This window comes from Lactuca sativa, chromosome 6 (assembly GCF_002870075.4).
Source record: "Lactuca sativa cultivar Salinas chromosome 6, Lsat_Salinas_v11, whole genome shotgun sequence".
Lineage (NCBI taxonomy): Eukaryota > Viridiplantae > Streptophyta > Magnoliopsida > Asterales > Asteraceae > Lactuca > Lactuca sativa.
The window spans coordinates 20,462,616-20,532,676 of record NC_056628.2 but is presented as its reverse complement, the minus strand read 5'-3'; the positions used below and the strand labels follow the sequence as shown (position 1 = coordinate 20,532,676).

General features: G+C 36.1%; 7 protein-coding genes across 10 annotated transcripts; 4 read left to right on the top strand and 3 right to left on the bottom strand.

Moving 5' to 3' along the window:
- The first annotated feature begins 28,337 nt into the window (after positions 1-28,337).
- Positions 28,338-30,413, top strand: LOC111885099 (uncharacterized protein At4g15545). Of its 2 annotated transcripts, none has more exons than XM_023881389.3 (9): positions 28,338-28,704; positions 28,813-28,881; positions 29,057-29,113; positions 29,206-29,269; positions 29,338-29,400; positions 29,476-29,691; positions 29,825-29,867; positions 29,974-30,052; positions 30,150-30,413. In XM_023881389.3, the coding sequence occupies exons 1-9, from the start codon at positions 28,426-28,428 to the stop codon at positions 30,240-30,242; spliced, it is 963 nt and encodes a 320-aa protein (XP_023737157.1). In that variant the 5' UTR covers positions 28,338-28,425; the 3' UTR covers positions 30,243-30,413. The 2 variants fall into 2 exon arrangements, with proteins under 2 accessions (XP_023737157.1, XP_023737156.1); XM_023881388.3 differs by having other exon boundaries at positions 29,335-29,400.
- Positions 30,414-32,343: 1,930 nt separating this feature from the next.
- Positions 32,344-35,143, top strand: LOC111885092 (receptor-like cytosolic serine/threonine-protein kinase RBK2). Its single transcript, XM_023881382.3, has 8 exons — positions 32,344-32,931; positions 32,999-33,418; positions 33,510-33,761; positions 33,848-34,002; positions 34,130-34,209; positions 34,298-34,433; positions 34,529-34,678; positions 34,815-35,143. The coding sequence occupies exons 1-8, from the start codon at positions 32,838-32,840 to the stop codon at positions 34,998-35,000; spliced, it is 1,473 nt and encodes a 490-aa protein (XP_023737150.1). The 5' UTR covers positions 32,344-32,837; the 3' UTR covers positions 35,001-35,143.
- Positions 35,144-35,197: 54 nt separating this feature from the next.
- Positions 35,198-38,222, bottom strand: LOC111885098 (translation initiation factor IF3-1, mitochondrial). The gene is made up of 10 exons (XM_023881387.3): positions 38,082-38,222; positions 37,640-37,808; positions 37,150-37,361; positions 36,871-36,961; positions 36,656-36,723; positions 36,468-36,566; positions 36,335-36,391; positions 36,195-36,263; positions 36,052-36,114; positions 35,198-35,956 (listed from the first exon to the last, which is right to left on the bottom strand). The coding sequence occupies exons 3-10, from the start codon at positions 37,351-37,353 to the stop codon at positions 35,408-35,410; spliced, it is 1,200 nt and encodes a 399-aa protein (XP_023737155.1). The 5' UTR covers positions 37,354-37,361; positions 37,640-37,808; positions 38,082-38,222; the 3' UTR covers positions 35,198-35,407.
- Positions 38,223-43,814: 5,592 nt separating this feature from the next.
- On the top strand, positions 43,815-47,878 carry LOC111885083 (squamosa promoter-binding-like protein 7). The gene is made up of 10 exons (XM_023881367.3): positions 43,815-44,772; positions 45,331-45,485; positions 45,579-45,796; positions 45,930-46,004; positions 46,088-46,195; positions 46,289-46,406; positions 46,492-46,627; positions 46,702-46,861; positions 46,930-47,382; positions 47,452-47,878. The coding sequence occupies exons 1-10, from the start codon at positions 44,186-44,188 to the stop codon at positions 47,755-47,757; spliced, it is 2,316 nt and encodes a 771-aa protein (XP_023737135.1). The 5' UTR covers positions 43,815-44,185; the 3' UTR covers positions 47,758-47,878.
- A 1,281-nt stretch (positions 47,879-49,159) lies between these two features.
- Positions 49,160-51,078, bottom strand: LOC111885101 (uncharacterized). Its single transcript, XM_023881394.2, has 3 exons — positions 50,920-51,078; positions 49,622-50,823; positions 49,160-49,543 (listed from the first exon to the last, which is right to left on the bottom strand). The coding sequence occupies exons 1-3, from the start codon at positions 50,984-50,986 to the stop codon at positions 49,328-49,330; spliced, it is 1,485 nt and encodes a 494-aa protein (XP_023737162.1). The 5' UTR covers positions 50,987-51,078; the 3' UTR covers positions 49,160-49,327.
- Positions 51,079-55,941: 4,863 nt separating this feature from the next.
- LOC111885090 (probable E3 ubiquitin-protein ligase HIP1) lies at positions 55,942-58,290 on the top strand. Of its 3 annotated transcripts, none has more exons than XM_023881379.3 (6): positions 55,942-56,164; positions 56,679-57,334; positions 57,411-57,461; positions 57,559-57,657; positions 57,736-57,900; positions 58,050-58,290. In XM_023881379.3, exons 2-6 carry the CDS (start codon positions 56,699-56,701, stop codon positions 58,176-58,178), a joined length of 1,080 nt encoding a protein of 359 aa, XP_023737147.1. In that variant the 5' UTR covers positions 55,942-56,164; positions 56,679-56,698; the 3' UTR covers positions 58,179-58,290. The 3 variants fall into 3 exon arrangements, with proteins under 3 accessions (XP_023737147.1, XP_023737146.1, XP_023737148.1); XM_023881378.2 differs by lacking the exon at positions 55,942-56,164 and adding an exon at positions 56,171-56,307; XM_023881380.2 differs by lacking the exons at positions 55,942-56,164; positions 57,559-57,657 and adding an exon at positions 56,171-56,307.
- A 129-nt stretch (positions 58,291-58,419) lies between these two features.
- Positions 58,420-64,796, bottom strand: LOC111885089 (sucrose synthase 7). The gene is made up of 14 exons (XM_023881377.3): positions 64,559-64,796; positions 64,049-64,181; positions 62,765-62,919; positions 62,352-62,544; positions 62,084-62,202; positions 61,796-62,012; positions 61,491-61,586; positions 61,172-61,345; positions 60,974-61,090; positions 60,719-60,885; positions 59,939-60,163; positions 59,280-59,846; positions 58,880-59,018; positions 58,420-58,782 (listed from the first exon to the last, which is right to left on the bottom strand). Exons 1-14 carry the CDS (start codon positions 64,633-64,635, stop codon positions 58,522-58,524), a joined length of 2,640 nt encoding a protein of 879 aa, XP_023737145.1. The 5' UTR covers positions 64,636-64,796; the 3' UTR covers positions 58,420-58,521.
- Positions 64,797-70,061: the final 5,265 nt, after the last annotated feature.

Here is a 70,061-nt window from a genome sequence, read left to right as displayed (position 1 = left end):
ATTTGGACAATCATTAATAGTTCATTGAGGTGGATGATCCTGTTCAACCCGAAGACACTGTTGCAACTTCACATCCTGAGGTTTTGCAGCCTGTTTCTACAAATCCAGAGGTACACTTTTCAATTCCTGTCTCGGTCCTGATTACTGATGATTTCTTTGAGGATGTATCTATTCCCTCTCCTACTGCTACCATTTCTACCCCGATTACGATTGCATCATGTCCACCACCTGTCAGTTCAATAGCTCAAACCCCTGTTGTTTCTTCCATTCCTATGTTCACTGACTCTACTGCCACTGCGTCAACCACGAATATCACCAATGAACCTCTTGTTACTATTAATGTATTTGATGTGGGGGTAGGGGCTTCAGGTTTAACTGTTGGTCATTCAACACCTCCAATTTCTCCATTGAGACAAGACGATGCAGATACCTTTTTTGAATCAGATGGGTTTGAGTTTAGATCTTTTCAGTTCAGTCCATTCAGAGATTCATCAGGATAGTGATGATGATGCTCCTGTTACTCAAAGGCAGTTCAAATCCATCACTGAGAAGTTAGATTCGTTGATCAAATCTTCTCAAGCTTCTTCCAGTGATGCTTATCCTAAGGCAGCAATGGAGGCCTTTTTCCAGTCAATGAAAAAAGAACATCAGGCCAATCTGGATAAAGCGACTCAAGCGGTTTCTGATTTGACTGTTATGTGTAAAGAGATGCTTGCCAAGGTTGAAAAGCTCGTCTCTGATGCTCAATCTTTCATGACAGCTCTACAAACGGCTGCTGAGACAAATACGTCTAAGGCGAATGAGGCAATAGTGGGTCTTCGCACCTCACTTCAAACTGAAAAAGAAGCGCTTGTGTAGGTTCACACTGATCTGCAAATGGATACCACTGAGCTTCGGACGTCAATTTCCTCAAAAATTGATAAGTTTCATGAAGATATGTAAATTGAAAGTGGTATTATAGACAAACTTGCTGCCAAAACAACGAAAGTCCAAGTTCAAGCTGCCAAACTCGCTCATGCAAACAAAGAAATCAAGTAGCTTAAGTCCGAACAAGTTGTAGTTAAAAGTGTTGTTGGAGATGTTAATACCTTGCTCTCCAATATTCTTGATGCTCATGATCCAATTCTTTCAATCTCTATTCGAAGGCATTTGACCGAAAAGTTTCGTCCTGCAATTTCCATGCTTAATCAGATAGAAGGTGTTTAGGAGTCCCCTATCCTTCCAAAACAAGGGGGAATCAAAAGAACCTCAGAACCTTCGAAGACTGATGAAAAAAAATCAAAACTCTCCAATGAACTGAACATTAGTATAGCTTCGAGTTCCCAAGGAAAGGAAAAATTGGTGGATAGTGATGAAGAAGAGCCTGATGAAAAAGACCTCAAAAGACGAAAGGCTCGTGAGGTTGAAATGGATGAACATCAGCGAATCATCCAAGAAGCAGAGGCGAAGGAGCGAGCAGAACGCGAAGCTCAGGTTACTTTGGAAATTTGAAAGACTTTGTTTCCACCATGGACCTTGGAGCGAATCCTTAATGAGGCGGTTGATAATCCAGGCATGAGTTGGTTGGAACCTGTAACTTCGTTTGATCTGGAGAATTTGCAGGATTCTCAATTCGACATGCCTATCACTCCGAGAGCACTCATGTTTCGCAGTTTTGATGTAATTGTGAATGCTTCTACAACAGACAAGAAAGTTGATAACTCTTTAATGGAGTTTTATCTTTCACATGCCAAGCCTCAGTACCTCACTTGGAGTGCACATAAGATTATAGTCGTGAAGGTCATAGGGCCAATTGAAACAAGGAGCTTTGTGAACATCAAGTTCAAAACAACAAGAGGATCCGAAAGCACTGTTCATGAATTTTCGTTGGCTGATTTGCCATGTCTTAATACTTATGATTGGATCGTTTTATTGCACTTCCTTTTGAAGGATGAAAAGAAATACAGACCTGTTTTGGGGCATATAAAACGAATGTTGATTTCATACATTTATGAAGTGGCGAAATTTGACATTAAATTTCTTCAGTTCTGAAGAGGAAACCTACTGCTCCCCTTACTGGCAAGACGAAAGACATCAATGCGATGCAGATGGGGGAGATTGAAAATAGAACTGGACCTTAATGTTTCATCGTGGTTCAGGAGCTGCTTTGCAAAAGTGTGTCTTCGCATTGCTTGATAAGTATCTGTTCTCTACAGTTTGCTTGGAATTCATTTTGGATATCACAAGCCAATGTAAACTGAATGACATAGCTGCGAAGAAGGTTTACTCTGATATGATAAGGTGGTACACTGCCTTTCGCATGCATCTTCTCGCAGTCATTCCCAAACTCTTCAAGACTACAAAGAAGACTCAACGGTGAAGAGCCTCTCGCCTCAATGGACGCAAAGGGGGAGATTGTTGGGAATTAGTGTTGTGTCTTTGAGTCTTATTTTAATAATTCATTTATATAAACGGGCTTAGGCTTTTCCACCCATCATTTATTAGGGTTAGAGTATTTAAGGTGTATGCATGCACTGTGTTTCAGCACTAGGGGAAATTATTCTTGTAACCCTAAACATGCCTCTACAGTAGTAATTCTTAATCGAGTTCTTCTGAGGCTGTGGTTGATAATAATTCAGCATACTTTGAATCATTATCTTTTTCTTGTTCTTATTTACATTCTGTTTTGAATCTAATCGATCTTTTAAGGATTACTATCCTAACACATATCCTTCAGAGTTTGACACCCTGTCACGCTCACCAACTCACTTGGCAATGACTAAACTGCAACAAATGAAACATCCTCTACCCTAAATCAGGTCACAAACTCCTCCCAAGACATAGTCTCTAATTCAGAAAGTGCAATAGATCACGCAAGCAATTCCCATCAGCTCCTTGCTGCCCAATATAGGAGATCCAAGGTGAACCAAACATTGGATCCTATGGGGTAGGGACTAGTGCGGAAAACACCTTCCATCTCCTCAATCCAACGCGAACTCAAAATCCTGGCAATCCTTCCCTCGATTGGCTCACAAACTGAGCTAAGACCTGATCCTAAACCAGAACCGCCTCCCTGAGTGCTCATCTCCAAACTGAAAAACCACAAAACCACAAACCACTGGTCAAAACATAATCTAGGATTCTTGTTCTCGAAGTGATGAGATTAAAACTTAATCTTGAAGATCGATTAGATCTTAAACAGCTAAATAAATACAAAATAGCAAGAACAAGAAAATAAGAACAAGGCAAGAGTGAATCAAACGAGTCGAATGATTAAAACAAAACCCTCAGAAGAGCTCGATTAAGAACATCAACTGTAGAGGATTAGTAGGTTTACAAGAACAATCAAAGAAATCTGTAATTCTATCGTAATACTCTTAATCGTTAACCTAATTATGCATGCAAGCATATATTTATATAATAAACATAACAGACTCTCGGTTGGACAGGCCTAAACCGGAGTACAAAATAATTGGACTAAAGCCGAGCCCAATGACGCAATCCTCTAGCGAATCTTCAACCCAACAATCTCCCCCTTTGCGTCAATTGGAGCAAGATCTTTACTTGTTACTTGGGCCAGCAGCGGAGGCGGGTACCTTCTTCTTCACGGTGTTAAACAGACGAGAGATAAGAGCCAGTATCGTCTGCCTAAACCTGATGTACCATTGGATCATGTCGTTGAAGTACTTAACATCATCCGCTGCATTCTCTTTACACCTTCGGATGATCAATAACACATGCTCCAGACAAGCAGTGGTGTAAAGATGTTTGTCAGCTAAAGCAAAGAGACATTTCTGTCCTTCTGCTCTAGTGAACATGACCGAATTGTGTCTCGGGTCGATCTTGCCCATCTTCATTTTATTGAGATCACTGGCCGATCCCACAGGAGCTATCTTCGGTTTCTTCTTGAAGGTGGTGGCTACCTCCTGATCCATAAGGGCTACCTCCATGATGTAATAGACTAACATCCTTTTGAGATGGTCTATAATGGGACCATATTCGGCTTCATTCGTCAAAAGGATATTATGCAAGACAATCCAATCATGAGGATTTAAGTTCGGTAGATTTGCCAGGGATATATGATGTTCAGTTCTTGCAGACCCTCGAATCACCTTGAACCGAACATTAATGAATCTTCCTTCGGTGTAAGGCTTCAATACCCGAACGTTCACTATCTTCTGGGCGCTCCATGTTAAATACTGAGGACGAGCAGCCTTCAGATAGAATTCAATCAGCTCCCTATCCACCTCAGGGTTCAGATGAGGGACTTCAAAAATACTTGAGAAAGCGTGGAAGATAAACGCCTTTCGAGTCAACGGCATGTCGAACTGCGAATCGACAGAATTATAGCAGTCGAACGAGATCACCGGCTCGAGCCATAGGATGCTGGGAGTATCTATGGCCTCCTTAATCATTCGCTCCCGAGTCCATGCAGGGAAGAGAGTCTTCCTGCTCTCGAGGAGATCGTGGGCTTCCTTCTGCTTGCGTTCGGCTTCTTCAGCCTCTCGCGCCACACGATTAACATCATCATCAACATTGCGACTGTTTTTGCATTTCAACATGTCAGCAATGGTTTCATCATCTTCATCTTCATCTTCTTCCTCAGCTATGTGTTTCCCTTTATCCTTCACACCCGAACCCGAAGCTTGACCAGTCGGAGGTGGTTCGGTTGTGTGAGTAGCTTTGGAGGAAGGAGGTGGTTTCGATCCGGACTTCTTCTCTTCTCCCCCTTGTTTTGGAGTGGACACGAAACTAGGTAAACCTTCGATTTTGCTGAGAAGGTCCAAGGCAGGAGCAAGTTTTTTAGCAAGGGTTCGCCTCACCGAATGGTTTAGAATCGGATCGTGTGCTTCGAGGATGTTAGATAGAGCAGCGAGTACATCCGAAACACATGTCTTGATAACCTCCCGTTCGGATCGAAGAGCTTCAAGCTGTTGCTGTGAGTTTGAAAGTTGAGTGCTCTTGACCTTTAGGGCGGTGGTTTTGCTTGCCAGAACGTCCATCAATGAGTTTTCAGCTGCGAGATCCTCCTGAAGCTTAGCGAGGCGCTCATCGATGGAGGCACGAAGGGCTGAGTTGTCGTCGCTTATGGTTTGGCGAAGAGTAGCGAACGAGGTCAACTCCGTTGAGATGAACTTTGCCAATTGCTGAACAATCGGTTCCAAAGTTGTCTTGGCGGCGTCAGCGCTTTCCTGTAAGGACTTCAACAGGGTAGAAGCGTCTGAGAATAGTTTATCGACTTTTGCGTTCGCAGCCTCACAGGCTTTTGTGGAGGCGTCTATGGCGGCTGAGGCTGAAGCTACAGAATCATGCTGGACCCTGGAGAAGGCAAGGCATCAACAATCTTCTGAAGAGCGGCTTCAGAGAGAGATGACTGGTGGTGGGAAGATGAAGCGAGAAGTAAGTCAACCTTCTCGTTAAGCTCCTTAAGATGCTTCTTTGTCACTGGAGCATCATCCTCTTCGTCACTCTGAACCTGAAACGGACTAAAGTAGACCGAATCGAAGGTCATGTTGTCTCCGCCAAGAAACGGGTTATCTCCATTAGAGGCATGATCTGGAGATGATGGAGGTGGTGAAGCTAGGGGTGTAGTGGGTTGGGTAGGTTCAGGGTGAGTGTGGGGTGGGGTAGTGTGGGTAGGTTCAGTTACAGGTGGGGTTTTGGTTGCATCGGTATGAACCCCCGTATCAGATACGTTGGTTGTAACCTTTGTAGTTGTTGTTGTAGTTGTATCAGTGAAAATGGGTGGTGGTATAGGGAAAGAGGTTGGAGGAATAGTGGTAGTGGGGGTTATGGTGGGAATGGAAGTAGGGATTGTTTGAGTAGGTGAAGGAACTGGTGAGTTGTGGATTTCCATGTCTGGAGTAGGAGATCGGGGTGGGGTGTTGCCTCGTTGAGGGGTTTCGCCTCCTTGAGAGCCGTCCGAATCCGAACGCTCATCTTCTGAGTCACTCGAAGAGGAAGGGATTATAAGCTTTCGCTTCGGTTGAGTCTTCCTCCTCTTCGGCTGCGGGGACTGAGCAGGTTTCGTTTGTTTCCTCTTCTTGGGAGAAGGACCTTTAGGAGCTTTGGTCACTTGCTTCCCTTTTTCCGCCTTTTTGCCCCTGTTCACCGGTTTGTCAGCATCGTGGATGGACTTTAGCATTTCCGGTGTGAGTTCCCTTGGCCCTGACTGTTTGAACTCCTTGATCGTCCTGATGATCCTGTTGTCAGAAGGAACATCACCATACATTGTCTCCGGAATAGATCCAATGAAGGAAAACTTGGATGCATCAAGGACGATGATCTTCGTGGTATGAAACGTACCGATCGAAGACATTGATGCACCTGCAGGAGTGGGGACGTCGAACTTATCCATTGCCCACTTTGTAATAAGAGTCCAGAACCGAGCATACGACACGTCAGAATGTCATGATGAAGAAGAAAGGCTCTGGATGAGTTGTTGCCAGAGGACCAACCCAAAATCTAAGTTGACTCCATTGTAAGCTGCATACATAATTGACAAGAAAAGTCGACTAGCACCGTCGGATCCTAAGCTCCGTTTCGACAAGCCCTTGAAGAGGACTGTGAACATGCCGTTCCACTGCGGCGGCAAGCAGGATTTCTTGAACTTGGCGACGGAGATGAGCACCTCCGTGTACCCCATATTGTAAAACATGCTGTAAAGATGGCCCACCGAAATCGTCTCCAGATTGATTCTCGAGGAATCAGCAGCAAACCCTAGCAGAGTGCAGAATCGCTGCCTTGAAATTGAGGTCTTGTGATCAGCAACCTCAAAGAACACCCGCTCTACTGCTTTGTCGTAATAAGCAGTCGCATACACCTGCGAGAGCATCGCCATGGGCACAGACTCAACCCTTGATAGTGCAGGAGCGATTTGCGAGTACTTCAAGCACTCGATGATCGGAAACATGTAAGAATCATACGCCTGCGGTGTGAGGTCAATCACCAAGCACTGTTGAGGACGAATGGGAAGAATGTGTGAGGTGGCATGGACGGATGATGATTCTGCCATTGTTGAAGGTAGAAGAAGAGGAACAGTAAAGCTTTTTCAAGTTTTTGCTCTTTTGTAAATTTGAAGCAGTAAAGAGGTAAATGGAAGTATTGACTGCCTTTTATAGTGGGTGAAAGGAGAGAGAAAAATCGTTTCAAATCTTCTATGGAAATACGAAAAGGTTTCCCGGAATGACAGATGCGTGACAGTTAAGGCATGCGATGATCACGTAGGAGAGAGAGTGTCAGATTCCTAGGATCACGCCGCCCAACAAGCGCCGTTTCAGAATAAGGCGTTTCAAATCCTCACGCGCCTTTAAGTGTCAGAGAGAAATCGCTTGAGATCCTCACACGCGTCCACTATGTCAGTAAAAGGATGGACGTTTCAACTTCACACGCGCCCCTTTTAACTTTTACCACCAGTTGAAATTTAAGCCATTTATTTCCCGCCTGAGTCATCACCCTTTCATCTTATTTTGTAAATCGCATCTTTTGAATAAATTGCCCACGTGGATGATTTTTGACCACATCTTGATAATTAACCACCAAAGCAATAATACAGCCTGTAATAATTAGTAACAAAATTTTGAAAAATCAAAGATTTTCGTGCTAAGAGTGTAAAAAATAAAAGAAATAAAGCGACTCTTTGTGGGAATAAATGTGATGTCAATAATGACACGAAACAAATGATCCCGGGCACGAATCTCTTCCTTCAAGGTCAAGAGAGACCGTAAAGTGTTAATGTGGATTCCCGTTGAATTACGATCAAACACTTATTAATAAATGTTGAAAGGCTTCTTTTAATTAGGCTAATTCAGGTTGGCTTTCGCTTTGATGCAACAATTCTAATCTTGAAATAAGAAAGAAAGTGATCAAAGTACTTGTGAGACCGGTGTAGTCTGTTGAACAAGTAGGTAGGAATTAACTTTAAATTGGCTTGGAAAATATAAAATCTTAAAAAAAAATTAAAACTGGATCCCAAGGGAAGAAATGTTATGGTGTTTAACAATTTCATAGGAATCACACAAAATAAAGGTTGAGATTTCATGAAGGTACATCCGTCAATTCTTTGGTGAAAACTTGAGCAAATTAACTGTTCACCGTCAATTCAGATATGGTGTTGAATTTTGGGTTTCACTCAGCTCGTAGTGGCACGAAACTAAGATCATAAACACAGTTGTTGTGTAACCATAAACCTCAGTGGTAATTTCTGAGAGTCTCAAGGGTTACGTTGATGAAATGAATGTAATGGAGAAATGTAATGGAGATGGTGTAAGAAAATAAAGTACCTCAGCTGCAAAAAGAAGGACCAAGCAGAAAACTCTTATCTCATGTGAGAAGAGAGTGAGGTAGCTCACGATTAGAATAAATGTGGTAGCCTAATTGGGAAGACACGGTTTGTTTATACCAGGTCATTAAGGCGATTATTCAGAATCTTATGAGGCTTGGGACACATACAGCAGCATGCTTCTAGGGACACTTAAGTAATCCAACAATTATATCCCCATAAACGAACGAGCACAAGTGAAATTAAAAGAGAAAACTATTTTTGGAGTTTTTGAAGTAGATAATGAATAAATAAAAAAAATAAGAAAAATTAAAAGAAAAAAAAATAAAAGGTAAAAAGTAAGCAAAGAAAATAAGACTCGAAAAAAAACTTTGGAAAACATTGAAAAACCGAACCCGAACGTTCGGTTGAATTCGGTTGGGAAAAATGTGAAAAACCGAACCCGAGCGTTCGGTTGGTTTCGGTTGAAGAAAATTTTGAAAAACCGAACCCGAACGTTCGGTTGGTTTCGGTTTAAGAAAATTTTGAAAAACCGAACCCGAGCGTTCGGTTGGTTTCGGTTTAAGAAAATTTTGAAAAACCGAACCCGAGCGTTCGGTTGGTTTCGGTTTAAGAAAATTTTGAAAAAACCGAACCCGAGCGTTCGGTTGGTTTCAGTTTAAGAAAATTTTGAAAAACCGAACCCGAACCTTCGATAGGTTTCAGTTTTGGAAAATTTTTGAAAACCAATGAATTGAGACATGCAATCAGAATATACTTTTGACAATAAAATAAACAAATTTGTACAAGAAATATACAACCAAGAAAACGACCTTTGTAGTGATGAGCGAGGCAGATTATGTAACCGAACCTGAACGTTCGGTCAAGTTCGCTTCTTACATTTGAGGTTGAGAGGTAGTTTGAGGTACTGATTCTGATTCCATCATACCTAGCCCTTGTAAAATTTTGTTGAATGATGCTTCAGGAAGAGCTTTGGTAAAGACGTCAGCCAGTTGATCAGTGGTTCTTACGAAGTGAACTTCGACGTTTCCATCTTCCACATGATCTTTGATGAAGTGATACCTCAGTGCTATGTGTTTGGTTTTAGAGTGTTGCACTGGGTTATGACAGATCCTAATTGCACTTTCAGAGTCACAATATAGTGGGATCTTCTTCATATTGAGTCCATAGTCTCGAAGTTGACTCTGGATCCAAATCACTTGAGAGGTGCAGGATGCAGCGGCTATGTATTCCGTTTCGGCAGTAGACAACGACACGCACGTTTGTTTCTTGGATTGCTAGCTGACCAACTTCCCGTCAAGGAATTGACAGCCACCAGTGGTGCTTTTTCTGTCGAGTCCACATCCTCCAAGGTCAGCATCTGAATAGGCTTGAACGAAGAAGCCTGAGTTGGAATGATACCATAGACCTAAGGAGGTGGTTCGCTTGAGATAGCGTAAGATGTTCTTCACTGCAAGCATGTGAGGTTCGCATGGGTTTGCCTGAAATCGAGCACAATAACATACAGAAAACATGATGTCAGGCCTGCTAGCAGTACGATACATTAGTGAGCCTATCATTTGACGATAGAGCGTGATATCAACAGCCGGTTTGTCTAGAGATAGAGTTAGCTTGGTGCCGAATGTCATTGGGACTTTGAATTTGGAGTCTCCCATCATACCAAACTTTACTAGGAGAGTCTTCGTGTAAGCTTCCTGATTGATAAAGATGCCTTCGGGTCCCTGTCTAATATTTAAACCAAGGAAAAAGTTAATAGGACCCATTGAGCTCATTTCAAATTTAGTCTCCATCAGCTTTCTGAATTCAGCTGTTAGGCTGGAATTCGTAGAGCCAAAGATTATGTCATCGACATAAATTTGAACTATCATAAGGTGGTTACCTTCCTTTTTGCGAAAGAAGGTTGGGTCAACCGAACCTTGTTTGAATTTGGACATCTTTAAGAATTTAGTTAGCGTTTCATACCAGGCTCTCGGAGCTTGTTTGAGGCCATACACAGCTTTATCCAGAATGTAGCAATTATTTGGATACTTTTCGTTTACGAACCCAGAAGGTTGCTCCACATACACGGTTTCTTCGAGTTCTCCATTTAGAAATGCACATTTGACGTCCATTTGGAAAACTTCAAAGTTTTTGTGGGCAGCGTAAGCCAGAAATATTCTAACTGATTCCAGCCTAGCTACGGGAGCGAAAGTCTCTTCATAATCAATTCCTTCTTCCTGACAATATCCCTTTACGACCAGACGAGCTTTGTTCCTTATAACATTCCCTTCCTTGTCCATTTTATTCCTAAAGACCCATTTGAGACCAACAACCGAGGCATCTGGAGGAGTTGGAATGAGGCGCCAGACTTTGTTCCTTTCAAATTCGTTCAGTTCGTCTTGCATTGCTTGAACCCAATCAGAGTGATCGAGTGCAGTGTTAACTGTCTTCGGTTCAACTTTTGATACGAACGAGTTAAACATACAAAACTCAACCTTTGAAAATAAGGATGTCTGTTTTGCCTTCAGTTGTGATCGGGTCAAAACCTTTTCGGAGACATCACCAACCACTTGAGAGATAGGATGATCTCTGGTCCATTTGGTGAGAGGAGGGTAGTTTGGATCAAAGGTGGGATCTAGTTCAGCGTTGATCATTTCTTCTGGCTCAGATTGGCTTTCGTAGTCGAGCGTCATATCACCATGCTCCCCCTCGGTTGATGAGCTATAAGAAACTTGAGGTTCAGAGGTTTCTTGTGGTGCTGGACTTTCAGGCATTGATGCACCTTCGGTTGGAGAAGCACATTCGGTTGCAGTTGGACTTTCGGTAGCAGTAGTAGTGCTTGGCTCCCCCTCAACATGTGAGCTTGGCTCCCCCTCGACTGAAGCATCATGGTATGGAGGTTCATCAGAATTTGATCCTCCTTCATTCATTCTCCTGGCAGCTTCTTCGACAATTTGCTTTATGTGGTCTACCTTGTTGTCGGCTGCACCGGCTTCTGAGAGAGTAGCTTTCTCTGGTTCGTCAAAGAGCTCCAAAAATTTCTCGTATAGATTAGCGATCGAGACTGTGACTTGGCCAGTTTGAGGAAAGATGTCCCCAGCTGTGTCTTCTTTGGCCTGTAGCTTTTTGACATAGCTATCGTCAAAAGTCACATAATAGGTCTCTTCGATTTTTCTCGAACGCTTGTTTAGGACTCTGTATGCTTTGGAAGTGAGAGAATAACCCAGAAAGATTCCTTCGTCGGCTTTGACATCGAACTTGTTGCGGTGTTCTTTAGAGTTAAACATGAAACACCGTGAGCCGAACACATGGAAAAATTTCACATTGGGTTTTCTGCTGTTGAGAATCTCATATGGTGTGAGCGTGAATCGCTTGTTGAGATAGGACCTGTTTTGTGTAAAACAAGCAACAGAAATAGCATCAGCCCAAAAATAAAGAGGTAAGGAAGCAAAACTTAGCATAGTTCGGGCAGCTTCACACAAAGATCGGTTTCGTCTTTCGACAATTCCGTTCTGTTGAGGTGTGTAAGGAGCTAAGAAGTTCTGACTTATTCCCTTTTCTGCTAGAAATTCTTCAAACTCCCGGTTTTTGAATTCCAGACCATTGTCGCTCCTGATGTTGCGAACGACCTTCTTGAGTTGTACTTCAATCTTCTTGATGAACACTTTCAGCTTATGAGTCGCTTCTGATTTGAGCTTTAGAAAGAACACCCATGTAAATCATGAAAAGTCATCAACAATAACAAGAATATACTTGCTACCACCGATGCTTTCGATAGATGATGGACCACACAAATCAATATGAAGTAATTCGAGTGGTTCAACAACTTTTGTGTTAATTATAGATGGATGACTTTGACGACTCTGCTTCCCCATTTCGCATGCAGCACACAAATGATCTCTGTCGAACTTGAGCAATGGAAGGCCTCGAACATGACCTCCAGTGACAAGTTTGTTGATATCTTTAAAGTTGAAATGAGAGAGTCTTCGGTGCCACAACCAGCTTTCGTCAGATTGAGCTTTTGATAACAAGCATATAGCTGGGTTTCCTTTGATGGGTTTAAGGTTTAGAGGAAACATTTCACCCTTACGCTCCGATTTGAGAATTACTTTCTTCGTCTTCTTCTCAATAATTTCAGAACCTTCATCATCGAATGAGACTTTGAGACCCGTACCTCCAACAAGCTGAGATACACTGATGAGGTTGTGTTGTAGTCCTTCCACATAGGCCACCTTCCTTATAGTAAAATCACCATTAGTTATCATTCCATATCCCTTTATGGTGCCGAAAGAGTTGTTTCCGAACTTGACGGTGCCACCGTTTGAAAGAGATTTGTATTCCCTGAGCTCTTCTTTCCTTCCTGTCATGTGACGCGAGCATCCACTATCGATGTACCATTCTTCGTCAAACTGCTCGTCACTTATAACCTGCAAAAATTAAGCAGATTTAGGAACCCAAAGTTTCTTGGGTCCACGTGAGCTTCTCATAGGAACAGGAATAGTAAGAGAGATGTCAACAAGATATGTTCGTTTTATAAGTGTTGTTTCATCTTTCTTTTTGATGGTAAAGACTTTTATTTTATTAGGTTTAGGTGCGTTCGGTTTAGACTTTGGATTGGATGCATTAACCTTCTGTTTGCCTTTTTGTTCAGCTGACGAGTGAGATTTTTGAGATCGAACAGAATGAGCTTTAGAGCAAGATGGAGATGATTTGGAAGAATTAGAAGAATTAGGTGAATGAGAAGGAGTGGGTTTAGATTGTGATGACTTCTTGGCTGGAGACTCTAGGTGATCCTTTTGCTTTTGATCATTGGTAGGACTGACCTTAGAGTTGTGATTTCCTTTGATTTCAGAAACGAACCTATGCTTTCGGTTGGAGTCGTTCTGTGAACCGAACATTTGCTTTCGGTTGGAGTCATTCTCAGAACTGAGCCTTTGCTTTCGGTTGGAGTCATTCTCAGAACCGAGCCTTTGCTTTCGGTTGGAGTCATTCTCAGAACCGAACCTTGGCTTTCGGTTGTTGTGGCTTTCATGCTTTTTGACAGGATTGTTCCTAAACTTCAGATTCTTGTCTTGATGTGAGAAATATGCATTCTGGGATTGCCAGAATTGTTTCCTTTCAGAGAGATTCTTCCTGTATCTCTGGTTCCTTTCACGTTTTTTATTTCTCATCTGCTTTGGTTGATGATGAATATTGGCTTTCATTTTCGGTTTCTCCTTGGTTGGTTCGCTTTGGACTGTGGGAGTTTCACTTTGAACTGAGGAACTAGAGGGAATGTCTTCTTTTACCGAACCTCCATTCTCTTGAGGAATATCTTTCGTACCACTAGTACTTGGCACATCGAAATTATCTGGCTTGTTCAAGGGTTCTGGTACATATCGTCCTTTACTTTTCCATGAGGTCCTTTCAGATAACCCTACTGTTTCATCAGCATTATCGATTGGAGCTGTCCAGAAGAACTCATCACAGCCATCAGCATTGTCTTCGTTTACAATAGCCGTGAGTTCAGCAGTTTGATGTTCGGTTACTCCAGTGACCTTGTACACTTGATTTGGAGTGGTCCGGACCTTTTGATATACAACCGCTTTTTCTGCTAAGATCGGGGACTTTTGTTGGGACAATCGAGCGAACTCTACTGAATTTTCAGAAATTAGATTCTTGTGGTTTTCAGGTTCGTTTTTTACAAATTCTGAGCAGTCAACCGTGTCCTCTACAGAAATTTCACTCATATTGTCGTCCTCATTAAGCTCAGATGCATTTTCAACATCTATTTTGTTTTCTGAGCTCAAGTTGGCGTTTAAAGAGTCAAATTTTTGTATGGTTTCGGTTCTCAGTTTGAGTCTATCATTTTCATCCAAAAGGTTTTTGAGCATGTCCTTGTGGTCCTTGGATTTAATGAAAGATTCAATTTTGTCCAGTCCATACATATAGGTCGGATTGACGTCATCAGATGATATCACACTCTCACAATTATAAGCTTCGGCATCGATTTCATCCTCCTTAAACTCAAAGAAGGGCAAAATCATGCGATGGATCTTTTGGCCTATTTCACAGTCCAAGTGAAGCTGAGTAATATTAGAATAAAGACGTTTTGCAATTAAACAAAAAACATTACGTTGTTTTAACAACTTTAAATTGTCTCTTTGTAAATAAATGTTTTCGTCTTTTATTTTAACTAATTCAGACTCCTTCAACTCGATCCACATGCGCCGCTCCTCACTCTTCGAAGACACCCTGCTTAATTGATCAGTTAGGTAAGAATTGGTGACTCGAGTTTGAGTTAAGCTACTATCTAGATGTGAAATTCTTGTATTAACATTTTTTAGTTCTTTCTCATATGAGGATTGTGGTACTTTAAATGAAACAAAAACCGATTGTACCTTCTTGATCAGTTCATCGAGCTCATTGAACTGCTGGCTGAGTGGTTTGGCCGTAAAGCACATGTCCTGCTGCTCCTTCGGTTCCTCGCTTCCACCATCAGTGTTGTATCCCCTCATCCGAGATACATCGGACACCATGAAGCACCTTCCTCCACTGCTCTCCTCCTTTGCCACATAAGCCTTTCCATGAGTAGGCTTCCTCACTTCATCGTCTTCAGAGTCGGTTGACCAAACTTCCACGCTACCGAACTCGTCATCAGCAACCGAACCCTGCACAATTAGAGCATTCATGGAAGGGTTAGCGGTAGATTTCTTCTTTCTCATATCATCAAGCCTTTTCTGCAACAAGGCTTCCTCATCCTTTTCCTCGTCCTTTTCAGCCATCTTTTTGAGGACACAATCCTTAGCATAGTGGTTTTTCCCGCCACAGTAGTAACAGCTTACTCCAGAATCACCATCTGCCTTTGGTTCCTTCTTGGGCTCTTCAACCTTCGGTTCATTGTTAACCTTTTCTGAACTATAACTCCCCTGCCAGTTTCGGTTTTTGTTGCTGGGGAATCTCTTCCTAATGAACCTCTTGGGGTTAGACACCATCATAGCATAATCCTCAGACGTGAGATCATACTCCTCCAAGTTGAGGTCTTCATCCTCCATCACAGCTTTACTTTTTTACAGGAGGGCCAGCGAACCTAGGCTTGAAACAACGTTCTTTTCCTGCAGCACAATCTTTTCATGGGACTTGAGAATACCCACCAGTTTCGCCAAAGAGTATGATTTGAACTGCTCATGGGCTTTAACTGTTGACACCACAGCTCTCCATTCTGACCTTAGACCATTCAAGAACGTAACCTTCTGCTCGATAAGCTTCCTTTCGATGTCATGCTTGATCATCCTGCTGAGAAGATGATTAAAGCGATCGAACGTCTGGGTCACAGTTTCTTCGGCTCCTTGCCTGAATTCTCCAAACTCAGATAAGAGCAAGGTTTGGATAGAATGTTCAAGATCCTCGTCTGTAGAGTACAGTTCGCGAAGTCTATCCCAAACTTCCTTTGCCGTCGTGCATGAGCTTACCAACCTGAAAGTATCGGACTGAAGGGCGAATCTGATCAATCTTAACGCCTTGATATTGCACTGGAATTTATCCTTTTCATCTTGCGCAATATCTTTAACATCCTTCAGCAGATCATTGTACTCCTTTTGAGTTTTGACAATCCTCGACGTTGCAGAGTGAGAAAACGGTCCATTAATGATTGTTTCCCATATGAGGTATTCATTATCCTCAGATCCTATAACGTAGTCTTCGAAGTGATGCGCCCAGACTTCATAATCATGGGTATATAGGATAGGAATCTTCGTGGTTAAACCGATGTTATTGGAAATATTGATGGGATTCGATTGCAACTCATCCATAATGATCGAATAACCTGTTTAAATATCAGACTTGTAATAAATCAAATTAGGGCAAAACAATAAATATCAAGATACGTCAATAATGAGATGACGGCTCAATAAATATCATTAATTGCGGAAAAACCCTAATTGAAACCTTTTCACAGAAAAAATGTGTATCGATTACACAGCCTCCTGCTCTGATACCAATTGATGAGATTAAAACTTAATCTTGAAGATCGATTAGATCTTAAACAGGTAAATAAATACAAAATAGCAAGAACAAGAAAATAAGAACAAGGCAAGAGTGAATCAAACGTGTCGAATGATTAAAACAAAACCCTCAGAAGAGCTCGATTAAGAACATCAACTGTAGAGGATTAGTATGTTTACAAGAACGATCAAAGAAATCTGTAATTCTATCGTAATACTCTTAATCGTTAACCTAATTATGCATGCAAGCATATATTTATATAATAAACATAACAGGCTCTCGGTTGGACAGGCCCAAACCGGAGTACAAAATAATTGGACTAAAGCCGAGCCCAATGACGCAATCCTCTAGCGAATCTTCAACCCAACACGAAGCTTCTCGGATTCTCCAAGACTCTCACTGATTCGAGTATGGATCTTGTGCTTTCAGTAGTACGGGCCCAATACTACCTTCAACACCTATCCATACTTCCTCAGCAATCCTCCCGAATCCGCTAAGTCACTTCATCAAACTGATGCATCCAAGTCTTACTAAACCTCACTTCTAACCCACTAAAGCATATCCTAGGCTTTCCTATGTTCCTGAACCCACCCGGTCCTCAGCTACTAAAAAATTCCTAGTAATGTCAACTAGCTACCTCATGAATATAGCCACATGTAGCAGAGATCAGATAATCCTTCGAGTAAAGGACTCATCCCTAGAACGGTTAGACTCATACAAGAGATGCACAATAGGGTCAAGTCCATCACTCTGGGATTATCCAGCATGTGTCACATGTGACTTAGCATATTCAATTAGTAGCTAACTCACATTGCTAAGAGTCCCATAAAGCACAAAGCAAGAAGCATTTGGACGATGGAAAAATCTAACCAACATACTCCAATCAAATCATTCTATCCTCTTATCAGGAATCTATACTGGCGTGAGATTCTAAGGCTCATACAATCAGGCATAACCTAAACAGTCTATCATATCACTAATTGATCAGTACTAGCATGCAAGTCTACAAGCTCATCTAATAGGCATACAAGGCATCCTTCCTAGATCCTTAGCCCTAATGTAGCATGCAGTTCACATATTCTCAATTCATATCATATCATAACATAACATGTATGTAGTGACATAGCTTGAAGTTTTTATTGGGGGGGGGGGGGGCGGGGGGCGAAAGTATAATGTGTATGAAAACTGGAAAATAGGGGGGCCAAAGTCAAATTTTATAGTTTTTGGCTTAATATGTAAAGTTTTTAATAGTAGAGGACTAATTCTTAAAAAAATAGGGGGGGGGGGGCACAAACCCCCTAGCCCTAAAGAAGCTCCGTCAATGCATGTATGGGTATCTTGGGGAAAACTTACTTGATCTCGGATGATTGCACACATCACACTCCTTATTCTTTATTAAAACCCTTAATTTTAAATTTAGAAAAAATATTTTCATGTAAAAATCTTTCAAACCCTCAATTTGAGTCCGGATACCCCCGAAGGTGTGTCTGAATCCCTCAAACCAAGGCTCTGATACCAACTCGTAACATCACAAAATCCAAGGTCAAAAAATTCATTTTTAATTAAATAAGTATAAACTAGTAGTCTGAAACATCCATAGTGTTAACTCATTTCATAATCAAAAACCGGTATTTCAAATAACTAAAACATGTCATAGAAAAGTGATATAAGAGTACAACTCCCAAAGATCTCATAATGCGGAAATCATAGTGTGATGCGATGCGATCCTGCCAGCTCCGTTCCTTTTGAAAAAGACGTACCTGAAACCAAAACTGTAAACCGTAAGCACGAAGCTTAGTGAGTTCCCCCATCATACCACATACCATACAAATATCATACTATCAGACATATTTGGGTGCCCGACCTACCCCTTCAGTCTCTTTCAACCGGTAACCACCTAACATATTTGGGTGTTGGCCTACCCTTTCGGTCTCTTTTAACCGGTAACTGCCTAGCATATCTGGGTGTTGGCCTACCCCTTCGGTCTCTTTCAACTGGTAACTGGGGACTATTTCACCCCTACCACTACCACGTACTACCCTAGCATATACACATAAATCACATACTGCCTAGCATATCTGGTGCTGGCCTACCCCTTCGGTCCTTTTGACCGATAACCGGGGACTATTTTACCCCTTACTTCTACCATATAACATCCTATCTCATAAACACATAAGTCATATACTGCCTAGCTTATCAGGGTGCTGGCATACCCCTTTGGTCCTTTCGATCGGTATTGGGGCCTATTCTACTCCTCCTACCACTATCACATAATATCATAGCATACTAGCACGTAAAGCATAACAGATAGTGACATACCAACTAATTATCACAAAGAAAATCATCTCTACTATAACTCTTACTAGTCGGCCGGCATTGGTGCCTTCGACCCACTTCTTCTGGAAGGTAACTCACTTCATACTGTTGAAGTCCACTGCAAGAGTTCCATAGTTGCTTCCATGGCTACTCCTCGAGCTATCAATACCCCAAAACATCACCCAATTAGCAATTGGGTCTCAAACCAAGATCCAAAATCCATACTTGGGGTGAAATGACCGTTTCACCCCCAACCCATCAAAGTTCATACTATAAAATCCATGAAAGCCCACCAATGGCCCAATTTTCCAAATTGGGCCAAAACCCTTTCATGGAACTACCCTTTAGAACCCATTTTGTACTTCATAACCCCCAAGGGTCAACCTTGGTTAAATTCAAGTTAAGGTCAAAGTCAACGCTCCGGGTTGACTCAACTCGTCGAGTTGTAATTCAACTCGGTGAGTTCCTATAAACCACAGAATCGTGACACTACGAATCAACTCGTCGAGTTCTACCTTAACTTGTCGAGTTCTTCCTTATAATAGAATCGATACTTTTCCCATACAACTCGTCGAGTTCCATGAACAGAATCGGGAATATTCGACCGAACTCATCGAGTTCCTCTATAAACCCGCCGAGTCCCTTGCATTTCTAGACTATACAGCTTTTTCCTCAAATCTAAGGTTCCAGAATACAGATCCATATTGTTTCCTTAACCTATTTCTGTAAAGTTGACAACTTGATAGCTTTGCACGCCTCAAATGGACCCAAACTCGAGATATAGAAATCTACTTCCATAAACATGGCCTTTTCCTAGACAAAACGGGTTTGAGACCCTTTTTATGATTTTAAGGGCCAAATATTACTGGAAAGTGGGAATCCTTAACATACAATCCGTTGAGGGTATCATTTTCCCATAATGGAGTCAAAAAGACCCATAAATCAAAACTAGAAGAGATCTAAGCTATGAATCAGCAGGTTAAGGACTTTTTACCTCAGAAAGCTACCAAAGATGGACAAGATCCCAGGTCTAATGCTTCTTCTTGAATCCCCAATTTTCTCCCTCTTCCATAATCTTCAAAATACACAAGATTCACTCAAAAATAACTCACAATCTCATCCAAAGCATTAGGGTTTCGTGGATTAGGGTTTAGGACTTGGAGGCTGGAAATGAGGTTGATAGGTGGGAATTAAGATGCTTAAATAGGGTGCAAAACCCTGAATTTAGGGTTTTCCTAAACCCAGACCAACTCATCAAATTGGTCCTCCCCAACTCGTCGAGTAGGTTTTTCAACCCGCGCCTAAACGTATTCCTACTCGTCGAGTTATCCCCCTGGACTCAACGAGTTGACCTTCAATTTGCATATTATCTTTCCTTAATTAGTATTCCAGATTTTGGGTGTTACAGTAAGATCCATTTGGTATACAGAGTTTACTATTTGGAAAAATCCACTTTAAAAACCTCACATATCTAGCCTAGACATCACTCTCGTAACTAAATCGATCAGTATAACGACTAGTATTAATGATAAATATTATTTATAAGTCTATAGTTACGACTAAGAACATAAATATATGTTATACTTAAAGCACAATAAGTATAACTCAACTTATAAGTTTTCTAGCGAAAAACCGAAAATTGCACGGGCAGAACTTTGAAACCGAAAGCTCTATTTTTACGTGCGCTTTAATGCTCCAGATCTTCGTTACCAACACTTAAAAACTCCTAAATTTGGGCCTAGGGAGTTTCAGGAAAATTTGAGAGAAAAAAAAAAAAAAAGAATTTGTAGTGAAAATGAATAAAAATCTGGAACTATATATAGGCAAAATCATAAAGTACATCGCGCCTGGTGACGTGGCAGCCCTACATTAATCCATGTTCCATTTGCTTGGGGAGGAAGGGAAGGTTTTTTGTCGGTGCCACATGTCACCCTCCTGGTGGTGCCACGTGTCTCTTTCCTGATGGTTAGAATTTCATATTTTTCGGAAAATCATAACTTTCATATACGAGCTCCGTTTTTGACATTCTTTATATCCCTAATTTCATATCGACGAGTACTATGAATTTCATTTAGATTTCGTCGGCTAATTCGCATTCTACTTTTCATTTTACAGCCCATAAGGAATACACTGCAAAAGAGCTTGCCAAATTCTTAACTTCTTCATACGAACTCCGTTCTCGACATTCTTTATATCGATGGATTCGTATTTATGAGGACATCAACTTTTGTTTTGATTGTTTTGTCTAACGAGCAACTGATTTTCATTTCGCTTTTTATGGCACAGACGTTGTATTGTGTCGAATGTGAAATTTCGAAAAATCATAACTTCTTCATACGAAGTCAGATTTCGTTGTTCTTTATACGCACGGATTCGTAATTATGATTACTACGACTTTTTTTTATTATTATTTATCGTAAATAATCTTCTATTAATAATATTGTTTTATCATTTAATGTTAATTTGTAATAAGAATTTCTTACAAGTATTTATTAGCTCGTAACACGTATGAAGAACATTATCTTATTCAAGGATTTTATTTGTATAATAATTATTATTATACTTTGAACTTCTAACCCAAAATTTACGGGAGTTACAATAAGTGGAAAAGGGGTGTGATGGATGTCGAAACTTAGAGTCAGAGATTGGCGGAAGATAATGGCGGTGATGGTTGGAGATGATGGAAATGATAGTTGAAGACGATAGAGGGGGTGGACAAATGTAGAGAAGGTTGTGTTCTCTAAATAAGAAATTTCAAGCTTTTAGGTTTCCTTGTTGGTGATTCTTAAATCATAATGCTAGTTAAATTTCATGAATTAAATGTTTATATGGTTTATGACTTTGAGATAAGCTTCTCTAATTTCCATACAATTTTCCATACAATTTATAAAGAAGCTACATGATTCAAGCTTTTGAATTGTTATAACCAAATTTTGAGTGAATCAAATCCCTTTCACCATAGACAATAATAATAAACTAACTACTACAATAATAATAAACTAACTACTTAGTCTAATGACTGAAATCTCAATATTAACTATTTAGTCTAATGATTGAAATCTCAATATTAAGTATCCTTATTTATTTATTTATTTATTTATTCAATTAAACCAAAAAAACTAGTAAACACTTACCCAAAAAAAAAAACCTTGTTACCTATTAATGTTGGGTTTTAGGGTTTTTTTTTTGAAAAATTTAAGAACTTTCCTGAAAATAAACAATCAGAGATGAATTTTTCATTAATAAGGATAAGATTTAAGGAATTTTTTTGAAAAAAAATTATTTTTAATTTTTGTGATCTCTTTAATAAATATCATAATTATCTATTATTTTTTGGCATATGTTTTTATAACTATTGTAACTCCTATAACGTTGTTTGCAACTATTTAAACATGTTAACATTTAATTTATGTATTGTAGAACAACTTAAACTTAATTTGGTCACTTCTAAAAAAGTAGAAACTTCCTCCATTATCATTATTTACACCTAAGTCACTTTATTTTTACACCCAAGACTTGAATAATCAACAATGAAGATAACATGTAGCCTAGAAATACGTTACATACGACAAATCAACAAAATACTCTTAAATTATGCATGATAACTACAATCATATATATATATATATATATATATATATATATATATATATATATATATATAGATGGTATTTAATTTATGTGTTATAGAGCTTGAATTTAATTTGGTTATTTCTAAAATAATAAAAACTCACTACATTGTCATTCTTTAAACCCGAGTCACTTCATGTTTACACCCAATACTTGAATAATCAACAATGAAGGTAACATGTAGTTTAGAAACACGCTACATATGACAAATCAACAAAGTCCTCATAAATTATATATGATAACTAAAATCATGAACATACCACATGTATTATATATATGGTTTTTAATTTATGTGTTGTATAACAACTTTGAACTTACTTTGATCACTTCTAAAAATAAAACTCACCATATTGTCATTATTTACATCTAAGTCACTTCGTTTTTACACCCAAGACCTGAAACATGCTATATACTACAAATCAACAATGTCACATGATACATTTGTTAGGATATAGGTGATATCTTAATTATCGTAGTTATCATATATTATTTAAGAGTTACATTGGTTATAAAAACACATGTTAAAAATGATATATACTTATGATTTTAGTTATGATATTTATGGAAAAAATCACAAAAAAAAGGAAAAAAAAAACCCAAAAATGATATATAAAGTATCATTATTTTGTTTTTAATAAATAAAAATGAGTTTTTTTTAATGAAAATGATGTAGATGGTATATTTATTTTGAGTTTTTTAATAAATAAATATGAGTTTTCTTCAAATTGATTTAGTATATACAAAAAGAAAAATTTTCAAAAAAGTCCTTAAATCTTATCCCTATTAACGAAAAATTCATATCTGATTGTTTATTTTCAGAAAGTCCTTAAATTTTTCAGAAAAAAACCCTAAAATCCGGCATTAGCCGGTAACAAGGGTTTTTTTGCAAGTGTTTACTAATTTTTTGGGCTTAATTGCAAATAATAATAATAATAATAATAATAATAATAAGGAATGACTTTTCCGTAAATAAAACAAAACTTCAGAGACTGTTTTTTTTTTTAAATCAATTTTTACAAAAAGATTTGCATATATTTTATAAAAGGAAATCTCCAAAAAAGTCCTAATAGTTCACTATAATTTACGAAAAAAGTCTCAAATTATAATTTGTTTATGAAAAGTCTCAATTACCGGTAAAAACGACAATTTGATCATTTTTTCTCGGTTTACCGGTTTCATTACTTATCCGGTTCCATTAAAGTTTTATTATTTTAACATAATTTATGAATAAGTCTCAAACTAAAACTAAGTGATGATTTAGCCCATTTTCTCCCCATAACATATATATTACCGATATCATTGCTGACCTGAACGCATAGTCATTAAATGAGCTGATGATATGAATATGTTGGGATATATAATATTATGTTTACCATAAAAAATGATATCATGATCTACTATATATTTTTTGAAATATAAAATTTATCCAACGAAACTGCAATAATTACATAAACTAACAACAAATTCGTTATTTTTAAGGTTATAAGAGATTTCAAATTAAATATCTACTCTTATGTAACCCAGTATATCTATCTCATCGGATCATTTCCTGCCTTTTTTTTCTTCCAAAAAACACACATTTTTATAAATAATGAGACTTTTTCGTAATCGTCATTTTTACCAGTAATTGAGACTTTTTCGTAAACAAATATTAGTTTGAGATATTTTTATAAATTAAGGTAAAATATTAGAATTTTTCTAGAAAGGTTTCCCTAATACAAATTGAGCCAATCTCTAGAGATTCAACCCTTATTACCATTATACTTAGTTTATATGATAGAAAATAGAGTTATTTATTTGTTGGTCTCGACAACCACCAATGATAATGACAGTTATGATGATGGCGATGACTGGTTTCTAAAGGAGGATGAATGTAGAATAAGGGAGATGAACGATGGGTTGGAGTTAATGGATAGATTAAATTATTTTTATTTAACTTAAATCATGATATGGAAAATAAAAATAAATAAATAAATCTAAGACTAATTTTAACCGTTTGTCTTTGTTGTTTAAAATATTTTACTCATACGATCTTTGGGCCGGAGGAAGTAGTATCGTACTTCCTCATTTTGTCATATTGCCACGCAGACGCCACGTGTATTTTTACCACAAAAGTGTGGTTTGTTGTCACACCCTACGAGTAGTGCCACACTTGTTTTAATGAATAATTTTTTTAAAAAAAAGTTAATATTTCATTAATTAAAAATAAAAATACCATACATTGCATAACTTTAAAAAAAATAGAAAAGCAAATTAGAAATATAAAACCTACAACTTAAAAAAAAAAAATAAAAAATAAAAAATAAAAAAAAAAAAAAAAAAACATACATCAAACGATTAAAAACTTGAAAAAAAAAATAGAAATTAAAAACGACTAGCATAACGTTTTTTGAGGTGCTCCTTCATCGCCAAAATAACTTGAAGTTCATCTCCAATCATATTTGACGTGCCTATCTCTAGTATTCTCATGTCGCTCTCCCTTTGTTTTGGAAGCTCTTTTTTGAAAGCAAGTTGCAAAATTTTATCCATTCTATATTTCATACCCTTCATATCAGCCCCCATTTCTTTCAACTCATCCGAATCCGACGTTTTGCCTTTGCCTTTGCTTTTTGCTTTGTCCCTTCCCATTGGTCTGGAAGGTAGTGAAACTGGAATGGGTTCATCTTCGTTTAGGTCGAATTGAACACGAGCATCTGATGTAGTGTGGTCGGATTCAGATGTTATGCTGCGTTTTGAACCACTGTCGATATGTTCGTCTGATGATTTGTTGTTTTGTCATTTCTTGTTATATTTCACAAGATTCCAAACTTCAAGAAACTTGAAAGCATTCACGTTTTCTTTTTGATACACTTTCAGCGCTTTCTACAAAATCACATCATCACTTTCTCCACTTTTCCATTGACTTTTCATTAGGGGTGCAAACGAGCCAAGCTACTCGCGAGCTACTCGAGATCGGATCATTAAAAGCTCGACTCGGAATCGATTTTAAACGAGCCCGGTCCAAGCTCGAGCTTAATATTAAGCTAGTTTATTAAACGAGCTCGAGCTCAAGCCTATGTCATTAAGCTTGATTAGGCTCGCGAGCCTAAACGAGCCTTTATATAATATAATTTAATATTATTTAAATATATTAAAATAAAAACATATTAGGGGAATTATGGATTTAGGGTATTAGTAAACGAGCTTCTTAACGAGAGCTTAAGCTTATTTAGACACGTCAGATAAAAAACGAGTCGAGCCCGAGCCCGAACCCGAGCCGAGCTTGTATAATTATTTACGAGCTCGAGCCGAGATCGGTACAAGGAAGCTCGAATCGAGCCGAGCCTGGCCAGGCTCGGGCTCGGCTCGGCTCGTTTACACCCCTACTTTTCATGTTGGAATACAAATCATTAAACAATATGACTTCCCTGTTCATCTTCCCCCATTTCGAGTACACTTGATGTTTTGAACGATAGATTCCACAATTCATTCTTTTGTGGAACCTTGCAAAACCCGAATCCAAAAACAGTCATGTTTTTGGTCTTTTCCAATCGTCGTATCTTCTGAAATATCGATTCATGGTTGTGTCACCACTAACACTTTTAGGGGTTCCATCCTTTAGCTGCCAACTTCTCTTTTCTTTTACTTGCTGCTCGAATGGGCTGAGTGTCTTCAATTAATTCATGTGCGGAATCATAAATGATCGTTCGTGGTTGTAATTGTGTTTGTTGAACAAACTTAGGTTGAGACAAAAAAATCAAATGGATTAAAATTTGGGTCGGTTGTGGTTGTGCTTGTGGTATTTGTTGTGTTGGTCATTGTGGTTGTGAGATTTGTTGTGGAAAGTACGGAAGCATACCGTCATAGTGATAATACGGAGACGAATAAATCAGTTGATCATATAAAGGTCTTGGGGTTGTGGTGTTTCTAGTGGGTGTTTTTTTCGTTGGTAGACTTTTTGGAAGAAGACATTTTGAAAATATTTGAGAAAATGATGGTAAAAGGATAAGAAATTTGAACGAGGTTTTTGTAAAAAAAATGATATATATATATATATATATATATATATATATATATATATATATATATAGGGTTAGTTTACAATAATAATAATAATAATAATAATAATAATAATAATAATAAAATTTATTTCAAAATACAAACGTTGAAACGGTCAAAAGATGTAGACCAATCAAATCACGCGGTCATTTCTTGCCACACTGTGGCCTGAACCGCAACTGGACCGCACCCAGGGGGTGGTGTTCGTGTCACACGGTAGCAAAACCGCGGTTAAAAACTGCACCACTCCCTGAGTCTTATGAAACTTTTCTTGTATGAAAGGTCTGTAACTTTGGGTTTTGTTCCATAATTCTTATGTGTGACACCATTTAATAAGCACCGTTAAACCCCGCATGGGCCCCTTATTTGAAGGGTATTTTATCTTTCTCTTATTAATCATACTTAATTAAAAAAAACAACTCTACTTCTCTCTTCAAACCATCAATTTTGGTGTCTTCTTCCCATTTTCTTCACTCACTTTAATATTGAAATCGCCCATAAGTTGACTAGGAAACACCTCCTAAATTGATAAATCACCCAGAAAATCTAATTCAATTTCATACCCTTCGGCTCTATCTATTATCACACCTGTCCACTCCAACCTAGATGGATAAAACCTAAAAAAATGAAAGTTAATGATCATTTGTGTGTGTGGAGAGAGAGAGAGAGAGAGAGTGTGTGTGTGTGTGTGTGTGTATGTGTGTGTGAGGGAGATAGAAAGAGTATGTGCAAGAGAATAAGAGTGTATGTGTATGTGTGTGTTTATATGTGAGTGGCTTCCTATTTTTGTTTTTTTAATAGAGAAATAAAAAGGAAAATTAAGTAATCAACCCACAATTTAATATTTATTTAAAAAAAATAAGCCAAAAAAGTTGTTTTTAGCATCAAAAAAAAATATCACTTGGTTCATAATGGGCAATTCAGACCAAGAAAAAACATTTTTCTACAAAAAATATATTTCAAACAATCATTTGGGACCAACATTCCACATTCTTGAATGGAATTTTGGATAGAACATGTTCGGAATCTGATTAACAATTATGGAATTTCGAGACAAATAATTGTTTTTACCTAAATCTAACAAAAAGTTAAACAAACATAATAAATATAAACTATATACGATATTAATGTATAAAATCAGACATTTTATTGTAAAATGATGATATTAAATACTTCGAAATTGACATCTCAGACATAAGTGGGGAATTTCTTTCAAAAAGAATTGAAAAAAAAAAAAACAAAAAATAACTCTGAAATTTGAAGATCAAACCTGAAATTGAGCATTCTTTGGAAAAAAAAATTAAAGTAATCCGGAATATAAAGAATAGTTTGGAACAAAATATTTGAAAAAAACTTTTAATTTTTAGGGTTTAGATCATTTTTGGTCACTTAACTTTTTGTTTTGTGCTCATTTGGTCATTTAACTCTTTTTAAATTTTAAAATGTCATCAAACTTTTGGCTTTGTGTATATTTTGTCACTTAACTTTTGGTTTTGGTCACTTAACTTTTGGATTTGTGCTTTTTTTAGTCACCTAACTTTTAAAATTGTGCTCATTTAGTCACTATTTTACAAAAAATTTAAAATTTTAGTGACTAAATGAGCATAGTTTTAAAAGTTAGGTGACTAACTAAACACAAATCCAAAAGTTACGAGACTAAATGAGTACAATGTCAAAAGTTTGATGACTTCTTAAAATTTAAAAATAATTAAGTAACCAAATGAGCAAAAAACCAAAAGTTAAATGGCTAAAAATTACCAAAACTAAAAAAAAATATAATTACTTAAAAAAAAAACAAAAAAAAAAAAAAAAAAACAAAATTTGTTAACATAGTTACTCATAAATGGTGTTAGAACATCGAAAATTAAAGATCGCAAGCAAAAATTTCAAAAAAATATTTTGAAAAAGAATTAACCACAAAGACTAACTACTAAATTTAGTTAAAAGAGTAAAATAGTTCTTTTAAATCAAATTTTAGGCAAAATAAAACCATCACAAGCAATCATGTAAAAAAATAAAACTAAAGGTGTTCTAATGAGTTCCGACAAACAACATAGACTAATCGAAAAAATTATGAAATTTTATTTTGTTGTTAGCTACAACTTGTATAAATACCTCCTTATCTAATTCTTCCCATTTCAGCCTCTGGTTTAAGACTCTTCACCTTCTTCAAACTACAATTTCTGCAACTGAAAAGGAGGAACTACGAGTCTACGAACATGTTGCCAAAAGAATCTGTGGGTATGACCTTCGATCTTCCACAAGAGGTGTTGGAAGTGCTACCTTCCGATCCATTTGAACAGCTCGATTTCGCTCGCAAAATCACTTCCATTGCGCTTTTCACTCGAATCTCCGCCCTTGAATCGGAGTCATCCGTCCTCCGCGACGAGCTTATGGACCGGGAACTCGTTATCGAAGACCTTCAGACTCAGATGGACTCTCTCAACTCTTCTCTCTCTGACGTTCTCGACAGACTTTCCCGCGCTGATCAAGAGAAAGTCAGTTCCATACTCCAAACTGTTGTCTTTTCCCCTTATTGTCTTTCGTAGTTCATTGCCTCACAATTTTTCTTTGATGATGAATAAATTTTCTATGAGCATTGTTAGGAAAATCTATTGAATGAGAATGCGTCGCTATCGGAACAAGTCAAAAAGCTCAACCGTGATGTTGCTAAGGTAATTCGAAAACCTAGTGTTCATGAAGTTTGGGGTTGTCAGATTTTGACGAATGATACTCTTGATTCCTTATTGTTCCCTGAGCAGTTTGTAGAAATGTGAAACCAATATGTAGCTCTTCAGTTCCTAGTTAAGTTGTAAACTTAATTCTTAGTTTTGTAACTCGATCATGCAGTTGCAGAGCTTCAGGAAGACACTCATGATGTCCCTTCAAGATGAAGAAGGAAGTTCAGTGAGTTGCTTCTTTTACGATTTCTGGTAGATCAAAGATTGCTTATATGGTTTGAAGTCTAGTTTTGTTACAATTTGACACATGACTTACAGGCAAGGAACACTCCAATTGTTGCACCAGACAATTCAAGCTTATCATCTCAATCGTTTGCTGGAGGTTTATTAATTTTCTAATTTCACTTTCTTAATTTTTATTCTAAAAAAGAACGTAATCTGTTTCAGAAGATGAAGAAACTGAAACTGAGCCACCTTCAAATGCTTCACAATTCAATGAGCCTGTGACAGATGGTGAGAAATCTTTTGATTTGCTATTGTATCACTTGGGGTAAAATTGGAATTTTACATTTGGGTTTCTCTTGTCAGCATCGAGTAGGGCCCACATTTCACCAGGCATGTTTTTAGTATCGCAAACAAGCACACCTCGGTTAACACCTCCTGGATCTCCTCCAAGCTTATCAGCATCTGGATCTCCAACAAGAAGGCAATCTATTTCTTTTTCAACCACAAGAAGTATGTCTGATGATCATAGATCTTCTGTCTTTTCGTCTACAACTTCAACCCCATACACCTCCATGACAGGTGTCAATATGTTACTGGATCTCTACATAATACTATATGCTTTTGTGTTTGCATTTAAATTTCACTCAAGATTACCTTATAAGTTATAATAACTAATTATGAGCACTACTTTGTGCTTCTTGGCTTGTTGCAGGACGCACTCGAGTGGATGGGAAAGAATTTTTCAGACAAGTGAGGTGAAATTACCTATATGCCCCTCATTTGCATTTTTCGCCATTCAGTTTGTTCTTTTATTAATCAATCATCTATCTCTGTTTTTTTTTTTTCTTTTACTTTTATTAGGGGCAGATTATCATATGAGCAATTTGGTGCATTTTTAGCGAATGTGAAGGAATTAAACTCACACAAGCAAACAAAGGAGGTATGTTTAAAGTGTAAACATAAGCTTTCTTGACTTTGTAATTTGTTCCCAAAAATGCCCTCAAACAATTCATTGTTATTATTTTGTGATCTTATAGGATACTTTAAGGAAGGCAGATGATATATTTGGCCCGGAAAACAAGGATCTTTATGCTATTTTTGAGGGATTAATCAGTCGTAACATCCATTAAAAAGAAGGATTATATTGTTATTTTGTTGTTTTTAAGTTATTTATTGTTTAGTTTTACTCAATTATAGGTCATTAAACATTTAGCTTTTGGTTTAATTTCACTATATTGTCATTACTTTTAAGTTTTAACCTGATAAACCATGTTAAAGTAAATGTCAACAAATTTTTCTAACGTGAGATTTATTACCATTTACTGGTTTAATGACATTGATTTCGATTAAACACTCATAGACTCAGTCTGGGATCATCAATCATTCGTTGCATTAATCTCAATCAGGCCCGAAATTTTCTCCTGAAAGTGTTACAAAACAGACAAAAGCATTGTGGAAGCATCCTTTGAAAAAAAAAACATCTTATTGGGTTATGAGATTTTAAAAAACGAGCTTATGTCTACAATATTCAATATTCGTCACACTTTGTTTTTTTTCTTAACCGGTGATACTCGAATACTTTTTAAGCAACATTTGTCCAGTGGTGATTATATGGTTTTATATTGAACACCAAAGTTAAGTAAAGCAATGTCTTGTTTTATATTTGTTTAATTTTAAATAGAAATTGTCGTTTTGACTCTTCAAAAGCATATGCTGGGCTTCTCAAAATAGAATACAAACTTTAAATTAAAATTTTTACAACATTTATTTTATAATAAAGCTCATTTTTTTTTTATAAAATTATTCCCAAAGTCAAATATTAAATAAAGAGTAAGAGTATACCGATGATATTCTTGATCCTCAAGACGATTCAAAATATTCTTGATCATAACTTGTAGTCCGAGTCATGCAAAGTGCTTCTCTGGGAACAACATGCTTCATGATCAAAAAAATGTCTTATATGCTTCATACGACTTGCAATTGACTCACTCGATAACCTTCATCCTTCAACGAGGTATACTTCTTAAAGTAATTTCTCGTCTCTTGGAATGTGAATGCCATGATCTTCAATTCTTAGATTCTACAAAGACACCATTCAAACGTTATTACAATAACTAACTAAATGTGTGAAATGTACAGTCGTAAAATCGAGTCCTTCAAGCTCAAAATATTTTACTCACTATTTTGTAGAAATCTTCACTCCACGTAAAATGGTTAGTAAATAGTAAACAAACGAGTTGTATCTTTATTATGATCACATAGAGACTAATCACTTGCATCAACCTAGACCTGATAAATGTGTCGTGCCGTGTCGGGTTTGTATCGTGTCAAAACAGTAAACGGGTTGAGAGAGTTTGACATTAACCCAACCCGTTTAATTAATGTGTTATGTCATGTCAATCCATTTATTTTCGTGTCGGGTTTCGGGTTATGGGTATATCTTAAAATGTGTCGTGGCATGTGAGGTTGAAATATTTAACACGTTGAAATAGTATGATTTGGATAGATAGAAAAGAAATGTAATAGTTGAGAAGCGGAATTGCTAAATTTATAGTAAGTTTAAAAAGCAAAATAGAATGAATATGAGTTGGAAGGAGAAATGCAGGGATCATAAAATGGTTGAGGGGATTATGTAATTTAGGCAATAACAAAAAAAACTAAAATGAAAGTCTAACTAAGACGGTTAAGTGTATTCCATATTACAAAACGAATCAATCAAAAGGTTTTCTTTTACGTATTATTTTGTTTTTTTTTCTTTTTAGTTTATTTAAATTATTCAGAAAACTTACATATAAATAGATCATTTTCAAGTCATATTTGAGTTGAAATTTTAAACCCTAACCTTACTCGTATAATTTTCATGTCGTGTCAACCCGTTTAATTAAACATATTAAAATATCTTATCCAAACTTGTTTATTTTGTGTCGTGTTAGTTTTTGCCACCTCTACATCAACTTTCATGGATTTTGTTCAATGTGGACCAAACATTCCTCGGAATAGAATCTCGAATCTTAATTTCACTAAGAAACGGAATTTGTAAACCTTCTAACAAGAATCTAACACCCCTTTAGAGATCGACACCTATATGTAAAACAAAATTGTTAGAAGACTAAAGTTGTATATTGACAAATACTTGATGGACGATTTTGTGAATATGTTCACGAGGCGGGAAGGGTGGCTTCTTTGGGGCATGGAAATCCATTGAAATATGTAAACAAAACACAGCTCCCATGGCTACCACTATTTCATTTTCACCATGTCTCCTCCATATCCCCGATCTCTGTCTCTCTCTTTTTTCTGTCCATCGTCAGATGGAGGGTTCTGCTTCTTGTATCTTTCTAAATCTTCATACGCATTTCTTCAGATTTCTCAATATATCTCTCTTCTATAAATCCTAATTTAATCAACCAGCTTTTGTTATCGTAGAAGAAATTCCGTGTGTTTTTCTTCGTTAATCGAGCATCTGTTCAATTCGATTTCATCATCATTGAAAAACCTCGTTAGAATTATCGTGTTTTCATCATCTTCTAATTGGCCAATCTCGCATTTTATGATTTAGGTTATGTTTGATAGGGTCCATATAGAGTTTATTCTGAATATATAGCGAATGATGTCTTTTGATTTGTTCATCTTACATGCAAACATGAAGCTTCACCACGTGTTCTGTCACTTGATCTCTTATTCAATTTTATATATGCTTTTATCATGTTGATTTTCAGTAAGAAATGGCCGAAGACGAAAAGAATGAAGCTGTTACATCTGCAGTAGAAAATCAGAAACTTCTTCCCTCTGATTCTACAGTTTCTCTTTCTGCTGAAGGTATAAAAAAGATTCCACCATTGACTGCATTTTCTATAACACTAATTGCTAAAATTTAGCTTTGTAGATAAGGATGAGGAGAATTGTGATTGTAATAAGTCAACACTGGAGGAAACTGAGGAGAAATGTGAATCTGAACCAGCATCACCTAAGGAGATTGTTGCTTCAACTTCAAGTTCATCATCTTTCAAATTTGGGATTTTAGATTTAGTATCTCAAATTGATCCAAAAAGTCATCCCCAACAATGGTGTGGTGGATTATTACGAAAATTAACAAAAGGGCCCTCAGCAAGCTTGCTTTCATTCAATCCTTGCCTCCCTAGCCTACCTTCCATTAAAAGAACCAAGAAAAAACCGAGTAGGAAACACACTCAAAGCATGTCAGAAATTCCAAACAGTTTTGATCCCAATTTGTATTGTTTTGAAGCTTCATGGACAATTTACTCACTCTCAGAACTCAAAGATGCAACTGACAACTTTAGTCGTGGTTTGTACTTTGTAACTTCTCTCTCTATAATGAAAACAAATTCCTTTTTTGGTTAACATTCTTTCTTTACGTTTTCATGATATTTTTAAAGAAAACTTAATTGGAGAGGGAGGTTATTCTGAAGTCTACAAGGGTCATTTACAAGATGGACAAATTATAGCAGTGAAAAGATTAATCAGAGGTACACAAGAAGAGATGACATCAGATTTTTTATCTGAACTTGGAATTCTTGTTCATGTAAACCACCAAAATATTTCTAATGTTATTGGGTATGGAATTGAGGGGGGGATGTACCTTGTTCTTCCTTTATCACACCATGGGAGCTTAGCTTCTCTTCTTTCTGGTTAGTTTTTGAATTACATTTTTCATTATATGATTATTATTGTTTATAATATCATTTGATGATAAGTTGTTTTAGAACTGTTTCAGATCATAAAGAGAAACTTGACTGGAGAATTAGATATAACATTGCATTGGGAACTGCATCTGGGCTTTCTTATCTTCATGAAGGTTGTCAAAGAAGAATCATTCATAGAGATATCAAGGCAGCTAATATTTTGCTTTCGGAGGATTTTCAACCTCGTGTAATTCTTCTGACTTTATTATATTTAAAAAAAAACATATTTAATTTGGAATTACTTTTTTTTTTTTTGTAATTTACTCACCAACTTCTTGTATTCTTTTTATCTGTTGATTTTGATGTGACCATAGATTGCTGATTTTGGGCTGGCGAAATGGCTTCCAGATCAATGGAGTCACCTCAACGTGTCACAGTTTGAAGGGACATTTGGGTATATATATTATTTAATTAATGATTTTTTTTTTTTTTAAATTTGTTTATATAAGTTGAAGCTTGTGTATTAAATAAATACACTACAGGTACCTTGCTCCTGAGGTTTTCATGAATGGGTTGGTGGATGAGAAAACTGATGTGTATGCTTATGGAGTCCTTCTGTTAGAGATCATAACTGGACGCCCTGCTTTGGATGAGGCACAGAAGAGTCTCGTTATGTGGGTATGTATTCACATTGTATTTATCCTTTTTTTTTTTTTTGGGTTAAATGCAGGAAAAAATAAATAAATGATTATTAATTGTTTTTTTTGTTGCAGGCTAGACCTTTAATACATAATAAACACGTTGAGAAACTTGTTGATCCACATCTTGATGGTGAGTGTGAGTTGGAGCAGCTGAGTGACATGCTATGGATTGCTTCTCAATGCATCAACGACTGTCCAACTGAACGTCCAAAAATGAGTCAGGTAGGGTAGGTAACATTTTGCATGATAATAAATTACATATTTGGTCCCTAAGTATAGTGATTTCTGCAATTTTGGTCCCTAGGGAAAAAATGGGTAAAACAAATTGATGTGTTGGTAATGGTAATGCAATGCACAGGTTTACAGGATGTTAAGTGGTGATGAAGGGATTCCTGATAGCAAAAAGTTTATGAAATGGGCTGCTTTCAGAAGAAGGAAGAAGTCAACTGAGGTCTTTGAGGAACTACTCAAACTCAAAGATCTTTCACCTTCACCCTCACCCTCACCCTCACCTCACCAAACTGACAGAGTTTTAGAGGGTTAAATTTCAATTTCATGATTTAAACCAAGAATTCACAACACAACGCAAAGCTCTACAGAGAAAGCATCAAAAGATTAATTAAAAAGCATAAAGTACATATGTCGATTATTATGGAAATTCTTGTAATTTCAACTTCATACTAAACTACTACCACATTCAGAGCCATTGTACTTTCATATTTATTGCTGTTAAAATCCCTGTTTCCTTTTTTATTATGTTTGAGAAATTATCATTCATTTTTTATATAAATCCAATCCAATTCAATCCCATATTACAACAATAAAATAAATTAAATAGCAGCCTGCAATGCATATAACGGCTGGGCTGCATTTTATAAAAATAATTTCAGAATGATCCATCTTCAAAGTTTTCTCCTACAAAACTGTGTTAAACTTGATGTTCTTGTATATTTATCTTCTAAAACCAGCTTGTTTCTCCCTAAAATCTCCTCGTGGGCCCCTGTTCATCTGATAATCTGGTGGTGGTGGTGGTGGTTGTGGGGTTGGTCCTTTCTTGTACCTATTTACCTCCACCGGTCTACTGGCGGCCTCAGGTTCACTTCCACCCTGCCGCCGATTGCCGCCACTTTCCGGTTCCAACCGTCTCCTTACACCACCAGCACCAGGAGTTGCATACCTATTTTCCGGAACATTTACATTTGCTGGCCTTGTGGCAGAAGCATACCTATTTGATGATGTTTCTGGTGCAAACTTCATGGTGTCATCATAATTTTTGTTTTCAAAATCACCTACTGATTCAATTGGGTCTTGAGAAAGTGTATCTTCCTCGGTTTCTGAACCAGATTCGTTTTGCTCTGGTGTTTCCGTGTTTGATGTTGCTAAAAGCTTCTTTTTGCCTGGACCTTTCTTCAATGGCCCAAATTTTACATGTCGGACAACTACATATGCTTGTTTTGACTCCACTCTAGGCCCACTTTCGACTAGTGAAAAATCATCAATCTGCCAAACAAAAACAAAAACTATTTATTTATTTATTCCCCTTTTAAAAATCAATTTCAATTAATGGGAAAAAAAAAGTATCAAAATGTGCATACCAGAGCAGAAAGACGTGATAGCAATCCTCCCAAATCCTGATCTTCAGTACCCACTGCCATACACTGGATAACAAAAACATAAACAAACAATGTTTTTTATCAACATTTGGTAATTGATATAATATAATTACTAAATTAGATACCTTGATTCGATGACCACGTTCAGCTAATCGCTTAATTGCATCTGCTTTTGTTTGCAAATCATTTTTATCCTACAAAAACAAAATCACTTCAGTTTCTGTATTTAAAGGAAAAGAGAATCTAAGGAAAGGAAGGAACTTACAATTTTACTAGTAATTCGAACTTCTTTCAAACCTCCTTTACGCAAAACCAAGTCAGACTGCAAAAAAAAAAGTTAAAAACAAGAAAAGCAATATATTGACAATGGCAGTGTTGTAAATAGGGGAAGCAGTTACCTTCTTTTTTGTTTGTTCTTTTTCTTTTGCTTGTCTTAAGTACATTTCCCTGTTATAGTCCATGAGTTTGCAAACAGGTGGGTTACCATCTGGTTGAACCTGTAAAAAAGTACACATAAATATATAATATCCAAAATGTTTTAAAAATAATATTTTTTATGTCAGTTATTACTTATTATAATTTATACCTCAACTAAATCAACATTGAGTCTCCTTGCACGCTCCAATGCTTCATGCCTTGACACAACACCATGTCCTGCAAATTTAGCATTATGCTAAAGATTATAAAGTAAAATGATATGACCTTCAAAATGAATTCTAACATCTTCAAGTAAACTGTAAACATCATTCTTATTGAGATATATGGCCACTTTCACACAAGCTTTTAACATTCTGAAAGTACCTTCATCTGTCACAATTCTAACATACTGAGCAGATATTTGTTCATTCATTCGCGGACGCCCCTTGTCCTTATCTTCATATTTCGGTTTGACCTAATAAACCATTCCAATACAAATCTACCAATCAACAAACAACATGATATAGATTAACAAAAAGAAAAAAGTCTAACTTGTGGTTAGTTTTGATAAAAGTTGTCAATTGATTTGGACTTTTAGTTGATTCAAAGGACTAAATCACTATTGTAATGTATTCTGCTCGTTGATTATAGGCGAATGAATACCTGAACAGGTGCAGCAAAGAATCGCACACAGTTGCCAAACTCGGATCCAGTCCTGTGAAAGGCTGAATTTGGACTCTTGAGAACTCCAACTGTAGTTCCCCTGATGATTGAAGAGGACCCATGAATCTGAAAGTAGCATCGTTTGAACTGATTTGATAAAGCTCTGAGCTGTGATTGTTTAGTCCGACACCAAAACATCACCATTCTTCTTCCTATGTCGCATCAATGAACCCAACAATTAAGCTCACCTAAAGCTAATAAGATGTCCAATTCAAATAATGAAGCTCAAAGCAAGTTTCAATTCATATAGTCGTTCCTTAAATTGCAAAACCAAATGGCACAAAAATCTCTTATCTTTCAATTTTTTGGTATCAGTCGAAACCTAACACAGAGACACTAAATAGTAATGGCGCCACTGATGGAAAACTTCACTTCAGCAGTTGAGAATTTCAGAAAGAAGAAAATTAGGAGGATCAAGAACTTTCTTAACCTGAGAGTGAGAGAACCGTATGTTTAATTAAGATTTGCAATCAACGAATACTTGTTTGAATCGTCTTCTTCAGAGCCCAGGGCATCAGACGCCTCGTCTTCTTCGGCTTTTACTTCGATTCAGACTCCTCGTCTTCTTCAGCTTCAATGATTTGGGTTGCAGGCCGGCCCTAAACACATATTTATGAAACCAAAATAGAAATTTTAGGTTTTAAGATTGAAACAAATTCTCCAACAAATGCAATAAAAACACATATCGATTAGGGTTTTCGTCATCACTGTGACAAACGGAATTGAAACAGGCAAATAAAAAAGGCGTATAAACAAACGAATTAAAACCTAATTAAGATTCTGTTGGCTGCGATATGTCACTTGTACAGATACTGGTGCATTGACATGAAGATATAGAGAGATCAAATTCAATCGAATCAAGAAAAATTTACCAATAGAAGACGAAGATGGTTTTGCCGTAGCTTTTTCCCTCCAGAAACCGAGAGTAGGGAGAGAGTTATGACGCAAACGTCGATTAGGAGGAAGATGGGGGTGGCAGTGGACTGGTGACGGAAACCATGAAAGTGTAATTTAAATTTGAGTAAACTACAAAAATGTCCCGAAGTTTATATAACTTTTGCAATCTTAAGAGCTGATTGGCAGGATCTGAATTTTTAAGATCTGAATTTTTAAGAGATCTGAATTTCTAAGAGGGTCTGAAATTTTAAGAGCTGAATGTTTAACATGCTGTTTGGTTGGCGCATCTGAATTACTGTGCTGAATTATTAAAATGACCATTTTACCCTTCTATTTTAATTTTTATTGAATTCAATTATTTATTTAGAAAATAACCTAATAAATTTCTTAAATATGTATTTAAAAAAATATATAAACACCATATAAAATCCAAATTTATCATAAATCAAAATTAAACACAAATCCAATTCAAACATAAATATTTTTAAATCCATAAAATCATAATAAAATCCTACAAATTTAATTTTATCCCAATTGATTCGCAATTTGATCACGCAAATTATCCATGTATTCATTGCCTTGTGAACCCCATTCCATATCGTGTACGTTTTGTCCATCATTCTCTCCCTCTTGTGCTTGAGCATTGTTCTCCTCGAACGCCATAAATAACTCATCATGAATATCGCATTTCCTTATGAAATTGTGGACTGCAAAACAAGCAACGACTATATCTCTTTGCACTGAAAAAGGAAAAGGAGCCATTCGTTTTAGGATTGGGGATCTCGCCTTCAAAACACCGTAAGCACGTTCAATAACATTTCTGAGTTGCGCATGTGCATAATTGAATTTTTCTTCCTTAGTTAACGGACGTCGTCGTCGATAGTCGGCTAACCAATACCTCATGTTACGGTAAGGAGTCATAAATCCACGAGTGTTGGTGTATGCAGCATCGCAAAGGTAATATTTATCTATACACATGAGTGAAGGAAGTATTATATATAGAAATTTAAAATCGTATTTTTGAATCAATTTAAAAAGAATTACAAACCTGGAGGAGGGAACGGAAAGCCTGAAGTCGGGTTACATGCAACTTCTTTCAAAACTCGCGAATCATGTGTTATACCCTCCCAACCGGCCCATACGAATGTGAATAGCATATCAAAATCACAAATTCCTAAAACATTTTGATAGCATTCACCTTTTCCTCTTACCCTGTAGCGAGTTTGTTGATCAGCAGGCACGACTGCATGTACAAGAGTTCCATCTAACGCACCTATAGCTCCAGGAAAGATTTCTTTTAGCCTATGATGTCTCTCTGAGGAATTCACTGTTGCATTAGAATTCGTTGGCACTATAATTTCTTTTGCAAAAATCATCATTGCATTTAGCACTTCATGAAAGCATCTATGAACTGTTTCTGTGGAGTGTTGAAACCTTCGTTTGATAATCCTGAACCGTTTATTATGTGCTATAGTTGTCAAGAACATAGCCATTTTTTCTTCAACGCTTATATGCCTACTACTTTGCAACCAATTGTTTCGTCTAAAATGATTGCATAAAAGTACATACGCTTCATGTGAAAGGCGCATCAGCTCATGACATTGTGTAGAAGTTCCATGTAACAATTCTTGTGTATGTTGATGACCGCTCATTTCCGAATCATTATCAATTGCCCTTCCAATTCTATTGGATGCTAGATTCAACCAATAGCAACATAGTAGAATGAAAAACGCAATTTCTTCATCCGAATCCATAACCAATCTGTTATTTTAAACAACAACAATTATATTAACAACAAATATATTAACAACATATAAATTAACAAGTCATTCATGTCATATAAAATTCTAGTAATCCAAAACATCAAGTCATTCATGTCATATAAAATTCTAGTAATCCAAATATCAAGTAATCAAAAATAAAACATCAAGTTCAAACAAAACATCTAGTTATCCAAACAAAATATCAAAACATTCAAAACATCTACTTAGCGAAACATTCCATAATGTGCTCCAACAGTCTTGACCCAATTCTCACAAATAGCTGGATCAATGGTTAACCACACCTGCCTCTTATCCGCACCTTCACCAAATAGAGCAACAGCAGTAGTGTATCTTGGATCAAATATTCCCCATCCTAACTTCTCCAGCTTTTCCATACACGCACCCAAATTTGAAGAAGAATGTTTTTCCACAAATATTTTAGTCACTGTGGAAATATCTTCCCCGATTTCAAGCAATCTTGAGTTCGATGCATCTTTACCCTTATCTTTACTTTTATTTTGACTCTTTGTCATATCTGTAGTCTTTTGTTTTTTTGATTGAGCAGATGACTCGTCACTGAGACCTACAATTTCTTGTTGAGTGCAATCGATGTCATCAAAGTCATGCAAACTATAGTGGCTTGAGTCTTGAGTAGGACGGGGAAGGGTAGAAGTTGGTCCCCAACTATGCATGCCTGTCGCAGTCGCGCCTTCAAATAACTGTGTGCAAAGGTCGGGGTACGGTAATGGTGTGCGTCTCAAAGAATCCACATGTTTGTTTGACTGTTTGGAAAAAGTATTTTATTATTTAAAAACATGACAATCTATTTTTTATAAATTAAAATAATACCTTCGCTTCTTGTTCCCATTCTTCTTTGGAAAGATTGAAGCTGTTGGTTGTTGAATTGTACACATTACCGGTTTTGTTTTTTAACTTCAAAAAAGCACCAAACTTTGACTTTAGGTAGTCGTAGCGGTTCTTCATTTGTTTTTGGTCGGCAATAAAGTTATGTTCAATTTTTAGTGTTTCGGCTACATTCCTCCAAGAAAGTGCTTTCAAACTACTCCCTTCCCGTCCATTGACCGTAACTTCACGTAAACAAGCTTCTAGAAATGTTTTCTCTACACCTTCTACCTTCCAACTAATCCTATCCTTCTTTTCTCCCATTTCTTTGATCAACTCAACAAAAAAAAATGCATGTTTTAGCAACAAGTTATGCATTGCAAATACACATTTTTAGCAAAACTAATGCATATGTCCTAATAACAGCAAGAACATATATGATTTCACTATAACATCAAACACAAATATGTCAACACTTCACTATAACATCAAACATATAAACATCAAACATAAAAACATTGAACACAAACAATTGAATATAAAAAATCAAACATAACAGGAAAGACTGCAAACATAACAGGGAAATCAAACATAATAATAGAACATGTCAACATTCATTATGTCCATTGAAAACATTCAGATTCGTTCATTTAACATCAAACTCAACATATAACATCATATAACATCAACATATAGCAGGAAATCAATTTTTTTAACAATAATTTTCGTTTTTTTAACAAATCAACATATAACATCAACATATAGCAGGAAATCAATTTTTTTTTTTTTCGTTTTTTGAAGAAATCAGCAACAAATACATAAGCTGATTTGTCTATTTTTATTTTCAGGTTTAGGAGCAGCAACAAATCAGTTTTCAGAAGAAGGAAGATAGAAGAATAGCAAAAAAAAAAAAAAAAAACGATTTTCAGAAGCTATAACAAACCTAATTTCGTTTTTTAAACCAATCAGGAACTTATTTCTATTTTTTAACAATAATAATGAACTAATATCGTTTTTTTAACAAATCAAGAACATATAAACATAAAATGTTGTTGATTTTGATTTCCAGGTTCGGGAGGGAATATGATTTTCAGAAGAAGGAAGAAAGAAGAAAAGCAAATGCGCGAGAGGAAGAACAACATACCTGAATCGTTGGCGGGAGGCGGATGGACTTTCGGTGGTGGCGGCGGCGGCGTTCCAGGGAGAGGCGTCGACGGGGAAGATTGAAGGCGACGTCGGATCTTGCTGGTGAAGAGAACAGTGGGAGTAGCATATGCGAAGGAAAATAAACGGAAGAAAACTCGCGAATGGGTATTAGGGCAAAATAAGGGACGCGACTTCTTTTTTTAATTTTCAGACACTGTTCAAGATCTGAAAAAATAAGAGGCAAATATAGTTTTAAGAGGTAAAAATTAAGATGCAGCCAAACGATCTGAATCTGATTTTTTAAGACATTACCTCTTAATTTTGCAATTAAGAGGTAAACAAACACACCCTTAGTCCTAAAAACTTTTTGTGATGTTTTATGTGGAAATCATGAGGATGGAGATGTCAATGTGATTGCTTGCAATGATAATTTTCAAGTGAGGGCCTTTGCAGTCGAGTTCATAGATGGCGCCAATCATGATGCGTTTAATTTTTTGAGAAATGAATGTCACCAAACGAATATTGCATGACCATGTTGACCAAAGACCATGTCATTGTCATAACTTGTCATTGGGTTCAAAAGGGGATATCTTAGCCCAAGGCACGTTGCTATGCTAGTTGTTGCTGTCTGGCCGAGTTGATGTGTAAGGTAATAAAGGGGATCATAACATTCTAAAGATATAACCGGTCAGGAGCTATAGTCACTTCTATGATGAGCCCATGGCAAGCAAACCTGTTTGTGTAATCTGGGAAGGATGGTATCATGGTTAGGGTTTGATAGGGGACACCGGTACGCCGCACAATCAAGAAGTAATGTTGAACTTGCATTCGTGACATGAAGCTTTGATAATGTACAACCAAAGCACCAACATTGATGCTCTCATATGTATTTGAAGGGATATATATTTTTTTTAGAACGGTTAACACATACTTATTAAATCGAACTCCTAAACTACATCTTTGTTCATGGGGACTTGAAGTCTCAACATTATTAGGAGAGACATTTTTGCAAACACTTGATACTGTAGGAAAAGGATTAGAGGTATCACAGGAAAACGTTGTAACACTAAGGTCGGTAAAAGGTTTCAGGATAACATAGAAGACGATGTTAGGGTTTGTGTTCACATACCATGTGCATAATATGGTGATTTGTATATATATTTGTTAGATGTGAACAAAAGGAACGAGTACCAAAGTTGCATGTTTTCTAACTTTTGCCAAAAAAGAAGGAATGATAATAAAAAAAAATAATAATAATAATAAGTTTTAGGATAAAACGTATAAAAAGATGATGTTAGGGTTTGTGCTCACATACCTTATGCAAAAAATGGGGTTTCGTAATTATAATTGTTACATGTGAACAAAAGTAATGAGTACCAAAGTTGCTAATTGTCCAACTTTTGCCAAAAAAAACAATAATACAGAAGACGAGGTTAGGTTTATGTTCACATACCTTGTGTATAGTATGCGGTAGGGTGGGGGGCTTCATAGTTGTTAGATAAGGACAAAACGAATGAGGACCAAAGTCGTCAATTGGTTAGCTTTTGCTAAGGTAGTGAGATTTTATAGAATTTTATAGAACTTCGGATTCAAACCTCTTAAGAAAAATAAAAAATGATAAGACATGGCATCTGTTGGCTGTCTTTTGTCTTTTAGGTATACCAAACAATGTATGTGAGTTCGGTCTTTGGCATTAATATGTTAGGGATTGCATCATTGAGCACTTTCCAAAAACCATAAATCGGGAATCTATATAGATCCACGATGGGCCATGTAGGATTGAGTTTTAAAAGAATTCAGATTTTAACTCACGATAGCTACACGATATGAGAATTCACATTTTAACGGAGAATCACCACATAATAGATGGCTATACGAGAGTTACTTTTGAAACTATTCAAACAAAGTATCGCTCATCGGGAGTGAATGCGTATTTTTCACGATAAACAATTGATGCAAATCTTTATATGCATAGGACCGAAGCTTCCTTTTCCTTTTCATATATAGGACCGAAGCTTCAAGCTTCTGATGTTAGTGTACTCAGTAGATGCGGAAGAATGACCCTTGTTGGCATCGAACAGGTGCATATAATGGATTTGCCCTAGCAAGTCTGCGGTTCTAGTTTTCTACTGATGACGACATATCTCCAGCCATGGCCCACCACGTCCATCACAGAACGCTGACTCTAAGGAGGAGGCGTAGGTGTTAAGGTCTTTCTTTTCACCTCAAAATCATTCTCTTCTCCGCTAATCAACCACCCAACTGCCGCCACCAACCGCCACCAACCATCACCAACTTAGGTCTTTTCCCCCAATAATTACAATCAAATGCATAATCCCCCTCCACCGTCTTCACCATCCCCACCTTCACCACCACAACAACCACCGTCTTTGAACATGGACTCGATCGACGAGTCGTCAACTTTGATTTGGGACTGGAGTCAGTTCCTCGATTTCAACATTGACGACCATTTACCCTTACCCGGAGAAGAATCCAACCACTCCTCCGCGATTCCAACATCTCAGGAGCTCTATCCGATTGACAATCCCCAGGTAGAGCCGGTACCCGACTCGTTTCCGGTCAATTCGACTTCTAATACTAACGATAGGGTTCGGAAACGGGATCCAAGGATGGCATGTTCCAATTTTTTGGCGGGTCGAATCCCTTGCGCCTGTCCAGAGCTTGACGCGCTGCTGGTGGCAGAGGAAGAAGAGGGTGCTCCTGGAAAGAAAAAGTCTAGGTCAACGACGGCGAGAACGGCGTCAAGTTCCAGATGTCAGGTTCCTTCTTGTGAGGTGGATATCAGTGAGCTCAAGGGATATCACAAAAGACACAGGGTTTGTCTCCGATGTGCTACTGCTACTACTGTGGTGCTTGATGGCCTTAATAAGAGATACTGCCAACAGTGTGGGAAGTAAGTTCTACGATCATTTCAAGGCTTCCAAATAAATGTTCATTGTCATTTATTCATTCATATGGACCAAAATTTAGAAGGTTATACAACACTCCTCTTCATGTGTATTTGGCAATTCAGCATTTTTTTACTTCAGGAACGAGGTGAGTTTTGTAATAGGCATTTTGGTATTGGAAACTTAGCTGAGTAACCACCTTAAAGATCCTATAACTAGAACAATTTAGTCTTTCCTGTACAGGAAATAATTGTAAGTCAAGATTCACGTTGATCTTATCCTCAGTAGCATGCTAAATGGGATCTCTTCTGTAGGTTCTACTTATATGTTCTTTAATTTTAGGGAATAGAGATGCTTCATTGGAACAAATACAATATTGATCTTGATGTCTGTCAATATATAAGATTAATATGAGAGCTAATTCTCTTTAGATTATAATATTACCAGAGGTTCATCTATGTATAGAGCTTGTAAATTCTGTAGGATAACTATCTTCCCATGATATCTTGATTTAAAGTAGGTAGCATAAGTATATGCTGACAAACTGAGCATGTTGTATGTAGGTTTCATATCCTATCAGATTTTGATGAAGGCAAACGTAGTTGCAGAAGAAAATTAGAACGCCACAATAACAGGCGTAGAAGAAAACCATCAGAGACCAAGACATCTGGACTTCAATCAGCAGATTATGATGATGCTTATGATGAAGCTGGAAAAGGTGGTTGACACTAAGAACATCATATGATATGATATGATATGATATCCCATGTGTTAATCTTTTTGGATTACTGAAGTAATTTTTATGGTGTAGCAACCAAATGTACAACTAGTGAAGCAGCAGGAGAAGAGAAATCATTGATAGCACCTGGAGTTCATAATTCCCTACTGGGCCCTACTCATGCCCAAATTATCCACAGTGATAGCATCCCATCTCTAGCTGTATCTGGTGAAACTCAAACAGATGAAGAGAAAGAAAAAGGCAACCATTCTCCATCTTATTGTGATGACAAGAGTGCCTTTTCTTCTGTGGTAGGTTCTTTATAAATATATATATATATATATATATATATATATATATATATATATATATATAAAAGAAAAAACTAATTTTTATGTGATAATTCATGTTTATTGATAATTTTGATATATTATTGTATTGTAGTGCCCAACTGGTAGGATCTCATTCAAGCTCTATGATTGGAATCCAGCAGAGTTTCCTCGTAGACTTCGACACCAAGTACTAATATTATTACTATTTAATAGCATTTGAAATACTTTTTATTTATCATGTAAGTGATGTATGTATATATGGTTTTACAGATATTTCAATGGTTGTCCAGTATGCCTGTGGAGTTGGAAGGGTATATTCGTCCTGGATGCACAATCTTGACCATATTCATTGCAATGCCTACAGTTATGTGGGTGAAGGTGAGATTATTTTTTCTTCCACTTTGGATTAAATGTCCAAACTTTATCCTATCAAAATCCCATAAACATTATTATTTTTCAACTCTTGAACAGTTAAATGAAGATCCGGTTGTTTGTATACATGAACTCCTTTCTTCACCAAGAAACTTACTTTCAGGACGTGACACATTTTTTGTTAACCTTAACAGCATGATCTTTGGTGTCATGAAAGGTTTCTTCACCTCCATATCTTCTTTTTTAATATTTACATCATAATATACATTATTCCATTATTTAAACTGTTTTTGGGTATGTAGGTGGAAGATCTGTGATAAAAATTAAAACAGGTGAAAAAGCACCAAAGCTTCATTATATTGAGCCTACATGCTTTGAAGCAGGAAAACCCATAGAGTTTTTGGCATGTGGAAGTAATTTACTTCAACCCAGACTTAGGTATTTACACAATTGTCTTATTTCATTAATTGATTATTATAAAAAATAAACATATAACATTTAAAAAACTACAGGTTTTTAGTATCTTTTGCTGGAAAGTATATGACAAATGAAGCAAGTGTTTCACCATCATGTAACCAAAGTGAAACCTCTACAACAAACTTAGATCATCAGTTACTGAAAATATCTATCCCTCATACTGAATTGGACGTTTTTGGCCCTGGATTTATTGAGGTTAGCTTCAGATTATATTTTTACAAAAAAAAAGATTTTGTTAATTTATATATTTGTAATTTTTGAAGGTTGAAAACGAATCCGGGCTGTCTAATTTCATTCCAATTCTGATTGCGGATGAGGAGGTGTGTTCAGAGATTAAAATCATGCAGATGAAATATTATTCAAAAGATTCAGAGTCTATTGCTGTTTTTAGAGTTAAACAGAGCAAGTTCTCTGAATTGCTTGTGGATATGGCATGGTTATTAAAGCAGCCAATTGTAGAGGAAATAGAATGTGTGATGATGTCATCACAGCTGCAAAGATTCACTTGTGTTCTTGATTTTTTAATTGAATACGAGTCCACTACAGTTTTGAAGAGGATATTAAAGTGCATAAAGATGAGAATTATGAAAAATGAAAGTGATGGGATACTGATTCAGGGAACTGTGAATCATGCTACAGAAGTTCTTCATCAGAGACTTAACAAAAAAGTAAACCAAGAAGATGAGGTGCTTCCTTTTGTTTCAACAGTTAATCAGGTATGTTTGTTTTCATGAAAATCTATTATTCTTTTACAAAATTATTGTGTTAAATACTTGTTTATGCAGGATATGGTAGTAGCAAACAGAATGCCAATTCCAACTTCCATGGACAAAAGTGAAACTATTGCACTTTTAAATGCTGAATACATCATGAGTGTGACACCTGGCAAGGAACAACACCCTGTGGGACCCACAAACCGGATATTTACTTACAACACCAATAAGAACAATAGATTATTTCCAACACGGCCACTCATCCTTGTGGCTACTGTGGTTACCTTATGCTTTGGTATTTGTGCGGTTGTTTTCCACCCTCACAAGGCTGCTGCAATTGCAATAACTATCCGTAGGTGTTTATTTGATGACAAATAGTCTTTTTAGTTTTATAAATCTTGGACCCATTTGAGGGCTAGTTTGTAAATTCGCTGTTGTATGTTAGATTAACCTAAAATCTGAGTTAGTCTATAGAATGTTTTGTTTTGGTTGTCGTGTATTTGGTTGAAAAGATTTTGTTTTTTGTTTGTAGGTTCAGATGACTGCAAATAAGGTATTGTGTATAAAAAATAATTAATGACATGATTAGGATCACTATGTCGAAGAAATATCCAATATCATTATGGCATCCATAATGGTAGCTTTTTTAGGTCAAATCAGGATAATAGCTTTTCCCAAATCAATAGCTTCTTGTTGGAATGCGGAGTTACAAGCTCAAAACGTTGTTTTTTAGCTTAAAGTATATATATATATATACACACACACACACAACAAAACCCCCGAGATCATATTTATGTGGAGTAGAGTGAGGTAAGACGTTGAAAGTCGTGCTTCCTTCAAGGATACGACTGTGTTACAAAGATGACCGTTAACCTGAAAATACGATAAACAAAGAGGGTGAGAAATGTTTTGCACAATACACTATACAGGGGTAAATCATATTACAAGCATATGGATCAGAAAAGAAAACAAGGAAAAAGTAAGTCAATTATGAATAAAAAAGAAATACATGAATAAATCGTAATACAAACATAAGAGCACGAAACATTCATCAACACCACAGTTTTGAACACAACACATACAAAGATGCTAGGTTAGTCTAACTTTCTTGATAGTAGCCGCCACATGACCACATCCTTCTATATGAGGTTATTTCATCTTAAAGTGAAAATACATTCATATCCATCATCACATTATGCTCGTCCTTCCTTTTAGGACGTCTCTTTCTCATCAACTTGCTATCAATCATCATTGAATTAACTCTCCTAAGTGATGTTGATGGTGGCCCCCTTCGGACACAGCCATATCATCTCAATCATCATTCCCTTAATTTTCCAGTAATAACACTCCCAACAAATTGACAAAATTACGTAAATGGTCCTTATGGTTGGCAAATTATAACACCGGAGGTCCTTTTCAAAGTTTATGAACACCATGAGTCCTTTTGAGAAGAAATTTGCACATGAGGGGTCCTTTTGGTAAACACCGTTAACTTAGAGATGTTATTCTCTCTCAAATGCCCAATATGTGAGGGCAATTTGGTATATTTTTGAATTACTTTACGTATTCACAAGGAATTTACTTTATGGTGTGTATCCATGTTAGAATCAATAAAGGTTAGTTTGGTAATTTTCATATGAGGGATACCATTTTCTGTTAAGTGCTTCTTGAGTACTGCATCTTCTTGGATTAATATTAACATAACATCATGCAAGCAACAGTTCTAGTATCATTTGTGTAAGCAAAAATATGATGTTTACATAAACTAAATTAAAATCAAATTTCACAAAAACATGATTTTTACACAAACTAAATTAAAATCTAATGTCACAAAAGCATTGTGCTAAAAATATGTCTAACCAAAACACTACCCATAAGCAAAAGTCAAAAATTCTTTAACCAAAAATACCCAAAAGCAAAGTACCCATAAACACAAACATAACAAATATCACCCATCAGCCACTGCTTTGCCTTTCTTCTGCACTTCATTACCACCATCACTCATCCTTTCTCTTTCTCCACCTTGACCCTTACAGCTTCTTTGATTGTGCCTTTTGTTTCCACACTTGCTGCAGGTTATTGTGATGTACTTTCTGCTCAAGTTTTTCCCTGTAGTCACAACCTCACCTACAACTTTCTTTCTCTTCTTTTTTGGCCTCCCAACCTAAAAATAAAAAAAGAAAAATATTAGAACCAGATAGTACCTAGTACTTGAGTATTATGTTTAAATTTTAAAGATTACCTGAATATGATGTTTAGGGGGCATTAGTATAAAAGGACATGCTGATTTGCGCCACATGCTCTTTCCATTAATAGGGTCTATTTTATGGCTATACATATCAGCCCATGTTTGAAGCCAATAAACTGGATGAACCCATGCCTCTATATCAGGTACTTTTTTTCCACCATACTTGATTTTGTCCCAAATTGCACTCACAGCATGACTACAAACAATGCCTGTGAGTTCCCAATACATACAAGTACAAGTATTTTCCTTCAAATTGACCACATATTGGCTAAAGTCTGGAACAACACCGTTGCATTTTACCCTTATTCTTGTTTTGTCATTTTTTTCAAAATAAAGGGACCTCTTAGTGTGTATTGAATGAAGTTTCACCAACTGCTTCACATCCTCTTTATTCTTAAATCTTTGACCAAGTCTGAATGTTGGTTGATGAACTTCCCCTAGTGAACAAAGAATTGGCTTTGCAAGATTTTTCAACATTTCCATCCTCTTGTCCCCTGCAACTATCCCAAAATCAAGAACTTGGGTATCAACGACATTCAGTTCATCTTCACCATTGTCAAATGAATCAAGAATTGGAATGGTACTTGGATCTCTGTCAACTTCTTGGTCAAAAACACTAATAAAGTCTGTCATGTCAACCTCTGGTTCATTTAAGATGTTGTTCTCATCATATAGTAAATCACTACTCTCTTCATTGTTTGTGTTACTACCATCTATAATCCCATATTCACTCTCATCATCCATACTGAACAAATCATCATCATCCAAATTTGTGTCCCCAAAATTAAGGCCTTCAAATGAATCTAATTTAGTAGCATCTTCCAATGGGTGACCTTCATTTGCATCATAAAAATATGGAATAGGTTCATTAAGTGTTGATTGCCCATGTTCTATGTAAATGTGAAGGACTTTATTTTCCTTAACGTATTTACTCATGTTATTAACATCCCCATCAGTAACCAGAGGCATTAACCCAAAATCCAATTCAGTACCTGGTGTATGAAAATGAAGGTAGATTGGCTCACCATTCTTATATCCAAGTTCCCTAACCATGTCAGCTAGCTCGTGAATAGAAAACAAATCCATATCAACGAAATCGTAATAATCAACTATTCCATCAATATATCTTATTCCTCTGTTCTTCGTAAAAGCCCCACTGTGATGGATTTTGAAGGAACAAAAATTTTCTAATGATCCTGATAAAAATCAAAACTTTATTGTTACCTTGGAGGGGAAAAAACTAACTATAACATTTTTTAAGATAAACTTTGTATTTTGATGATAAAACTTACCATATTCTTCGTGCAAGTTTGGTTCAGGGGCAAAACGTGAACGAAGATTCCATATACTAAAAACCATTATGCATGAACTTCAACAATAACAAAGATGAAGGAGATATTGCTCGTGATTATGGTTGTTTGCAGATTCTTCAATCGTAAGGAGAAAAGGGTTTTTGGGGTAGTGATTGATGAACTAACGTAGGGTTATGAGCATGAAAGGCAATAGTGTGGCAAAGATGAAAAATACCGAATTGCCCTCACATAGTGAGCACGTGAGAGAGACTAACGTCTCTAAGTTAACGGTGTTTACCAAAAGGACCCCTCATGTGCAAATTTCTTCTCAAAAGGACCCACGGTGTTCACAAACTTTGAAAAGGACCTCCGGTGTTATAATTTGTCAACCACAGGGACCATTTACGTAATTTTAATTTTTTGTAACCTCATTTAGTATCTTGTTAAGCAAGGTTCTAACACAAGTCCACTATCAACCATCATATAAAAAAATTAGAAACTTATAAATGTTTATTTTAAATTTATAAGTAAAAGTTTTAAATTTGAAAACATTTAGAAAACTTAAAGTGTCTTTTTTTTAAAAAAAATAAAGTCTCGATGGTTAAAACAATCTCTTTTTTAGGTTAAACCAAAAAAACAAACAAAAAAACAAACTACATATTTTTATGGAATTTGTCTTTGATAATTTGAAAATTAGAAATTTGGTAATGTTATTTTTATGTATTAAAAATATGTTTATATAGGATGAGGAGAACATATATAATTTAAATTTGGGAAAATGTTGTAGCACAATAAACTTTTACTGTTTATCTGTTTTGGTTAATAATGTTTTTTTACACAAATTGTCACTAAACTGTTATTTTACCTATTAAATAGGGGAATGGTCCAAATTTATCCCGGTTTCAACGGTTACCTTAGGTTATGTGGCTTTTTTATTATTATTTTAAATTAAAATTCAATAGTGGATCCACGTTAGTGTGAGTTAAAGGGACGTCACCATTTCGTGGCATTTTGATCCTAAGATTATATATCCTCAGTTGAGCCGGTCATTTCTTCTTCCACCCTTTTTGGTGCTTTTAGCCGTAGTTCACGATGTCGTAAATGTGCTTTTGTGGCGGTGTAAACGCTTGCCGGTTGGTCGGTCCGGTCAGATTCTGAGAACAGATTCTCGATGTTCAATCCATAAACAGAGCTAGAAGGAGCCCAGACAATAGCCGGCTATGGACCTACGTTTTCCGCGACTTCTAAGAGATTCACATATCCGCCAAAAAGGAACAATGTCAAATAGATTCGCCAACAACTCATCATCGTTCAGATTTTAGTTTTGGATTCTCCATGGTGACATTGTTCTCTACCTCTGCCTAGGCCTTTGGGTTCAAGATTTTAGTTTTAGGGTTCAAATTGTTCCAATAGCTTGTTTATGGTGCTACTAGGAAGTAAGCTTCAAAGTTTGGCAAGATGATTGTTGATACGCTCCCGATGTCGTTTTTCAGCTTCAATATGGCTCTTCGAAGCTGCTAAAGCTTTAGCGCCCATGATCTCTTGAGATGTCATCTTACCCAGTGTTGTAAAACTGTAACAGCCTGGATTTCCAGGTATCTTTTATGCTTATATTTTTGGAGTTTTGTGAGGGGACTCGGCGAGTTGGAGCTCAAACTCGCCGAGTGGGATCGTGGATCAGGACGCGGGTTCGCGCCCGGACTCGACGAGTCCAAGGAATGGACTCGGCGAGTCCTCGCTGTTTAATGAAACCCTAATTTCCCGGCCCTAGGCCCTATTTAAAGGACCTTATGGCCCTTCATTACGGCTACCTTTATCTTGAGAGCACCAAAGCAGCTGAGGGATTCGTGTGAGTGAGATAAGAGGCTATTGTTCACCAAATTTGTGTGTTTTTGCATGAAAGGAAGAGGAAAGTCAAGCTAGAGGAGTTGGTGAGCTTGGATCTTCTTTCATTTCATCAGAGGAGGCTTCTTGAGGTATCATTCAGAGCTTATTTCCGTATTTTTGTTGATTTGGTCAAATCTAGGGTTTCTTCATGCCTTATTTGCTTTATATTAGAAGTGTGAGAGGTCCCATGGGGATATGGTGCTTAGATCTGGACCTTAGTAGGTCCAGAGAGTCCCTAATGTCATGCTTTATGCCCTTTCTTTTGGGTTAGAGGTTAGGGTTGCCATTTTAGAGGTTATTTCTCCAAAAAGAGCCTTGTAGGTGTGTTATGAGCACCAAGATATGGACTTTACGTGGTGAATAAGCTTAGGAGGGCCAGAGCTATGAGTGGATGGTGCGGATCTGACCTCAGAAGCTAGTTTGAGTAGATGCATGGTATGGACTCGCCGAGTCTGAAGAACAGACTCGGCGAGTAGCATGAAGATTGTCCTTGACCACTCAGTGAGTGGTCCAGCCGAGTTATGAGTTGACTCACTGAGTCAGGGAGAGTTAGCGAGGGTTGACAGGTGGACTGAGTCGAGCTGGGACTCGCCGAGTTGTTCTTAAGACTCGGCGAGTTGAGTCGTGGTGGCCCCGCGATTCATGCCAGGTGGAACCCGTCGAGTCAGGGGTGTACTCGACGTGTCAAAAAGGGAATCCTAGAGGGGTGGTGAATACGTATAGACTCGCCGAGTCGCCTTAGTGCACTCGCCGAGTCCGGTCAAAGTTGACCGTTGACCGTTGACCAGAGTTGTTCAGTGTTGACTTGTTAGGGGTAGTCAACCTTAGTGGTAAAAGTGTTAATTAGAGACATCTGATGTTATAGGAGGATTATAGCTCAGAGGATCGAGCACGATTGATTTCCAGGATTCGCGAGTTATCGAGATACACGAGGTGAGTCTTCTCACTATACTTTACGTTGAGTAGGTAATCAAAGTTATGTGTCAGAGTATGTGTATGTTATGTGTATGCTATGTGTTGTATTGCATGATGTATATGTGATTTATGCTTTGCATGTTTATAGAGTTGGAACCGGAAGGTTCCCAGAGTTAGAACCTGAGGGTTCACAGAGCTTGGGTGCACGGATCCATAGAGTTATAGCCTCGAGTGGCTAATATATGTTTATGTGGTATTTTGGGGAACTCACTAAGCCTTGTGCTTACAGTGTTAGTGTTGTTGTTTCAGGTACTAGCGATGACTGTGGGAAGACGCCGGCTTGATCTGTACACACGCATGGGATTTTTGATATATATATATATATATATATATATATATATATATATATATATATATATATATATATATATATATGATCTTGGGATTTGTATGATGTAAATTGGGATTCAAACTTAATGTTTTTATGAAAATTAAATGAGAAATGTTTTTATAATTTGCGAAAAATTATTTTGGAAATTCACGGTGTTACAAAAACTCACCGAGTTGTCCGATTACTCCTCCGAGTAGTCGCTACTCGGCCCTTTACTAATGCGAGTTGCAGAATCCCGAGTACTCCCTGATCGGCCCCTTACTGAACTGAGTAGTGTTGTAAAACCCGGTCAACTCGGTGATTAATATGTATAATATACTTAATGATGTATTATTTAACACATACACATGTGATTATTACTAAATATATATCTTAAATTTTCAATAATTATTCACGAAGTTAGACCATTATGCATTTTTTCTGTTTTTGTGTTTTCACATGTATCTAATTTTGTTATATATTTCAATTAACTTTTGATTTTGACATATATAATTTCCCTAAAAATATTTCTACATGAATTACCGAATCTGAGTACTCCCCGAGTACTCTCGAGTACTCGCTACTCGGTAGTCGGCCGAATAGGTACCGAGTAACGAGTTTTACAACATTGATCTTACCCATTTCAGCTTGAAGCCTAAATGTGATAGACTATGGTTGAACCATTTGGCCCAATGTCTCGGATATGAGCCTCAAGTGGTGGAGGTGGTGGTCTGATGAACCTTAATCGGTTTTCGGTTTTGGCCTAGCGCCATCTTAATCGTTTTTTGGTTCTGGTTCAGTTCGGTTCGGTTCTGGACTGATTTACATCCCTAAGCAAAACCACATTCTCATAATCACCGTTAAAAAAACCAGAATCGATGTCATAAACATTCTATAGATGTAGTAAAAGAATAAGATAAACTCGAACATGCATTTTCTTCCGTCACAGGATCTAGTAAATCAGGAGTATCATCAGACATTGCTTCAAATGATGTGATAATCGCCTACTGTTCACCACCACCTACAAAGACGAAAGAAAGTAACCATCATCGTCAGTCGTTGCTCTTAAGGCATGTTCTAGTCGAGACATTGTTGCTGACAAGATCAACCAAATGGTACAAGAGGTTCTAGAAAGGCCCAACCCCAATGAAATGATTGGATGTATTATATTCAGTTGTAAGGAAGGGAAAAGAGGGCAATACCAAACCTATAAACAACGTGAAAGAAGGGGGTGGAGAAGGCAGCCGGAGGCTGGAGGAGGACGTGTCAATGAATATGTCGGGAGGTGATAATAGGGGGAGGAGACAAAGAGAAAGATGAGATATGCATGTCGGTTTTCACATCTTGATTCTCCCCAAGGATGAATGGAGCGCTGAATCGAGAGTCTGAGGTGCATGGCGGTGTTGAAATGAGTAATACTAGTTAAAAAGAAGTGGTCTGATTGTAGGTTCAATTTTATAAGGAGAAATAAAAGGAAAGCTAATTAGATAAAAAGAATATTTTAAATTTTGAAAAAAACAGAAACACAATGTGTAATAAATGTTACCGTGGAAACCAAAATTAAATTTGATGTTCCCTATTTAATAGGTAAATTGATACTTTAAGGATCTATTTAAAAAAAAAAAAAACTTGGATGACCAATTCAGAACAAACCCCAAACTTGTTTGTGCTGCATTTGAAAACATCCAAATTACAAGACTAAATAAAAGAAATAACAATACATTTATTCATTTATTATTTATAATATATTACTTCATTTTATTTTACATATTATTCTATTTTTGTTTATCTTTTTCTTACCTTGTATCTTGATTTTTTTTTTTTTTTTTTTTGGTTAAATTACTGATTACAGCAATGGATAATCGATGGAGTTCCAAGTGAAGACTAAAGATTAAAAATTTAAACTATAAAAAGTTACCTTGTTAGAAATTTATAATGAGACGAATTGAAGTGCATGAAAATGGTGACATTTGGTCTAAGAGCTTGTACTTGTGGATATGGAAGTTAAAACGGCCCCCACCATCGACGGCCGTTGACTTTTGACCACCTCCTCCACTTCAGCATGACCGGCCGGTATTTCAGCTAACCATTCCTTTCTTTGTTTGCTTTGCGTCTTCATTCCACCATAATTTTATAGATAAATATTAGACTTCCATTCTATCTCCTACACGTATCCTCCCTCCACTTTCTCTTCTGCTTCTGCAACATCAATTTTGGTAAGCCAGTTGCTATTTCTCTTCCATGGTTTTGATCGATTAGGGTTTATTAGTTTTGATTAAACTAGCTGCTGTTCATGTTTGCATATTCATTTATGGATACGCTGATTGTTTTTTTGAATTTTGACTATTGTTACTTACTTCTTTTGAATTCGATTATCATATTTGTTGATTGTTACTTGGGTATTGATCGTTGTTAAGTATAACGAAGAGCGGATTATTTAAACTGATTCTTTGTGCGATTTATCGCTTTCCTCTGAATCACTGAACAAATGGAACACGATGCGATTTATGCCGCCTTTACACTTCTATTCATAATTATGCTTATACATGAAGAAAGGACTAACATCGTTTTTGGAATAATTGATAAGGGACTTTACGTAACATCTCCATGGATTCATACTCTGCTAAACGAGCTGTTAACTGGGTTAGTGCCCTTAGAAAGGGATCAGGTCCTTCTACACGAGATACTAATGGCACTAGAGATGAACCTGAACCTATTCAATTCTGCAATCGAATTGGATGCAGTGGCAGATTAAACCATACCAAACATACGCCAAATCAAATCTTAAGCAGCCCTAAAAGGCCTTCCTCTCGATCTTCAAACATCAAGGAAGTAGCGACAAACGTGAAGAAACCTCTCCACGAATCCAAGAAGAAGCTATCTTCTAAACCTGAAATTGAACAACTTAAAACTTCAGCAACTAATCATAAGTCAAAATCCAAAGGCACCGAGTCTAATGGTAGAACAAATGGTCAAAAATCTGGTGTTGCAAACTATGATGCTCAAATTGGTTCGAGTAGGAGAAATACAGTAAAGAAAAGATCTACTGAAGGAGAAACAAGTTCATCTAGAGGCAAGAAGATGAGTGAACCATTATCTGTAAGAACTCGGAGGTCTGTGAACCTAAATGGAAACAATCAGTCTGTGGTTCAGTCTAATGGTGAAACTTCATCAGATGGTTCCAACCATCATGGCTTATCTAGCATGATGACTGCTGGATACAATGTTGATGCCATTGCAAATGTAAGTTCTTTATGTTATTATCATATTTCAATTTCTTAATGAGAAATGTTTGAGAGAATTGATTTGTGGTTTGCAGGTATTACTGGCACTTGAGAGAATCGATCAAGATGAGGGGTTAACATATGAGGTAGTGATTCCATCTTTATTTTTTTTTTAAAGAAAAAGAAATCCAAAATACCTGTAATTAATAACCCTATATATATATATTTTTTTCATATTTGCAGCAAATTCTATCATTTGATGGAAATTCATTTGTTGGTGGCTTCAATTTGTATGATCAACATAGGGACATGAGACTAGACATTGATAACATGTCCTATGAGGTTTTCTGCTTTTTCTATTTCTTGCATTTAGCCCAAAAATCGATGGCAAACAGGAATCTTGTATGATTTTTGTTACAGGAACTATTAGCATTAGAGGAGGAAATGGGTATAGTGAGCACAGCATTATCTGAAGAGGAATTATCAAAATGCCTTAAAATTAGCATATATGAACCATTGCAAATTAAGGAGTCAAGAACAAAAATCAGTTGGTGTTTGGATGAATCAAAATGCAGCATCTGTCAGGTGATGCTTCTTAAAAATCTTTTCTTTTATTTACATTTATTGCTGTAATTGGGTAGATTTTTCAATGTATAATGATGTAATAGGAAAAACAATGAAAGTAGAATGTTATAATAAACAGATGAATGAAAGTATGTTGCTATTTCTTTCAGGAGGAGTTCATAGCAGGAGATGAAATAGGAAGAATGGGATGTAATCATGGTTACCATGCTGTGTGTGTAAACCAGTGGCTGCAGTTAAAGAACTGGTGCCCTGTTTGCAAGGCCTCTGCTAAACCATGAGACTCTTTGGTAAATATGTTAAATTTCTTTGTACAAAATCGTCTTTTCATGTCTTTTGTACATACATATTTGGATTCAAAAAGGTAATAAAGTAATAAACTTAGGTTTCTTAGCTTTGTGAACTTTAATGACATTCTGCAACTTCTTTTCATGGCTTTTTTTTATCTCTTTCGATTGATGCATAAAGCAAACTATTACATCATTTTATTTAATAGGAAGAAATGAAAGTAAAATGCTGTAATAAAAAGTAAAAACATTTATTTATTAACACTTATGGTTACTTACCATGATCGGATCTACAACACCATATTATCATAATTACATTTCCACAAAGTACAATGCCCTATTTGAAATACCTATACAGATTTTTTGATGCATACACAACAATCAACACAGATACAAAAACAAGCAATGGTTTTCCTGCATTGGTCATTGAACTCAAACGCATTGACCTTGAACTTGACATTGTCCGTGGTGGGTGCACCGGTTCTTGAGCCACCACGGTTGGTGGTTCATTGGGTGCATCGGTTTTGGGTTGTTGTCTTTGTTTTGTTGGTTCGGTTTTGACCGGTGTTGTGATGTTTGGGATCTCAATGGTTTTTGCCTATAAACAACGATAAATAGTTGTTTAAAGAAAGATAAAAATTTTTATTGATTTTTTTGACACAAACTATAATGAAAAGGAAAAGGAAACGACTTACCAACTTCTTGAACTGTAAATCGTACAAGATGTCAATGTATCGCTGCTTCACTTGCTTATTCTCTTTGTTTAGTTGCTTCCAAAAGCCATACATCGACCCCATGTTCAACACCTTGTTAGCATAGATCTTCCATGTGTAGCTGAAAGAACCAAACAATTAAACATGATTCAATTCTTTGAGTTGCACACATGGGCTCATCTTATGGTCTGGTTCGGACCAGTAAAGACTTTATCACAGTCCACACGACCATATAAAGTTTTATCGCGGTCCACACGACCAGATAAAGTCTGGTTCGGACCAGACTAGATAAAGTTTGGTCCTCACCAAACGAAACTTGGTCTCGACCAATGCTATGACCACATTTGATCGGACCTGTTTTTTTTGGTCTGATTCAACTTACCACTCGTAAATTCGTTGAAGTCCAGCTTGAGACAACTGATCCCAATACTCAACATCTACTTTACACTTGGTAAAAAAATCAGCAATCTTTTCACTCGATTCATCTCCATTATTCGGGTCAATATGAAACCCTGAAACCCCATCAACCACAATTTCTGCGGGCCCACCTTGGTTTGTCACAAAAGTCGGGAGCCCACAATTCATTGCTTCAATAACTGTCAGCCCAAAAGCTTCATACAACGCGGGCTGCACAAAAGCCCCTTTAGTATCAGCAATACACCGATATAGTTCCCCATTACGGGTCCTATCATTTTGAGCCGCTATCCATCTCATTTGGCCTTTAAGTTTATATTTCTCGATCAATTCATGCATTTTCTTGATTTCCGCCATTTCTTCTCTATCTTTTGATTTTGATGGATCAAAAAAGCCTGCAACAACAACCAAGTTTACAAGACTTCTGAGTCGTTTATTCTTCCCGAACCACTCGGTTAATCCCGTTATATTCTTCACTGTATCGAGCCTCGCCATTGAAAATATTATCGGTTTTGTTCGGTCCACCAAATATCCCCTATTTGAAACACAAACAAAAGTATGTTATGAGGTGAACAAGTTAACTTGGGCTTTTTTGGGCTGGGTCGGGTCCAATTTGGAACAACTTACATATGCTCATTGTTGTCTTCTTTGTTGAAAAGTAGTTCTTCAATTGCGGGATGAAAGGAAGTTAATCGTTTTTCTTTTTCTGTGATTGGAAAATAAACCGATTGTTCTGCACCGGGTGAAGCTATGTTGAACTTTGGATCGAACACATTGATTCCCGATACAACTCTACAAAGTCCTGGCATCGTAAAAGCTGCATGTGTCTCATACTGTCCCGGCCTTTTATTACTACACAAAAAAGTAACAAAAGAAGCACTTAGATTAAATTTATATTAACAACCTAACTTCAAAGATTTTAAAGTTAGGTGCTGTTTCTCTCTCTCTTTTTTCCCATTAATCAGTGTATTGATAAAGTAGTTGAATGATAATGATGTTTGTGTGGATAAAATATTTTAAACATAAAGTTTTTCTTTTACTTGAACCGAATAAACCGCCTGAATGAGATTAAATGAGACCTTTAACGTTACATTCCATAAAAAAGAAATTTCACAATACTTTGTTAGTTTTAGCATTATTCATCGGTTTTAACGTGAGACGAGTCGAGGAAAAAAGAATGGCAAATAGGTAAAAAGTTTTTTTTTTTTTTTTTTGGCATAATCCATTAAGTGATTGTGTCTGGTTTAAGTAAAAATGAAACAACCATGTATAGTTGCCCCAATTAAGTGCTTAACCCATTAAGTTCATTAGCTGAAAAAAGAAACAACCCTTAAATAATTGAAAATACTTTTACTATGTGTTTTGCTAATTTCATTACGATCTATGTTCGGGAATCGATCATCTAACCTTCCTGCAATTTCTTGGTAAGTGCTTGTGATGATGAAATCAGCAGCGTTCATTGAGATCAAATCTGCAGTGAATTGACATGAAAAGTGGTACTTCTTTTCAAACTTTTTCCAGTTAATATCCGAGTCTTCATACTTTGTCTTCTCCAATGCATGTGCAATCGTCCCCTGGAATTAAAATTAGACCAAAAACAATGATTCGAGGAACTAAATAATTTAAAAGAACGAAAAAAACGAGTTCAATAAGTTAAAAAACCTGTGTCACTCCAAATTTTTTAGCCATTAGAGATGCCACAATGTTACCATCTGTGTAGTTTCCTAATATAAGATCCGGTTTACATTCCATCACTTCTAGCACCTTAGAGGCAGCATCCTAAAATTGCATTTTATTTTGTCTCGTTAGCATCAGTCTCACTTCCATTTCAATGCATGTCAAACACAGTATCAAACTTGCCTGTGCAAATCTTTCAAGGTAGGGGTAGATATCAAAGCGTGAAACCCATTGAGGGAGAATGCCTTTTGAAGTATGGAAAGGAACCCGAAGGATGTGAGAATACATAGTATTCAAGATTGGCTCCATCTCCTCGTTACACTTTGTTCCTTGTGCCTCGGGAATGAGTCGACTCACCTGCATATTTATATATTCATTAGATTATACACAAATATGGTGAATATTTGAAGCATCGAATTATCTATTAGATATATGATAGGTGGAGCTCTTGATTTTCTTTCCAATAAAGGTTCAACTGTTTAATAAATCCAATTTTATGTACCACAAGAATCCGAGGCTTTGCGTTCAACCCTTGCTGCTTTATTCGTAGTAAAATCTCTTCCTCTAGCGCTTTCACTTGATCAAGAATGTAAACAACCTGCATGGCAAATATGTTGACTTTTTTAGGTCAAACTGAGCTCTTCAAGAAACGAAATCTATCAAGTTTCTTTACACCAAATTCTTTTCCGGTAAGTAAATTTTGTTAATCCATATGGGTTTATCAAAAATTTCACAAAAGAAGATAAAATTCAAGTTAATTTTGTGAATTCTGAATCCTAAATTTGACTTTGGGAATTAGTCAAGCACCTGGCCTCCTGTATCAGGCAATCCAAGAACATCTGATTGTCCAAAGTAACCATGAATGGAGAAGATAACGACGTTGAATATAACTGGAAGCCTGCTAAAGAATGATTCCATGTTACATGGATCTGGAGCTTGAAGAATCTCTGAAAGCATCTTCATTGTCTCCTTAACTCTTTCTGCACTATCTCCCCATCCTCTCTCAAATCCCCACTCTTTAAGCCTAAAATTCAGGATAAAATCAGTTATAATTCTTAGATTTTGTAAATAAAGAAAGCTTGGATTATCGATTACTTGTGCTCAAAGGTACGACATGGCTCGTCTTTTGGGTGTGCAGATAAGTAGACATCCGCAACAATCAACGCCTTTTGGAGCTTCGAAACTGTATCTAATGTCTCATTGATCATAAGCTTCTGCAAAAGAAACCCATAAGAAAAGAATTGAATCCATGAGTCGATCTGAGGAGATAGATATATGTAGTCCTTGATTATCTGTTATATATAGAGGTGGAAGTGACTGTGTGTAGCTGATGATGTGAGACTCTAACAATAACCATGGTTACCTCTCCACGATGATTTAAAGCTAGCAAGTAGTCAAGCAATGGCTTTGCATTCTCTAAATCCCCACTAAGCTTTGAAGTTGTAAACTTTGAAATGTAGTTGAATCCATTCCCGATAGAAGAAGGAAGGGTTAGGCGAGGCATGCAAAAGTCGAACGCTCCGAAATCCACCTCCACTGTGTCTTCGCTCTTCAACCTGCTCATCCAATACTTGTTTTGTAAGATAGAAGACGATAGGAGTGAGTGAGATTATCATCATAAATAGCTCTTAAATATTTGTTTAATTTCGTCTCATGATTAAGTAAAAATGCTACAAATAACATTTGTAGTGAATAAAAAACAATGTACTTGTAAATTCCTGGATAAAAATTTATACGTATTTTGAAATAAAATGATGAATTTAAAGGTAAATATACCGGTCCTTATCGTATATGGACTCTTTAAGGGCCAGATATTGTGTAGGTGTAATGGCGTGAACTGTGACGTCATCTGCATTGACTTTCAAGTAATCCCAACGTCCTGGACTCCCTCTTATCGCCAATACCACATATGGTGGAATTACCACGGCCTCCTGTATTTCAACAATTTCAGTTAATTTATAGTTTCATAGTCAAAAGAATGTAGAAACCTATAATGTAATATTATAATTTGTTACTATTGTTATATTAATTAAAACATTATATTTATTTTTGACTTTTTGAAAATTGTACTGTTGTTGGTTTACCTAGTTTTGTAGGAAATTGTAACATAAATCACACATCATATAAAATACAAGGAATATATGATATAATCGAAGCCTCTCAATTCATGAATGATTAGATACTTGAAGTTCATTTGATATTCAAAAGTATGCACATATTAATGACATAGTTGATTGTGTTTGTGATTTTAGTATAACTAGCAGCAATTGGATTAACGTGAGTGCCAAATGAGATTTTAATCAATATCTAATACAAGTTAGAAGGTATGAAGTGTACACTTATATATAAGACAAGTTTGATTTCGAACGAAATGTGAAGTTAAGAGACAAATTTATTTTGACTTAAAGTACAATGGAAAAGCATTGCTCATATTGAAGTAGAGCAGAAGAAACATACAAGTTGTGGTCTGCTTAGGGATGACAAACCAAGTTGTTTTTCTATAAATCATTTTCAACCGATGATTATGTAATTTTCATTAATCTTATCTACTTTTCGAATTATTGATATACATGTATCTCGCTTATTTTATAACTCTATTACGAAATCTAACAATTCATATACTCTCCAACAATGAAATTATTGTTTTATGTCTAAAATTTAAAATATTTCTAAGACCTAACAGATTATCTCATATTGAACTTCTCAATAACACTCATATATGAGAGAAATATCAATAGGAAGTTAGGAACAGTGAACTTACATAATCCGTAAATTTTCCAAAATTTTTATTACCAAACCTTGGTTTCAGTCCATGTTTTCTACCATATTGTTTCGCAAAAGTTACTTATTATAAAAAAAGACAAATAATAACTACAAATTTTTGTAAAATATTTAAATTAATAAAATGATAAAAATATATCCGTTTTTTTATGGTCTTTACAATGATATAACTTATATTAATTTTAATTTGATTTTAGTAATGCAATAGCCAATCAAAATTATTAAACATTTTGTTTTTATTCAATTAAATAATATAAGGATAGAGCGGGAGAAGATAACCTGTGTGGACCTCAAGATTTGACCCAATGAACCCTCCAAAACCTTCGTTCTTTCAAGCTCGTCATCTATGGTTTTCTCGATTGCGTAAATCAATTCCTGGGGTTTTACTAATCTTCTCCCACGTGACGTAAAGCTTTAAAAAGAAAAAGAAATTGGGAGTTAACAAAAAAAATCAAATTTGGATATTAATATTTCCTAAACATATATGATACTTCATAGAAAAAACAACAAAACAGATTTGGATTCCGAGCCAGTATCTATCAGTTGCAACAATTAAAATTTCAAGACATAAAAGATAACAATAAATAATTTTACATATTTAGCCTAGTAAAAATAATATTATGTTTTTTTAGAAAATATATATAACACATATCTTCTAAATCCTACTCCTAAACTATATATTTATCTACCAACTAAGGGGGCACATTTTGAATAACATGATACCGAATAGGGGAAGGGCTAGAATAATAAAAAAAAATGATATTATGTTGGTGTTAAAGACATGCATACCGATCAAAGCATCTTTTTGCATGATATCGGCTTTGTTTCAATGCATTTGCCAAACTATCTTTTATTCCCAAGTCCATGAAAAGCTTGAATCTATAGAATAACTGAATGAAATTGAATATAAGAATAAAAAAATCAACTGGGTGGATTTTACAGTTTTGAGATGACACTTTTTTTTTTCTCCCAAAATGGCTACCTTTGACTTGTTTCTATAACGACAAATATAATACAAGATGAAATGTTCATTGCCCAAAAATGGTTTTATAGGGAAGTTGTTTAGTTAACCTTTGATAGCAAGATTAGAGATGGTGTTGCGGGGGAGAGAAAGAACATTCTTTGGTTGAGTATGTGGGCCAAAATAACAATGACTTGTACAAAGGAAAAGAATATGTGATTTTGTGGAAGAAAAGTATTATTTTATTTATTAGAAGTTGGAACTAAAAGTAAAAATAAAATAAAAAAGATAAGATAAAATGATTAATATACGTTTGGGAGAACTAAATATAATTTTTAGGTTTGATTTGGTATTTGAATAACAGTGAAACCAAACAAAAGAATTCAGTTTTTATCTTGGAAAAACCACTATTTTTTGTATTTTATTTTCTGTTTTTTAGTAAGAATAAATGTCAGAAAAATTCAATCTATTATAGGCTAATAATTGAAAATAATCATATGTTAATTCTATGTTTGATAGATCTGGCAAAACATGACATAATACAACAACTCGACACGAAATTAACAGGTTTAAGTAAGAGATTTCAACACATTTAAGTAAATGAGTTGATAGTAACAGACACAAAAATTAAACGGGTTGGGTTAGGGTTAAGACTTTCAATTCGAAAATGACTCGTTTAATTATATATCATTTTTTTTATAAGTTTCAAATTTTTATAAATATATTATATATTATACATTTGTGTAGTGGGCCAAACTTAATAATTAAAATTAAAATTTAAACTTTCAAAAGGATATACTTTTAATCTTCGCTCCCAAACTCTAACTCTTTCCATTTTGCTTGCTAAACTTAAAATGAATTTTGTTATTCCACTTCCTAACCGGAGTCTTTCATTTTTTTCCTTTTCGTCTTTCCGTCTCATACTTTTCAACCTTTAAAATGTTTCAACCCAATACGACACAACATATTTAAAAGATTTAAACCTTAACCCGAAACCCGACACGAAATCAATACGAAAATAAATGGGTTGACACGACACGTTTGTCAGGTCCAATGCTTCATAACAATTCTTTTATTTTAGAAACATTTAATATAGAGGATTTTTCAATGAGATGTCTAGAGATTTTCAATAAAATGTATATGCTAGTTTGTGTATTTATGACATTAAAAACATTTAATATGAGTTTATTTTAAATTGAAATAACGTGTTGTTTAAATAGTCACAAATTTAATATAGACAAAATTATACAAATGGTTTCAAGGTTTACAAAAAAAGACCACGTATGGTCTTTATAGAATTTTGTTATACTCGTGGTCCCTAAGAATTGAAAATCTTACATTGTGAGTCCTTATGGTCACTCCATTTGTTTTGCATGGCTAACTGTTAGAATGTATTATATTTATTTTAACAGTTGTATAGCATAGGATCCTTATTATAAATATTATAACTATATCAAAGTTAGAATATACTGAATTCTAACGGGTATTTTCATAAACCACGTATGGTCCTTATGAGAATTTTATTATACCGGTGGTCTCAAAGAATTAAAAGTCTTACATTGTGATTCCTTATGGCTTGATACATTTGTTTGCACGGCTAAACTATTAGAATGTATATATTTATTTTAACACTATTGTATAATCTCTGAAAATCATGGTTATAAAATTAATTAAATTTTTATAATTATTAATTAGTTATTTTCAATAAGTCATTTTAAATAAATTATTAATTAAGAGATCTATTAAAATTTTAAAATTATTATAACTTCAAATTTAACATATAATTAGAAAATGTAAATTTGAATTTTGAAATGAGTTACTTAATATATCTACATGACATATGACATAATATTAATGAGAAGTTATATTAAAATGATACTTCGTAAAAGGAGATTAAAATTATTCACTTATTAGAATAGTGAAGTGATTTATACAATGTAGGGTTCTTATTGTAAATATTATTGACTATATAAAGAGATAAAATACACAAAAACTATAATAAGTATTTTCAGAAAATAACATAGTATCAGAGCCTTTTAGTACATACATTTTTTTCCTGCAACCCTAGCATTTTTTAGTGTCGCGCTACCTTTTCCGACATCCATCTCTATTGGCTACCATAATCAGTGTTGGCCTATTCTACTTACTAATCTTCTTGTGTGTACTCGGCTCCCATCTCTATCAATCTTGCCTCATTTCTTCAAAGAACTATTATTGTGTTGCATTCTCAAAGACTCACATATTACTCTAGTACATTTACTACAATCCATCTACATGCAGTTAGTGTTTCAACCTTTATTTTTAATTTTTGATTTTGACATATTTTGTTGTTTTTTTGGTCCATGACATCCCCGCTCAATCCTCCAATTCCTTGCCGGCTGACCATTATTTAGTGTATACAGTCACAAATATTTAACAACAATTTAGTTTCTAGCTTACCGATGATGGTTCAAAGTACAAGTTATGGCGTCTTATCTTTTTAGACATTTGCAAAGATGCTAAAGTTGTTGGACACATCAGTGGCCCGAACTTACTTCAAATTATTTCGAGTGACAACTACACTACAAATGATTTATTGTACAAACTTGATGAGTTCTTCTTGAACAACAAAATATCAAGAATGATTCAAGATCAATTTCGCAATACCAAGAAAGGTGCCTTCGCAATTATAGAATATTGTCATGCCCTTAAAAACATTGTTGCTGCTCTTGCTGATATAGACTCTAGAATTAAAGAAATTAAACTCATGATGCAAATCCTCTGTTAATTGCTACCCTCATATCACAATATCGTGGATATGGTTACTAACACGAAACTATTCACATCTTTATTGGAAGCCAAGAACATGCCACTACTCCAAGAATCTCTTAAAAACACCGACTCCGCCTTTGACGCGGGAAACTCCACTACATCTGCTCTCTATTCCTATCCATCCAACACGAAAAATAGAAAAATAAATGGAATAAAAGTTGAAATAATCGTCGGGGTACTTCCAGGGGGGGGTAATTCTATCTATTCTAATGGTGCTAGTTCATTTGTAGGTGCACCATCAGGACACCAAACTCGGTTTTCAGGAATTTTCGGTTCTACTCCTACTGCTTATGTAACATACCAAATTCCAAACCAAAAATTTCATTTAAAATCATATTAAACATTCAAAACCCATTTTTCTTGAAAACCTATCATAAAACTCATTAAGTTAAACTAGAGTTAAATTATAAACCCAACGGAAGTCTAAATAACAATGTGACACCGATGCAATGTATAGTCACACCGCACCCTTCCCTCTTACTTTTGATCAACCTAAAAAACATTTAGCTTAACAACGTAAGCATAAAGTTTTGTGAGTTTCCTAGTATACCACATATTCCACCATACATGAAATGTATGCAAAACAAAGGCTCACAGATATAGTGTTTTTCCACCGATCAACATTGACTCTCGACTCTAATGTCATTCCATCATCAACGATAACCAAGTGTCATCTAGTCATCAACATCGATAGGATCTCAACCATCATAGAGCTAAAGGATCTCAACCATCATACGATTAGAAATGGTGTTCAAGGTCATTATCTATTTTGGAAATATTTCTAATAACAACATAGTCCTTTTGGGTTGGCCTCATGACACAAATAGAATTAAGGAAATGGAGAAAATAAGATCTTAATCTATCAAGGAATTAATAAATTAATTATAAATTATTGGTAATTAATTAAACTTTTTAATTAATTAAAGGGCTTGAATATTAATTCCAAGAGATTAATTGGAATATTCCAGAAGCTCCTAGAGAGCTTCATATGGACAGTTTTGACTGCATCCCAGATAGAGATAAGCCAACTTTCAGATAAGATAAGGATAAACCCTAAGAGTTTGTATCCTTTAGGGTTTCATCAATTGCCTACAAATAGACTGATAGGGTTCACACCTTAAATGATGATTCCCTTATTTCTCGTCCATAGTCTCTCTCTCTCTCTCTCTCTCTCTCTCTCTCTATCTCTCGATGAAATTCATAACGCCCTCCTAGGGTTAGTGATTTTTTCATAAAACCTAATATTGGGTTCTTCCTTTTTGCTTTTAGAGTCCGTGGGTTATTCTACATTAGAGGGTTTATAATTTGGATCCTTCATCCTTTGCATAAAATAACAATCACAAGATCGTAATCAAGAAGCCAAGCGGTCAGTACATTTTTCTTTGTTGTTTTTCAAAGTATGTTACTAAAACACAAGATCTCAAGCAACTAGCAATCACAAGATCTCAAGCAAGAAGCCAAGTAGTTAGTGCGTTTTTCTTTATTGTTTTTCAAAGTATGTTGCTAAAACTAGTAAAACCTAGATCTAGGGTGCATGTATACTTAGGTAAATCTTTAGATTAGTCCACTACCTTCTTAATGTGTATTGATGCTAATAAAACCCAAAAGTGGTATCCGAGCTTAATAGGTTTTAGTTGTATTGCACAAACTTTGTAATAATTGAAGAAAACAAAGAAACCTGCTAGTTGCCTACACAACACGCCCCCTTGCTGGATGCAACACGTCTGTCGATTTTCCAGGATTTCAGATTCATCTGCTTTTTTCAAAAAAAAAAAAAGATACTGGAGATAAGTCTATTGATTAAATTAGTATTTTAAGTTGTTTAAATATGATAATTCGAATTTTAGATTAATTTGAAATATTGTTTAATAAGAATTTAAATTTGAATATTTAATTAATTAAAATTTGAATAATATCTAAACTTGAATTTAAAATTTGAATAATTATCTTGAACTTTATTTAATAAGAAAACTAAATTAGAAAGATAAGACTATACAAATTTAAAAAGTTAAAATTTAGTATATATATACATACTATATATATAACAATTATACCACATGTGTCCTCAAAATTTTAATTAAAACATTATCGTTGAATCAAGACGAGGTGTACCCACTCTAATACTTTAAGAAAGGTTTAAGGAGGTGCACCCCTCCCCCACCTCCAACAAACTCAAACTTCTCTCTTTTCTCGATCCTATCTAAGGAGAATCTGACCAGTTAGAATTATCTGACTAGATTCATACCTTGAGGATTGCCCTAAGGTATGAGGGCAAAGAGTATGTCCTCAATGAAGTTCTCCTTTATGTAGATGATGAGCCTACTGAAGCAGAATTGGCCGCTTATCACAAGCATGACGATAAATCTACCAAAGTTGCTTGCATAATGTTGGCAACTATGTCTCCCGAGCTCTAAAAGAGTTTCGAAAACCTTGGGGCATACGACATTAATGAGCACCTAAAGGAAATGTTCCAAGATCAAGCTCGTCAAGAAATATTCGATATCGTGAAGTCCTTGATGG

Excerpts from the sequence above, each read along its gene's own strand:
- LOC111885099 (XM_023881388.3), top strand. The coding sequence starts at position 28,426 with ATGTTGCCAAAAGAATCTGTGGGTATGACCTTCGATCTTCCACAAGAG. Across the intron at positions 28,705-28,812 it reads CCCGCGCTGATCAAGAGAAA|GAAAATCTATTGAATGAGAA; the intron begins GTCAGTTCCATA and ends GAGCATTGTTAG. Across the intron at positions 29,868-29,973 it reads GAATTTTTCAGACAAGTGAG|GGGCAGATTATCATATGAGC; the intron begins GTGAAATTACCT and ends TACTTTTATTAG.
- LOC111885092 (XM_023881382.3), top strand. The coding sequence starts at position 32,838 with ATGGCCGAAGACGAAAAGAATGAAGCTGTTACATCTGCAGTAGAAAAT. Across the intron at positions 34,003-34,129 it reads CGGAGGATTTTCAACCTCGT|ATTGCTGATTTTGGGCTGGC; the intron begins GTAATTCTTCTG and ends ATGTGACCATAG. Across the intron at positions 34,679-34,814 it reads AACGTCCAAAAATGAGTCAG|GTTTACAGGATGTTAAGTGG; the intron begins GTAGGGTAGGTA and ends TGCAATGCACAG.
- LOC111885098 (XM_023881387.3), bottom strand. The coding sequence starts at position 37,353 with ATGGTGATGTTTTGGTGTCGGACTAAACAATCACAGCTCAGAGCTTTA. Across the intron at positions 36,724-36,870 it reads TAGAATTGTGACAGATGAAG|GACATGGTGTTGTGTCAAGG; the intron begins GTACTTTCAGAA and ends CTAAATTTGCAG. Across the intron at positions 36,264-36,334 it reads TTCGAATTACTAGTAAAATT|GATAAAAATGATTTGCAAAC; the intron begins GTAAGTTCCTTC and ends TTGTTTTTGTAG.
- LOC111885083 (XM_023881367.3), top strand. The coding sequence starts at position 44,186 with ATGCATAATCCCCCTCCACCGTCTTCACCATCCCCACCTTCACCACCA. Across the intron at positions 46,005-46,087 it reads CTCGTAGACTTCGACACCAA|ATATTTCAATGGTTGTCCAG; the intron begins GTACTAATATTA and ends ATGGTTTTACAG. Across the intron at positions 46,196-46,288 it reads CTACAGTTATGTGGGTGAAG|TTAAATGAAGATCCGGTTGT; the intron begins GTGAGATTATTT and ends ACTCTTGAACAG.
- LOC111885101 (XM_023881394.2), bottom strand. The coding sequence starts at position 50,986 with ATGGTTTTTAGTATATGGAATCTTCGTTCACGTTTTGCCCCTGAACCA. Across the intron at positions 50,824-50,919 it reads AAACTTGCACGAAGAATATG|GATCATTAGAAAATTTTTGT; the intron begins GTAAGTTTTATC and ends GATTTTTATCAG. Across the intron at positions 49,544-49,621 it reads CCCCTAAACATCATATTCAG|GTTGGGAGGCCAAAAAAGAA; the intron begins GTAATCTTTAAA and ends TTTTATTTTTAG.
- LOC111885090 (XM_023881379.3), top strand. The coding sequence starts at position 56,699 with ATGGATTCATACTCTGCTAAACGAGCTGTTAACTGGGTTAGTGCCCTT. Across the intron at positions 57,335-57,410 it reads ATGTTGATGCCATTGCAAAT|GTATTACTGGCACTTGAGAG; the intron begins GTAAGTTCTTTA and ends TGTGGTTTGCAG. Across the intron at positions 57,658-57,735 it reads TTGATAACATGTCCTATGAG|GAACTATTAGCATTAGAGGA; the intron begins GTTTTCTGCTTT and ends TTTTTGTTACAG.
- LOC111885089 (XM_023881377.3), bottom strand. The coding sequence starts at position 64,635 with ATGGACTTGGGAATAAAAGATAGTTTGGCAAATGCATTGAAACAAAGC. Across the intron at positions 61,587-61,795 it reads TGCCTGATACAGGAGGCCAG|GTTGTTTACATTCTTGATCA; the intron begins GTGCTTGACTAA and ends TTTGCCATGCAG. Across the intron at positions 59,847-59,938 it reads GAAGACAACAATGAGCATAT|GGGATATTTGGTGGACCGAA; the intron begins GTAAGTTGTTCC and ends TGTTTCAAATAG.